This window comes from Coenobita brevimanus, chromosome 8 (genome assembly GCF_032717465.1).
Source record: "Coenobita brevimanus isolate Jiangsu-jjx chromosome 8, ASM3271746v2, whole genome shotgun sequence".
NCBI lineage: Eukaryota > Metazoa > Arthropoda > Malacostraca > Decapoda > Coenobitidae > Coenobita > Coenobita brevimanus.
This window is the reverse complement of record NC_136961.1, coordinates 44,807,615-44,879,703: the sequence shown is the minus strand read 5'-3', so window position 1 is coordinate 44,879,703 and position 72,089 is coordinate 44,807,615. Positions and strand designations below refer to the sequence as shown.

General features: G+C 42.8%; 3 protein-coding genes across 3 annotated transcripts in view; 1 reads left to right on the top strand and 2 right to left on the bottom strand.

The window, feature by feature from the left end:
• The window catches only part of LOC145405753 (uncharacterized), a 26,115-nt gene extending 17,714 nt beyond the window's left edge, over nucleotides 1–8,401 (top strand). The window contains exon 2 of the mRNA XM_080276987.1: nucleotides 4,272–8,401. Coding sequence (XP_080133113.1) covers nucleotides 4,272–7,280 — 3,009 coding nt within the window. The 3' untranslated portion in view covers nucleotides 7,281–8,401. The remainder of the gene's footprint in view (nucleotides 1–4,271) is intronic.
• Nucleotides 8,402–17,194: 8,793 nt separating this feature from the next.
• Nucleotides 17,195–18,567, bottom strand: LOC145407846 (uncharacterized). The gene is made up of 3 exons (XM_080278706.1): nucleotides 18,498–18,567; nucleotides 17,697–17,870; nucleotides 17,195–17,406 (listed from the first exon to the last, which is right to left on the bottom strand). Exons 1-3 carry the CDS (start codon nucleotides 18,565–18,567, stop codon nucleotides 17,195–17,197), a joined length of 456 nt encoding a protein of 151 aa, XP_080134832.1.
• A 10,388-nt stretch (nucleotides 18,568–28,955) lies between these two features.
• Nucleotides 28,956–41,283, bottom strand: LOC145408422 (uncharacterized). The gene is made up of 14 exons (XM_080279154.1): nucleotides 41,203–41,283; nucleotides 40,587–40,652; nucleotides 39,808–39,914; nucleotides 39,394–39,619; nucleotides 38,966–38,968; nucleotides 37,711–37,850; nucleotides 36,382–36,562; nucleotides 35,268–35,413; nucleotides 34,122–34,376; nucleotides 33,022–33,250; nucleotides 31,245–31,416; nucleotides 30,549–30,687; nucleotides 29,776–29,899; nucleotides 28,956–29,420 (listed from the first exon to the last, which is right to left on the bottom strand). Exons 1-14 carry the CDS (start codon nucleotides 41,206–41,208, stop codon nucleotides 29,343–29,345), a joined length of 1,872 nt encoding a protein of 623 aa, XP_080135280.1. The 5' UTR covers nucleotides 41,209–41,283; the 3' UTR covers nucleotides 28,956–29,342.
• Between the last annotated feature and the right edge of the window lie 30,806 nt (nucleotides 41,284–72,089).

The following is a 72,089-nucleotide window of genomic DNA, read 5'->3' as shown; positions in this document are numbered from 1 at the left end:
AGGAGGGAGGGGTCCAGGAGCGAAGGAGAGGAAGCGGGAAAGGAAGGGAAGGAAAGGGAAAGGCAGAAGAGCATAAAGGAAAGAAATCAGCATTATAATTATAGTTGCTAATTCTATGAGGGGAGAAGGGGTGGGGAGAGAAGAAGGAGCTAGGGGGAGGAGAAGGGAGGGGCAGGGGAGGGGAGGAGAGAAGAAGGGAGGGGCTGGGGAGGGAAGGAGAGAAGAGGTGCAAGGGTGGAAAGGTGGGTTGGAGGCGATCAGGAAGGACAGGAGGGAGTCGGGGGGGGGGGAGCAGGATCGGGAAGGAGAGGGCGTACGCAAGAACACACACACACACACACACACACACACACACACACACACACACACACACAACACGATAGGCAGAGAAGAAATCAACAGCATGCCTAATGAAATGGGCCGCACACTCATCCCCTCTCCATTCAAGCTCTCGGAATCCTGACGCTGTCCCACAAGCATGACCATCCACACATCTTATTTTCGTATGCACGTCACAGTACCCGGCCTACGAAGGACAGGCTTAAATAAACGCACATCACCTACCGTCACCGATAAAGGGTGGAATGTGTGTGTGTGTGTGTGTGTGAGAGAGAGAGAGAGAGAGAGAGGTGACTACTAATGTACTGCCGCCGCTACAGGCACAAACAAAAACAATCATTACATTCTGGAAAAAAAGCACGAATAATTTTGAAATCCAAGGCAGTGTCTCTTATATCAGCGTTCAGCCGTTAAATTCGGTTACTTTCAAAAATTTCCCTCTCAAATCCAATATATATTTTTTTCATTTTCATTCGTATTATCGTCAAAACTCATGGCAATTCAGAAATTTTGAGGCAAGAGTGTAAACAAGTGTAGAATATCAAGGAGACATATTTTGTGTTACGCAGGGAAAGCATTGGATGTAAATACTGTAGCATCCCTAAACTTTATCTCTTTATCTATCTATCTGTCTGTCTACCCACCAGTCTATCGATCTGTCTTTCTGTCTCTCTGTCTAGCTGTTTATCCGCATCTATCTACCTATCTATGTTTCCATCTCTCTATTTAGCGATGTATTTGTCTGTCTCTATATTTCCGTGTCTGTCTGCCTATCTGTTTATCTATCTTTCTATCTGCCTGCCTGTCTGTCTTCCATCCAGCTATCTATTTGTCTATCCATACATCCATCTATCTATCTACCTGTAATAAATTCCTCTGATTTTACCTGGATTACTTTACACCTTCTGTTAACCAGCTACCTAACAAGAGAATCAATTTAATATTCTTACGTATAATTATTACCTGCCCTTGGTATTAAATATTTTCTAGATTGCCTATTTAAACTACTATTATTATTATTATTATTTTTACCTGAGTTACGTGACACTTGGATTATCTTTTTATTTATTTATTTATTTTTTATACTTTGGTCTTTTTGGTCATTCTGTTTTGCAAGAAGTTCTGCATATGACATTGCTACCTACCCACCCCGACACACCTGCCTCCCATACCCCTACCCCCCTCCTCTCCCCCCTACTACCTCAAATACCCCCCTACTCCTCCCCCACCTCATACTCCTTCCCCCTTTTCTTCACCCTTCCCACAACCCCCTCCCTCCTTCAACCTCGTCCTTGTGTTGCTCTGACCGCCATGCAATACCCAACCCTTCTCCTTACTTATCATTCCTTCACTTCATCGTTCCCTCAGGCACTCCTTCAGCCATTTCCTCAACTCTATTCTTACTCAGCCCACCCCTCACCCCTTCTCTCACTCACCCCTCACCCCTTTCTTCCCCTCAACCTCACCCTTTCACTCACCTCTACCTTCTCCCTTCCCTCATCGTGTCTCTCATTCATTCATTCCCTCCCTCACCCCTCACTCTTTCCTTCCCTCCCTCCTTCCTTCCCTCCCTCACCCTTCACTTCTTCCTTCCCTCCCTCACCCCTCACTTCTTCCTTCCCTCCCTCATCCCTCACCCCTTCCTTCCCTCACCCTGCCCTGCCCTTGTCTTGTTCCAGCAGACCCCAAGGCGATTCGGGCCGTCTCATGCATGATTTTCTTTCCTACTGCAACACACACACACACACACACACACACACACACACACACACACACACACACACACACACACTGAGGTACATTCTCTCTCTCTCCCTCACACACACACACACACACACACACACGTACATCAATCACTCCCCGCTGCGCCATAACACTCTCCATTCCCAACACCTTCCTCTCAAATCTTAGGAGTCATCAAAGAAATTACCTACATCTTGAAGGAACACTCCCGATCTACCCCTTCAGCACGTGGACGCTTTTTCGGATCAGTATTCTTTCTCCCATCAAACTATTTTACTTCGTTTAAACATCTGAATCCTGGCGACGTCCTTTCATGGTTTATTTTTGTTATTATCAAGCAATTTAATTTTGTTTATAAAAGGTCCCTCGAACTAAAAGGGTTGGTTACGGCAAGAATGTAATAATGATACTACTACTGCTAATAATAATAATAATAACAATAATAACAACAATAATAACTACAACTATAATACTAATCTATCTATCATATATACCTAGGCTGCTTCCCCCAAGGAAAGGGAGGTAGCCGAGACAGGACGACACACTCCCCATTTACTCATCCATTCAAACACATTCATTCGCATCTTAGCCCCAAAGGGGAGAACGGACAGATCCTCACCGCACCACAACAGTAATAATAATCATCATCATCATCCGCACCTCCTTTCCCACCCTAGGGCAGGGTGAGGAGTAGCAACGTCCAGGCAGCCCAAATTTGCCTAATCTAATGGGCCACGCTTCCATTCACTCAGTAATAATAATAACGACAATAACACTAATAACAACAATAACAATAATAACAACAACAATAATAATAATAACAACAATAATAATAATAATAATAATAATAACAATAACTACAACAACAATACCAATAACAATAATAATAACAATACCAGTCCTCGTCCTCAGAAGGCCACGATACTGAAGAACTAAGCCTTCACCTTCACACGACATGCACCTCACGAGCAAGATTCAAGGACTCATTCCAGTTCCACTCCTCGCCCGCTGGAAAAAAGTGGACGGACTATGGAACAAAAATTTATGTGAACTAGGAAATTTAGACACTGTAGTAGTAGTAGTACGAGTAGTAGTTGTAGTTGTTGTTTTTCCCCCATCTGTAACGCGAACCCAGTGGACTGCAGGCTGAAGTCGCCTTTCTCCGGCAGTCCACCATGTACTTTGGGGGTTACGGAGGGAGATGAGGGACTTTTTTACAACTGGGCAGTAAATCCCCCTGTTACATTGGTACCACCACGGGAAGGCATCCCTCTCCAGCACCAGGCCACTGAGATATAGCCAGACGATTTTTATTTATCGCAGGAAGGACGTGTGTTAATGGAGGTGTTGATAAAGACTCTCTCTACCTCATCCTGTTTGAAGCCTCCTAAGATGAAGGAAATCGTCTTAAATGAACTAAAACTGACGCCCTCAGCTGAATAAAATCGTCTGGAGGAAGGAAGGCTACAGTCAAAAATGGCTTGCTCTTCCTGGACGGGTTAATGCTCTTGGTTACTCAAAATTACCAGTTATACCCATATTTATGGAAACAATTGTTCAGGTTGTTTTCACAGCAGTTTTGGGTACAGGACTATGTTTTGGCCACACCTTTATGCCTTCACCACACCACATCACACACCACAAGCCGCATCACACACCACACCACACCACACACAGAACACCACTACCGCACAACACACCACAACACAACACACATCGCACCACACAGCACAACAAACAAACAACATTCTTCGGACTTAAGCAATGGTTATTTCCGCGAGATTTAGGTATTATAAACTAATTACACTGCACTAAAACATATGTCATGTCATAAAAGGAGTTTTTGATACTTTTGTTTTTACGATGTGACACAAAATGCTTTAGACAAGAGCTACATAGGGTGGTCCTTACCTTACGCATCCCGAGCATCGTGTTAAGGGAATGGCTCAGTCAGCGTTACCAGTGTCTACCTTGCAAATATGAATACTTTTTTTTTTTTTTTTTTTTTTACGTTCATGGTAAATTGTTGACTTCATGAAGCTGACAAAATATGCGTGCTCCTCGCACCAGCAGACGGAGATGTTCCCTGTATAATATTTTTGCTTCATATACTGAGTATGATTGTATGAGTGTTGTTACAGAATGTTTTTGTCTCAAGCTGTGAGTGTGATGACGTGTTGTCGTTTCAGGTGTTGCTACTGGCGGGGGTGGCTGCCGTGGCCGCCCTGCCCCTGGATGACACTGCACCAAACGCGCAGGACCAGCTACTACAGCAGCTGCTGCAAGCCAAACCAGAGGACAACGACATCATCCCAGAACACGAACAAGATAAACTCCCATCCCCCTCTTCACCAGCCCCACTTACACCCTCCCCCCCTCCTTCTCCTATCGCCTCTCCCTCCGTGCAGGACCAGAAACTTGATCCCACCCCTGCAGGACAAGTATCCACACCCTCTGGAGAACAGGTTATCAAAAACGAAGAGAAGCAAGAACAAGAGCAAGACACCCCCAAGGAATCTGACACACAGCAGCAGCAGGAGGAACAAGAGATCAGTGTGGAACCTTCGCCTCAGACAGAAGAGAAGGAAGAAGAACCCGTAGTAGTGATTGAACCCCTCCCCGTTGAACCTGAAGTAGAGCGAGTGTCTTCTGGTCATAATGTAGATTACGTTGTCGTGGAGGCTGATTCCCAACCCATGATCCCGGGGCAAGTCGATGGGCCTGTGCCTCCTGAAGACGAAGGGGAAGAGCTGCCGTTTGTACCCGAGAGAGAAAGAACTGCCCTTGTGGATCAGCTTCACTGGCCAGAGGACGTGATGATCATGGAACTCCCTGAAGGACAGCCAGACTCTGGAGTGATCCCCGTTGATCCTGCAGTTCTGAGTCTTCCTCTAGCACCAGAGCCTGAGCTGCCATTTGAACCAGAGGAAGAGGAACTCTCACGTGAGCCAGAAATGGAACCCCTGCCACTGGACTACGAAGAGGAGGCGGGGGTAGATCCAGGGTTTACTTTTCCTGATGGGGAGGAGGATGAAGACCCTGCTCAGCCGTCTGATATAATAGAGCCAGACTACGATGTGCCTATCGATGCGCAAGACGAGGAATACCAAGAGCAACCAGTAGAGGAAGAGCCATTGCCTGAGGGCGAAGTACCCATGGGTTTTTTCAGCTGGGTGCTCCCTGGCTTTTTTGATGATAGAGTAATTACTGATTCTGAGCCTAACGGTGAGGAACTTCCAATTATTGACGTGCCTGTGGAACATGATATCGAAGATGAAGAAGGCGAAGACGAAGAGGAGGAGGAGGAATTCCTCCCTGAGGCAGCTGCCATGGAAGACGACAGAGAGCCTGGTATTGTTGTATTTGAAGAGAATGGTCCATTAGACGAAGAAAACGGACCAGATAATGAAGAGAACGGTCCATATAATGAAGAGAATGGTCCATATAATGAAGAGAATGGTCCATATAATGAAGAGAACGGTCCGTATTATGAAGAGAATGGTGCAGATGATGAAGAGGAGCTTAACGGTGATGCAGAAGACTCAAGGAGGCGTGCTGAGGAGCTGCCAGTGGATGAAGAGGCGGGGGAAGATGTATATTTCAGTCCCGAAGGCCTTGGCATGCCAGGTGAGGAGCTGCCACTATCAGAAGACGGGCTGGTGCGAGTTGCAAACTTGATGCCTGCACAGCCTGTGTATGATGACTACGGCCAAGATGAGAGTGGGCCCACTGCCGATTACTTCATTCCCGATGAGGAGGTTGTGATCGTTCGGGAAGAAATGTTCGAGAAAACGCCTGAAACGATCATGCCTCCAGAAGATGATACGATTTTGATTGAGGATGAGTCGCCCACCAGAGAGTACCATCCCATCATCTTCCCAGACTTCAGTGAGGATGAAGTGAATGGTAGGGAGGAACCTTTCATGCCAGATGAGGAATATGACGTTGATGATGCACCAATAATTGTAGATCCGCCTCACAGCATGCAAATCTTCACTAAATCAGAATCGATTTTACCCCAAGATGATCCAATTCCACTGAGGGACATTCTGTTCCCTATCATGAAGATGGTTACTGGGAAGAGAGACGAGGGAGTTACCATACTGGGGAGAAATGATGCTCCTTCTTACCCCAAAGATGACATGGTTGAGGTTATTGTGATGAGTTCTCCTCCTGACAATTCTAATGACATCAATCCTTCTCTTCTCTCCATTGCCGGTGATTCGGTGATGCCTGATGGTCGACCACTGCCTATCGCTGCTTACCCTGACTATGACGATGACAACCAGCAGCCACAATGGATTCCAAACCACAGTGACTCTCCTAACCCTCCTTTCTTCACTCTCAACAACGAGCCTAATAGCTTTTCTGTATTCTATGATGAAAGGAGTGACAATGTGCCTTATTCGTCTTTTAGTGAGCCTCAGGTCTGGCCTCAGCGACAAGCACCATTCAGGAATAACATGGAAAATGATATGATGGACAGCCATCCCCCGCACCACACCGATATGCACTTCCACCCGCCCAGGTTCATGGACTCCACCCCACCTCACTATCATCCACCAACCAGATACGAGAAAACGTTTGACAACACCCCTCCCCACGCAAACGTTCATGGATTTAGTACATTCAAATCACCATATTCAGAGGACTTCAGCTTTTCTCATTCCCATGGACCAGTCACCCCTGCAAGGCCTTTCTTTGGCCCGCTCAGTTCCCCTCATCACTACCACAGACAAGACAGCTTTTCACAGCGGCAGTCACTCTTCCCACACAGCCCCAGGGTGACTCACTCAGACTACAACGTTTTCCAGCCAACCAGTGGACCGTATTACCGACCCGAGCAGGACATTTACCCAAGTGGACCTCAGGCTCACCCGGACCCCTTTTACCAGGTCAGGGGTGATTTGAGCCGCCGTCCCATCCCTTTCACCTCATTCCGTCGGCCTCAGCCACAGGTAGACGTTGAAATCCTGCCACTGGAAATGACCATCTACCCAGACACGCAACCGCCCTTCTCAAGCCCCCGCCAGCAGTTCCCTTTTTTCTTATTCCCGAAAGAGCAACCAAGCCCCCCCAGGGACACTTTCACCCCCAACCACGATGACATGTCTTTCCAGTACCCTACAGGATCACCTCTGTACCCTAACTTCCCCCCTCCCTTCGCCCAATACGCACCGGGATATCCTGGAAAATAACACTACCCCGAACACCATTCCTACAACAACGCTGACACCACACACACACACACACACACCTCCTGAACACTGTAGGGGTTTGTTCTCACCTGATGGAACTGGACCACTCCCTCAACTAACAATACCAAGACGTGTTTGTGTCGAATCCGATGAGGCTTTATGAGATTGGAATGAGTCTCCCTGTTTACCATTCACATCGACCCTCTACTTTGACTACACGCGGCCATCGACTGAACTGAAAGGGGTTAGGGCTCTTCGTCAGGTAGGAGAGACGCACTACAGTCACCTTTGAACACATTTGAACCATGAACACATGCAATACTAAGTTCTATACATCTCTGACTACGATATCTAACTTGACAGAATTTCCACTCAAGCTTGACTCTCATGATAATCGGTAGCTTCTTGACTCACCGTCCTTCACACTGGCTATCCCTTTGAGACAACACCTCTTTTCATCACACATCCCCTCACCACACCACACCACATCTTACCGCACCACATTCCTCACCACATCACACCACACCATACCGCACCACATTCCTCACCATATCACAATCCGAACCACACCACACCACACCATACCTCACCACATTCCTCACCCATCACACTCCAAACCACGCCACACCACACCACATTCCTCACCTATCACACTCCAAACCAAGCCACATCAAATTCCTCACCACACCACACCACACTCCTCAATCTTACCCCTAGAAACTATCTATCTTCACACACCAATAAAGGGCCAATCTTTAAAGTAAGATAAATAGCATAAAAAAAAGTGTTGAGGAAGGGACAAAAAAAGACGCATTGATATAGGCATTAACCGTTATATCTTTTGAATGTTTATATATATATATTTTAAAGTTAGCAATATGGACGCTAGACACACATTACTCTGCTTGGTATATTATTTACGCAATGTGGAAATAGCTAGACTTTTATTATTATTATTATTATTATTTTTTAGTTCATCAGGTAATTATTGATGTTTAAAAAAGACGATGCACAATGTATCTATATAAATCTGATCAAAATATGGTTCTGTACCTTCAAATTGTGGCATTTTTAAACACATTTCAAATCCAACTGAAATGTGTTTTTAAAATAAACGAGAAAAAGTTGTTATTTGTGTTTCTTTCGCCTCAACGAGAGAGAGAGAGAGAGAGAATCGTGACTAAGACATGGTTTGCATCAGTAACACAGAAGGATACTGAGATTCAATGTGAGGAATAAATCGCTAAAGAGCAGGTTTTATGGAATATCAAAAGCCATGTACGATCCTTAGGTGAATATATCTTCGCAAAAATCCCTCCCTCCCTCTCTCTCTCTCTCTCTCTCTCTCTCTCTCTCACACACACACACACACACACACACACACACACACACACACACACACACACACGAATAAAGGCCGGAAGAAAATGGAAACATCAAGAAAAGTGTGGACGGAAAAGGAGGACAGTAAGGAGAAAGATTAAAGAGAAAAATGCCCCTTTTAGTCGCCTCTTACGACAAGCAGGGATACTGATGAGTGTGGTTAGGTTAGGTCAGTTGTTTTGGATGCTTTCTGTAGTACTCGCGGAAAAAATTTAGAGATTATCAAACTATTTACTGGACAAGCATGTGGCGAGAATGTGGAAGCCTTGGAAAGATTCGCTGATCCTGGTAATGTGGTGAATAACAATGGGAGGTCAGACGGAAGGAGTGTTCGTCAGGGGTTATACATTCACTCAACGTATTTACCGTCCCCGTTATTTGTGTAGAAGGACCGAAATCCGCATCGTAAGGGCATTGGTGGTCCGTGTCTTCGTGGCTGTGAGACGTGGGGCCTAAACAGTGACTTGCAGCGGCGTGTTGTCTCCTTTGGTACTATGTGTCTGTGCGAGATCATGGAATACCCCTGGTACAACGGGTAATGTAACAGCGACTACGTAAGGCTGAGTTGAGGCCTATTACTCATACATTAAGTCAGCGCCACCTCCATTTATAAGGGCATCGTGGACCGTTTCCCTGAGGCTGCACACAGAGTTAATCTGAGGTAGGAGAGACCAAGGGGAAGGCCACGGAACTCACGGCTGGAGCAGAGTGACCATTCATGTCGAGAGATGCTTAGAGGGGGAAGAGTTGCTCCTTGGAGGGATGCACGAAGGGGATGATGTGGGTGGAGTCGAAGGGTGTGTGAGGATATGAACTCCCCAGCGATGGTATTTCTAGACACTGAAAAATTACCAGTGTTCTGTTTTCTTTGGACACAGCTGTGGCGAGAGAGAAAATGTTGGCTACGACGGTTATGTCAGTGCAGGGAGAACTATGAAGGCAGCTTTAGTTCTCTCTCTCTCTCATGAAGCGTTAATCTGAGTGGTCCAAATACCGTTCAGAGGAGCCATGTTGCTGATTATGTGATTCCCAGTTAGCTTTTGTTATGTATCTTCCCAAACTGTCACACGATTAATTATTTTTTAGCTTCACACAGCTTCTTTTTTTAGCTTTCGATATTTTGTAGGCAAGTCGATTGATGGCCGTATTCTATATGGCGTAGGAGGCTTCACGCTTTTCAGACCTCTTTTAAAACTTATATACGTTGCTCATTTGTTTGGGTTTTGAGTGTGGATGCATACATGGTTATTTTCTAGGTGTTGGAAAATGGGGTTAGTTATGGTAGACTTCGAGAGTTTTTAAATACGGCTCCTAGAAATTCCACCTAGCAGCTATACTCTTTTCACCTTGACTTGGCCCAGATTTTCGTCCCTTTGCAGCTTATTTCACGTAGCTCAGTGGCGGAAAAAGACAATACTATGGCTCTACATCCTTCTCAGAGTACTTCGTGACGAGCCATCATATTCTAGCATTCATCTCTTGCTACAATTCGGCAGTCAAGTTGGAGAGATGTCAATTTTAAGCCAAGTTTGAGTGAAAGGAGTATAGTCACAGTTTGAATCTCAACACCTTCACCATCCCGCCGTGAGTGATGATTCCTTGGCCACGTAGTTCGAGAAAAATTATCTCCATCTCTGGAATACTTAGGAGGAAAAGGATCAGGTGGGAAGGGGTAGGATGAGTGGAAGGGAATGAGGAGGAAAGGGGTGGGAGCAGTGAGAGGAAAGGCATGATGAAAAGAGGAGTGAGAGGATGGGAATGAGAAAAGGAGTGAGAAGAAGGGAATGAGGAAAGGACGAGTAAGAGGAAAGGAATGAGGAAAGGAGGAGTGGGGGAGTACGGGGAAGGAGTGAAGAAAGATGAGGAAAGGAGGGTATAAAGGAGGAAAGAAGAAAGATGAGGGAAAGAAGAGGAAATGAGAAGAAGGGAGGCGTAAAAGTCAGGGAGAGGGGGGAATGAAGGGGGGAAAGAAGGAAGAAAAAGAGAAGAGAGGGAAGATCAGGGAAGGGAGGGATGGGGAAGAAGGGGAGGGTAAAGGTTGAACGGAAGGGGAAGTGGGAAGGGTGAGAAGGGAAGAGAAGAGACGGAAGAGAGAGGAAGGGAAGAGAGAAGAGTGAGAAGAGGGAAGAGGGAAGAGAGAGGGGAGAGGGGAAGGTGAGTGGAGGAAGGGGGACTTCAAGATAAGTTCCTAAAAAACAAATTAATGTTTCCCTTTAAAGATAAAACTATTACAATCTTTCATCATCAAGACTACTAAAAGCCACAGGAGAGAGAGAGAGAGAGAGAGAGAGAGAGAGAGAGAGAGAGAGAGCAATAACTTACGAAACGCAGTGATGCCAACTCTGGAACTCAACATTTTTTTTCCAAATGTTATGTACGCGTTTCATAATAATTCGACTAAAAATTGGGGGGATTTAAGTGCCCAAAATTTCACGGTACTGTCCAAACCCTGTGAAATAATAAAATAAATCCTTCTATCAATTATACTTTATTTAAAAAACCTGATATGACGTATTCACAGTTATAATTATAGGACTTTCACCTTAACTTGGCCCAGAGGTCTTCGTCCTTTTGCAGATTATTTCACGCAGCAGCAGACAATACAGCGGCTCTACTTCCTTTCTATGCACTTCTTCGTGACTAGCACTCATATTCTACTCGGCTTTCAAGACAGACACGAGTTTTAGGCCAAGTTAAAGTGAAAGGAGCAAAAAAAGTTATGTCCATCGTTTCTAAGCACTTCTTCGTGACTAGTACCTTATTCTACTCGGCTTTCAAGACAGAGGCAAAAGTTTTAGGCCAAGTTAAAGTGAAAAGGGTACAGATACAGTATGTCCAAAAAGTTTTACCTCCTGCGACACAAACTGGATAACAATGATAATAATAATAAACTTTTTCCTAACGACGGTCATGCAGTAATTTAATCCCGTACTCTCGTCTGGTAAGCACTCCCTAAAGCCTTTTCCTTAGCGATTTATTTTTGGATATGGCTGGTTAATATCCTTCTTGTACGTTAATTATGCAGAGTATTGCGATGTTTGAGGGATTTATATAACACAAAATTGGACAGTAAGGTGTAATAAGCAAAATAAATCGCTTAGAAAAAGGTGTCAGGAAGCTTCCAGAACGGGAATACGGGCATTTGTGTGTGATCATGCACCATCCAACCCTTCAACCCGATGACGCATATTATTCTTAGCATCTTCTTAGTGGTGGTATTATTCATAGCATATTCTTAGTGGTGGTTTATTCTTAGCATATTCTAATTGGTGGTTTATTCTTAGTTGCAATACCAGGCTCATCTGACCGTAAACCCAGTCGACTGCAGGATGAGGATGCCTTCTGTCCACCACTACCGTCAGGGGGAGGGGGACATAGGGAGGGAGGTGAGGGACGTTTGCATACCCGGGCAGCTCCACCGCCGTTATATCGGTGCCACCACGTGAAGGCGTCCCTCTTAACTACTGTTTTGACGATTGAAGTTTAAAAAATATATATTAATTATGGCGAGGTGAAAAATTATAATCCCATTTCTCTCCCTCAGCAAAAAAAAAAAAATAATAATAATAATAATAATAAAAATAAATAAATAAATAAATAAAAACATGAAAGTTGCAAGACTAAAATTGAAATGCGTCATCGGGCTGAAGGGGTTTGCATGATATATATATTCTAACGCATAATACTGGAATTGATTGATAGACTAGCTTCAGCACAGAGGCTTAAAATAATAATAATAATAATAATAAATAATAATAATCCATAAAATTGCCCTTGGTAGCTCAAACCCATATAATAATAATAATAATAATAATAATAATAATAATAAATAATAATAATAATAATAATAATAATAATAATAATAATCTATAAAATCGACCTTGGTAGCTCAAATTAATATAATAATAATAATAATAATAATAATAATAGTTAATAATAATAATAATAATAATAATAATAATAATGATAATAAAAATAATAAAATAACAATAACATTAATAATAATAATAATAATAATAATACACGTCATCGGAGTCAAAGGGTCGAAAAATCATTACACTGAAACGGAATCACTCTTTTAAGAACCATACATTTTGAGTTTAGACTATAATTATAAGGAACATACATCATTCACTACAGAGGCGAGTATAAACAGAGGTATAAGAACAAGGGGCGTATTCCAGATGGCGTGGGAGGCTCCGTAACACCCTTTCCTGAGCGATTTATTTTGCACATCGCACCTGGATATCTGAATGTTAGGTTTGTGTGTGTGTGTGTGTGTGTGTGTGTGTTTTAAAATGGACACTGGTTTGCATCAATAATATACAAGAGCATATTGAGGTATAGTATGCAAAATAAATCTCTAGTGAAAAGGTGTTACGACTTCTCCGAGGCCGTTTAGAATACAACTTTAAATTCAAAATAGCCATCAGTGTAACGGTATAACAGACACGCCTATTAACCGTTATTACCCCTTTGCGAATATCAGGGCCCAGTAGTAGTAGTAGTAGTAGTAGCAGAAGACGAAGACGAAGACGAAGAAGAGGAGGTGGTGGTTGTGGTGGAGGAGGAGGAGGAGGAGGAGGAGGAAGAGGAGGAGGAGAAGGAGGAGGAGGAGGAGGAAGAAGAAGAAAAAAAAAAGAAAGAAAAAGACCTCTTAGGACTTAAGGATTTGAACTTCTGCCTAACACCTTTTCCTAAGCGACTTGGTGCTTATTACACCTGCCTGTCCCCCGTGTTACGTAAATTCTTCTACTATCGCAATACTCTGCATCGTGCAAAAGGATATTAACCAACTCCAAAAATAAATTGCTAAGGAAAAAGTGCTAGTGGATGGATAAGGATATTAACCAGCTATATCTACAAATAAATCGCTAAGGAAAAAGGGCTAGGGAGTGCAAAAGGATACTGACCAGCCATATCTAAAAATAAATCTCTAAGGAAAAGTGCAAAGAAGTCCAAATGGATACTGACCAGCTATATCTAAAAAATAAATCGCTAAGGAAAAGGTGCTAGGGAGCTTCCTTAACTAATGAGAAATACGTAGGACGAAGAATTTTGAAACACTTCATTAACTATTCTTTTTTTCATTAAAATAAGTTCTCCTTGAAATTTAATGTACTAAAAATTTTCAAATATATGGACATGTGCAAAATTATCGCTCAGGGCCGAGACTGACTAATAATAATAATAATAATAATAATAATGGCAATAATAATAATAATGATAATAATAATAATAATAATAATAATAATAAATAGTTGTAGTACTAGTGGGAATAATAATAATAATAATAATAATAATAATAATAATAATGAAAAGAAACCCCTCAGCTCACTTGACGGCCATGTGTAGTCAGATTGGAGGGTTTATTTAATTAATAACCAAGGAGACTCATTACCTCATAATTTAGGCACATCAAACTTCAAATTCTAGCCCAGTTCTTTCAGGTGATAATAAGTGGGCTATAGGAGCTCTTATCTCGTTAGCCCTGATGGATGAGAATAATACACACACACACACACACACACACACACACACACATAATAAACACACATACCCCCACACACATAATAAACATACATACCTACACACAGACAATAAACACACATACCTACACACAGACAATAAACACACATACCCGCACACAAATACAAAACGACACACACACACACTTGATTGTTTACTCATGAATAAATCCTACATATATTATTGTCATCAAAATATGCATAACTGTTCGCTGTTACTATTATCTATATTATAATAATTTTTTGGATTCGTAGGTATATATATACACTTTTTTTTTTCAATACTATATACAGGGTTTTGATGTTTTTCTTAAATATAACGTAACGAAGAGACGATAAATCAAAAACAAACAAAAAATAAGCAGACTTCAACGATGCTCGGTGAACTTGCTCCTTGCTTGGCGACCGTGCTCCTTGCTTGGCGAACTTGCCTCTTGTTTGGCGAATTAACACACTGCTCGGCGAATGTAAACAGTTTTTTAGGAGAACTTAAAACAGCGCCTGACGAACTTAACCACATCGCCTCCATGTTATATACAGCACTTAAATGCCAGCTTTTGATTCAAGACAAAAGAAGAAAAAGAAGAAAGAAAGAAAGTATATGATGTTGGAAGTCTGATACGATACATTCTCTTAACTAAAATAATAAACAAGAAAAACAGTTTATCATCTTCATCATCATATCCCGAACTCTCACATCACCATCATCATCCCACCCTCTCACATCAGCACCACCACCTGTATCACAAACATCATCATCATCATCATCACCATCATCATCTTTATCATCATCAGTATCAAAATCATCATACCCTGATGTCTTACATCATCGTGAGAATCATCAGTTGGTCAAATCACCGCCCCCCCCCTAAAAAAAAAAAAAAAATCAGCAAATGGATAGTCGTGCAGTCTTCCAAATTTTTCCTTTCTGTATTTAAATCTAACTCATCCTACTACTTATTAACTTGGACAACAGAACCTCCAAGAATTAATGTCCCTACTCATCAACAACGCCTCTTCCTTCATATACTATCCCTGTCTTATTAGTCGTCACACTGAATTGAAGGAGCGTCGTAGTATCGTGGGTCAATCAGGCAATTTTCTTCTTTTTCTTTAAGCTCCTTCGTATTATCACCATCAAACGTTCATATACACTTCTATACTGTCTGCGGTGATAGGTGTTAGGGGTGATAATTTTAAGGTGTTAGAGGTGATAATCTGGTGATAGCAATATGAAGCACACCTGAGAAGAGTTTGAGGAGCAGGGATACACGCTCACGATCGAGGAGGATTGAGAAATATGGAAGGGAGGGCACAATGCTAGCAAATTATAGACAAACTTTTGCTTGTGACTGTAGCTTGCGTCTTCGTCTCTTTCTTTCCCTTCCTTCCTTCCTCCTTTCCTTCTCTTTTTCCTTCCTTCTTTCTTTCTTTTTTTCCTTCCTTCTTTCCTTCCTTTTTTCTTTCTTCAAGCAACCCATCCTTCTGTCAAAAAACTTTAATACCTTTTTTTTTTTGTTCATTACACGCTATTTTTGTCTTGCTTCTGACACACCAGCAGAGTGGTGTCCCGTGGCGCTGGTGTGGTGTGATGTGGTGTGATGTGAAGTGGTGAGGTTTGATGTGGTGGTGCGTGTGGTGCGGTGTGGTGGTGCGTGTGGTGCGGTGTGGTGGTGCGTGTGCTGTGGTGTAGTGGTGTAACCGGGTGTGGTGGTCTGGTGGTGTGGCAGGGTTTGATGAAGTGTGGTGCTGTTTTGATTAAGTGTGGTAGGAGTTGGCGGGGTGCGGAGGTGTGGTAATGAAGTGTGGTGGGAGTTTGGCGGGGTGTGGAGGTGTGGTAATGAAGTGTGGTGGTGTGGTAATGAAGTGTGGTGGCGGTGTGGTGAAGTGTGGGCCAAGTTTCCCGCCACATTTCCGCTGTCATGACCACTGCATCAGCTCACACAATCCAGAAGAAGTATGTCCAAAGAGAATCACTGTGGAAAAAAATGATAATCACGAGTAAGTGCAGTGCCTGAAAATGACCCCTGTCCAGAAATACACACAAAGGAAGAGATAATATTAGTATGTGTATAACAATGCCAAAGAGGGACGCCTTCATGTGGTGGCACTGATATAAGGGGGCGCTGGGGCTGCCTGGTTATACACACGTCCCTCCCTATCCCCCAAAAGGACGATGGTGGACGGCAGGAGGACACCCTAAGCCAGCATTTCACTGGGTTCACATTTCAAATGAACCTGGGACTACTACTACTATAATTACTACTATGACTGCTACTACTACTACAATTACTATTACTATTACTTCAATTATACTACTACTACTACTACTAAAATTACTACTACTGCTACTTGTACCACTACTACTACTACATATGAATAATGTGTTCTTGTAGCCCAGGAAACCGTATATTACGCTAGGTGGTAACCATACAACCAAAAGTACGCCTGGCGGACTAGTGGGTTACGACGCCTGAACTGGATATGGGTTTAAATTCAAGGGTGGTTGGCGTTAATAGTTCATATAATGCCGCTCATGGAAAAGCAACTGGTCACCCTTGCTTTAAATATCGGGGGGTAGGGGGGTGAATAGCCTAGCCTCGGAACCCTACGCTTTATAAGGGGCAATTAAGGACTGGATGACACAGATACAGAGAGACAGATAGACAAAGAATGAGAGTCATATTCAGTGAGAGAGAGAGAGAGAGAGAGAGAGAGACTGGAATGTGCACGAAGAAACATGTATTCTTTCCTATTTCTTTATCAACTCAACTCACCAAAATCTCAGCTAAATTCACCAAATTCTCAGCTAAACTCACCAAATTCTCAGCTAAACTCACCAAATTCTCGGCTAAACTCATCAAATTCTCAGCTAAACTCACCAAATTCTCAGCTAAACTCACCAAATTCTCAGCTAAACTCATCAAATTCTCAGCTAAACTCACCAAAAAATTCTCAGCTAAACTCACCAAAAAATTCTCAGCTAAACTCACCAAAAAATTCTCAGCGATACAGGAGTGGTGCGGCGATGAGGAGGGGGAGCACGACAGAGAGAAATACGGCTCTCGGCGGCGGGGGGGCGGGGTTGCATCCGTCATAGCTGCACGTGAGGATGCAACCTTTCAACTGCTCCTCTCCGAATTTGAACACGCCACACTGGGAGTCCATATTCTCAAGGACGCAGGTTCGAATCATCAGCGACTCGGAGGTAACGGCTGGAAGGAAGGAAGGTTGTGGGGTCATTCGTTCATCATCATCATCAGCACTATTATCAAGAGCGGTAATATTGTAAGAGTAGTAATATTGTCGTTATTGTTAAGAGTCATCACTGTCAAAATCAGCAGCCATATCATCATAATTCATTACCTTCATTATCATCATCATCATCATCATCAACAAGAGGGACATCAGTTTCATCACCATCATTATTTTTATCATTATTTTCATTCACCATCATCATCACCATTACTACTACTACTACCATCACCACCACCACCTCACTTACCCGACGTTCCGGTGATTTTAACGCAAAAGTTGGCCGGGAACTTGCCAATGTGCTGCTGTTTGGGTACCTGGCAGTCCTGAGCGAAGGTGGAGTACGCGGGGTGGAAAGGGTCCTCGCAACTCGTGTCACTGCCATTTTTTGAGGAGCATACGTAGCAGCTAATGCCAGATGCGCCTGAAATAGTGAGTCAGAGATAGAGTTAGAGAGAGTGAGTTAGAGAGAGTGAGTTAGAGATAGAGTTAGAGAGTTAGGGTGAGAGAAGGAAACGATCTTCATAACTGGCGTCGCTGTCATTTTCGGTGGAGCGTATGTAGCGGATAATGCCTGGAGAGGAAGAAATAGAGTTTAAAGAGAGAGAGAGAGAGAGAGAGAGAGTTTGTGTGTGCTTGTGTTATAGTGCTCTGTGTGTATGTGTGTGTGTGTGTAAGAGAGTTTGTATTTGTGCGCTTGTGTTGCAGTGCTGTGTGTGTGTGTGTGTGTGTGTGTGTGTGTGTGTGTGTGTGTGTGTGTGTGTGTGTGTGTGTGTTTCCAACCCTTAGCCTAGACAACCCTCTCCCTGCGACTCACACGACTATACTCCATCCACTCTAACTTGATCTAAAATTACCATCTCTCCAATTTAAAAGCTGAGTTGTAAAAATAAACACTAGAATACGATGCTAGTCACGAAGAAGTGCCATGAAAAAGGGGGTATGGAGCTGTTGTATTTTTTTTTCCGCCACGGAGCGACAGGAAATAAGCTTAAGGGACGAAAATTTGAGCCAGGTTAAGGTGAAAGGAGTACAGTTAAGTTTTTCTCACCTCTAATGAAGACGATGAGGTAGAGGGCGGCCAAGAAGACCTGGCATTGCATCACCCGCACACCGCCCATCCTCTGCCGGTAAGAACGGTAGATACAGTCCGTCCAGGTGAAGAAACAGCTGTTATTACGGAGAGAGAGAGAGAGAGAGAGAGAGAGAGAGAGTTTTACCTATTATCATGTATTTTATCCCTTCAGCACGAGGATGTAATTTGTGGTTAATGGTATTCAATGTGCCTTTATAGATGTCGTAACCCATCATCCTTAGCGATTTAGGCTACACATTATCCCCCAACACTCTACCGTAAGCTAGTGAAGCAAACTATGTCGATATTGTCACGACATAAAGTTCCGGATCTTGGCACAGAAAATAATGGTAAAGTGTAATATGCAAAGGAAATCGCTATGGAAGAGACGTTACGAAACCTCCTATGGCAGCTAGAATATTACCACATGAAATGGTTAATCAAGGCTTTGTGTAACCCCTCCTATTTGAAAAATGTCTCATTAAGTTAAATAAATCGTTTGTAGACACCAAATAAATAAATATATAAACGAAAAGTACACACACACACACACACACACACACACACACACACACACACACACACACACATACTTAAAGGAATTACCAGATATTGTTAATGTATGTGTGAGGAGTGACGCGGAGTAGGTATCACATAACCACACTCAGTCAGGCACAGGGAGTGACTGAGGAGTGTGTGGCCTTCGTGAATGTGAAGGGAGGAGTGGCGAGCTGCGTGAAGGAAGGAGAGAAGGAGGGAATGGGGGAGGGAAGGAAAGAAGAAAGATACGGGAGGAGGAAAGAAGTGGAGAAGGAGGGAAAGAGGAGGAAGGGAAGAAAGGAAGGAATGATGAAAAAATAAAAGCTACAGGAGGGAAGGACGAAAGGAAGAGAGAGGAAAGAAGGAGGGGAGGGGAGGAGGGAAGGAAGCGGAGAGATAACATGAGCTACAGAAGAAAAGAAGGACGTATAGGGGAGGGAAGGAAGGAAGCACAAAAAGCATACAAGAAAATATCAATGTACGAATCAAAATAAATCGCCAAGGAACAGTTGTAACGAAATTTCCAAAGGCTGTGACTGAATCGGTGGACTTGTGGACTACGCCCCTAGACTTCCTCCCAACTTTTATGAGCACAATAGAGACAAATAAGAATAATGACGAAACTGGCTAGGGTGGCCTTGAGAGAGAGAGAGAGAGAGAGAGAGAGAAGGTAATTTTACAGTAGACCAAGTTAGAGGAAAAGGAATATATTTGTCTTTCTCCCCTCTCATTTGGGATCCTCTCTCTCTCTCTCTCTCTCTCTCTCTCTCTCTCTCTCACACACACACACACACACAAACACCACCCGGGCCAGTACCATATCATTCCATAAAGTGATATCCCTAGCATATTAATTAAGCCGAAGGACGGGGTTAAAACAGCTGCCGGCTACAAGTTCGTACCCAAGTGGTGACGTGGGAAGACACACACACACACACAGTACATATTCTCTCTCTCTCTCTCTCTCGTCGGGTAAGGAGGCTCCGTAGCACCTCTTCCTTTGCGATTTATTTTTCGTTATGGCTAGCTAATATCCTCCTGCGCGCTATTTATGCACAGTATGGGGAATGACCGAAGGATTTATACAACAGAATAGGACAGTGAGGACAGCAAAATAAATCGCTTAAGAAAAGGTGTTAGGGAGCTTCCTGAATTGAAGAGAAATACAGGCCATATACACCTAATCCCTTCACTGCGATGATGTATACAGCCTAACATTGCGTATTTAGTATATTTTTGCTAATTACAGGTGTTAAAAAAGGTTAAATCTAACTATTGGAAAAATTTCTGGGTTGAAAATAGATGGATGGATGGAAAGATAGATATAAATTAATAAATGAAAGATAATAATAATAATAACAACAATAATAATTATACTGTAAAATAATAATAATAATAATAATAATACAATACATACATACATATACACGTATCAATACATTCACGTACACGCATACAGAAACGCACCATGAATATTTTACCGACAGCGTGCACATGCGTCAATATTCGCACACGCACACACACACACATACTGGCATGATGGCTGATGTTTACTGTACACACACACACACACACAAACACTACTGCTTTTATTTATTTATTTACCTATTAAGAAAAAGGCGCGATAAAGGTCTGTTTCATCGTCTAACCTCTTCACCCTGTTGACATCATTTGCATTCCATTATTATTATTATTATTATTATTATTACTACTACTACTACTACTACCACCAGTCGGTTATATTCAGCTAAGGACAGATTTTTAAAAACCCCTTCACTCTCCCAGAACAAGAAAAATGCGAAAAAATGAGAAAAATAAAGGAAAAAAAAATATCGATAGAAGGTAACAAGACGAGAAAAAAATACGTATCACCGTAAGGAAGAGGTCAATCTAAAGTTTTCTCCAAGATGGGCATGAGCAATAAGAAAGTAAGCACGCGACGCTCTCACACACCTGGCATCTCAAGGCACAGGTAAAAACAGCAAGAAAATGAATGCTCAGCGCTTACTTTATTGTGCGATATAAAAGGAAATATTATGAAAGCTAATACCAGATTTTAACCTAGTAATTATGCATGGGATATTAACCACACCGGTCCTCCCCCTCTCTCCATCTATCTGTCTGTCTCTATGTATGTTCTTATTTATCTGTCTCAAAATAGCTCTATCCATCCATCCTTCCTTCTTTCCTTCCATGTCTACCGCGTTATTTTATCTCCGTTCAATCACTATACTCTCTCTCTCTCTCTCTCTCTCTCTCAAAATCCTGCACTTCTCGTTTTCAAGTTATCTCTCATTCTAGTAACCTTCTTTATCTCTAATTGTAACTAGTCAATTTGTTTTCATCTGACGGAACTGGACTCACTGCTAAGTCGTAGCTGCATGAAATTTGCCCAAGTTATGAGGTAGGAATGAATCTCCTTGGTTACTATTCAAATCGCCCCTCCAATCTGAGTACACTTGGCCATCAACCGAGTTGCAAGGGATGAGAGAAATACAAGCTAGAGCAAACACTTTTTTTTTTTTTTTTTTTTTGCGGCAAGGGAAAATTAGGCAGTATTTTTTCCATCTCACCTACGATAATTTTCCTACCGTAATTTTTTTTTTTTTTTGTAGGATAAACAGAGGACAATAGGTGACTGCATGATCCTCTCTTTGTCCTTCCTGCAGCTGAAAATTACGAGAGGGAATATGTTTGAGAATTACTTGTTTCTGTAGGAAGGATATCATAAGGAAAGTGCAGAGTCTACCCATCTGTCTACTTCATCATGAAAAAAGAAAGAAAAAAAACGTTAATTACTACAGTGAATTGGTCGAAAATGTCTGAAAATCCCACATCCTTGGTTTCCAGAGAGACCCACCTCGCTGCCGTGACAAGCTCGCCTGATGTGAGGGAGGGAGGGGATGATGTCACGGTAACGCCACGGTCATCTAGCCAAGGCTCTGTGTCGTCAGGAGTCACCAAGCTCACCCAAGGCTCAACACAACACAACACTTTGGCAGGGGACAGCCGCCACCTTCACAGTCTGTCTTCCCTCTTACTGGTCTTTCATACACTATTCACGACGGGTCCTTTGGTGGTGGGGGAGCGGAGGAGTGGTTGATTATCCCATGTTAGCGAGATGCCTCACACTGCCACCCAGACACTCAGACCTTCCTCAAATCTTCAATATCTGAGCGGCTGCGCACAGATGAGCCTCTCCCCTCCTCCCGCCTCCCTCTCTCCATCTCTCCCCGTCTCTCTACCGCTTCCGTCTCACCCGTTTCCCCCTTTTTTATGGTTTAGTTAGTAGGAAGAGATGAGGTTTAGTCGAGAAGGTAATGTAGGCAAACAGAAATAGGTGTTTGACTGTAGTTATGTGGTGTAGGTTTGTTGACAGTATTGAGGTTGTGTCCACTCTTTCTCGCCTGTCTCTCTCGCGTCTCTCTCCTCTCCTCTATACCCCCTCTCTCGCGTCTGGATTATAATATGCGACTTTAAAATGTATAGAATTTCCTAGTATTACCTTATTACGACACTCTAGCTTGTAATTATTCAAGACTCTATACCGTCACACGAAAAAGCGTCCCGATGACATGTTTGGAGAAAGCATCGTGTGTCTGGCAGTAATCATAACAACTTCGATTCCATGTTCACATTTCGCGTTTTTTCCTCCTTTATAATGAACCGTAGTTGCCATACTGTAATAAACCAATACACTCTCCCACTTCAGAACGTTATTTTCAAAATGTTCAATAGTTCGCGCTCAGCATAACACTGGACGCTGTTCAAATTCAAACTTATGTCCTTGGTATATCAGCTTTAATACCGGAAAAGTAGCGTTTGTACTGGTGATGCAGACGCGGAGGCAGTGACGTAGGACCGTAACTATAGGAGACGTCGTAACACCTGTTCTTTAGCGATTTATTGTGGATATTACATCTTAATATTCCTTTACATGTTATATGGTCCATAGCAACATTGGACTTTCGTAACACCTACTGCTTAGCCACTTATTTTATATATTACACATTAGCATGTTATTTGGCCCGTAGCAACATGGGAGACTCGTAACATACCTTCCTTAGTGATGTATTCTGTATTGCGCCTTAACATTCTCTTGCATGTTATTCGCACACATATCGATATAGTTTTGCATTAATAATAAAACAGGATATTGAGGTACAGACTGCAGTAAAAATCGCCACAAGGAAGCGCTACGAAATTTCCCATGATTCAGTTCACACACATTGATCATTGCACACTAACACAACAACAATGCCTGGAATTATTTTATTATTATTATTATTATTTTTTAATAAGGGAGGGGGGAGTAGTTGGGGGGAGGGCAGCGAAGCGGCAGGGGATAGGGAGACATGGAGGCGAATTGTTTGTGGCCACCCAAAACGGGATTAAGACGTGGCTATAGACAGCTAGACAGATTTTTACTAAGTCTATTAGTAGTATTAGTAGACATAGGATTTTTATACCTATCAGCAAAACACAGGCCACTGTCAAACCATCAATGTTAAGTCTCAGTCATCCCCTAGAACACCATCCACATTACTCGGTGTACAGCCTGGTCCCTAAATTGTACTTATGTAGAGAATCAAGCTTTGTCTAGGGCCGTTACTCTCTTCAGTTATGTAAGCTCCGTAATACCTCTTCCTTTGCGATTTATTTTTGGATGCGGCTGGCTAGTTTCGCTTTGTACGTTATTTATGCAGAGTATGGCATTATTAGAATAAATTAAGGCAGAAGAGGATGGGAAGGTGTAAATGCCGAATTAATCGCTTACGAAAAGGTATTAGGGAGCTTCCTCAATCGACGAGAATACGGGCCTCAAGTCCGACCGGCATGAAAATCGAACTCGGGTCCTCCCATTTGCGAGATGGGCTTGCTAACCACTACACCATCGGCTCCCCCTAAACATGATAAGTCGGTTTGTTATCATCTGACGGAACTGGGACATAAACTGAATACTAAGTTATGGCAGAGTGAAATTCGATGAACCATGGTTGTGGTAAGAATGAATCTCCTTGGTTACTAGTCAAAATTTCTCCAATCTAACAACACTAAGATAAAAGGGGTAAGGTTATTTTTATTAGAGTAATTCATAAACCCTGGTCCGTAATTTCATAGGCTGTGGAAGTTCCCTAACCCTTTTTCCTAAACGAGTTACCGGTATTTTGTTTATTACACCTTACTGTCTTATTCACTGTTACATAAATACTTCTAAATATCGTCACACTTTGCATAAATAACGTGTAGAAGGATATTCACCAGTTATATCCAAAAATATATCGCTAAGGAAGTGGTGTTAGAGAGCTTCCTTCACCGACCAGAATGTACGGTATGTGACAGATGGATAGGGATGAGGAGGAGGGGATAGAGGATGAACTGGAGCATGGTTGGATGAAGTGGAGGTACATTAATGAGACTGGTGTGAGGTGGAGGGATGGCAGCCTGATGACAGAGGACAAGGCGAGATGGAGGCAGTTTATATTGTAGCCAACCCCTCGGGATGAAGGTGTCTGGCTATAGATAGATTGATAAAATGATGCAGATAAATATAGATGGATGGATAGGCAGACAGAGACATATATACAGACAGATAGAAAAAGACAGGCAGACACATAAACACAGATATAGATAGATAGACAGGCAGACGGATTCGCAGACAGACATCGCACCAACCAAGGCCAACAAGTCACTAGCGCCAACCCTGGACACAGTCGTCAATATAATCACAGTGATATATTTGCGTGCCACCCTCCCATTAGTCCGCACCTCGCCTGGCACGTCAACAATAAATGGCCACTTCGCACAGCTACACTCTCTCCACTCAGCTACACTCACGATCAATATACACTGATTTGAAGACTATGTACGGTATGAAATGTAGATGTGTAAGTCTTACATAAGGCTGGCTGTTATTTCACCATCTTCGTGCCCGCAAGCATGCCCGTCCGCGTGAACACACACACACACACACACACACACACACACACACACACACACACACACACATACACACACACACACACCGCTCGCTGGTGCAGTGGTAACGTTCTCGCTTGCCAACTGGTGGACGGGATTCGCGCCTCGCTCAGGTTACAAAAAGTTTCACTGACGAAGTGGGTGGTTACTGTCCCCCTTGAGCAAGGGGACGGGTGTGTGCGTGTGTGAAGGTCACAGCCTTGCCCCTAGATCGGACTTATGAGCTCTCAGCTCCCTTCCGGGAGGGTAAAAGCTGACGATCACGACCATCAAGTGATCCTGACCGACCCGGTGAATTACACACACACACACTTCACTTCACCGACTCACTGTTGGAAGCCATAATGTGCCAATAACAAAACACCTACTGTTTCATCATTTATTGCTCTCTCAGGAGCGTGAACACCCGGGAATGGCTCCTCAGAGCAGACAATATACATGAGTGGTCAGTTGCTTGTCCCTCAATGGCATCACGTGAGCAATAAACCCCCACATAGGCCTATCCCTCATTCTTAAACCTTTTGAGATAACATCTGATTGGTTTCACAAGGTGTTATGGAGAATCATGAACTCGGAAAGTCTGAAAGATGTGTGAATGGTTGTGGCGTTGTGTGACCTATTATTTCGCTGGATAACCTGTTTGAGTCAAGTTTGTGATTCTCTCTCTCTCTCTCTCCATCCTACCCATGTCACAGTCCTCTTGAAGATGGGGACATGGCACTTACTCACATTCACTAGTTTGTTCACCTTAACTTGGCAGAGAGTTTCATTCTTTTTTATCGGCTTATTTCATGTTGCTAAGTGTCTGAATTAGTCTCAACATCTTTTCCGCAGCACTTCTCCATGACCAGCATCATATTCTACATTTCACCTCTTGCTACAATTGAGGATTCAAGATGAGGAGGTGGAACTCTTAAGTCAAGTTAAAATAAAAAGAATATACAATTGATACCAAAGTTTCTGCAGGAAGTCACCACAGATGAAGAAGCCTGGGGAAGCACCAGTGGGTCCCTACCATTAACGTGTCTTTTACATGAGGGAACTTGACCACTCATAGAACGTAAATAAAAAGTTGAGGTTGAATGAAATTAAATGAGCTTTAACTATGAGGCAGGAATGAGTCTCCTTGGTTACTATAATAAATTTTTCATCTGACAAAACTAGGACAAACTCACAACTTTTATACTAGGTTGTGATTGCCTCAATGACCCTTACAAGTATTTATGGAGTTTGGAATGATTCTCCTTGATTACTAAAGCCATTCTGTTATTGCCTGACAGAACTGGGTCATTTTCACAACTTGAATAAGATGTGGTTACAAAAAATTCAATTATCCTTAGTTATGGGGAATGAATGAGTCCCCCTCGTTACTAGGGTCAGCTTGTCTTCATCTGATGGAAATGGACCACTTCAACAAAGCCTCTCCTTAACCCTCAGTTCATGATTCAACATACTCTCTTTATTCTACCTCTTCACCTCTGATTCCTTTCCCCACCCTATGACCTCTCCCTCTTTAACTCCCTCTCCTCTGACCCCAACCCCCCCTCTAACCTCCTGCCTTCACTCTCTCAATCTTTCAACTTGCATCCTCTGATCTCTCCTTCTGCAACACCCACCCTCTGACCCCCTCAATCCCCAACCTGTGACCCTTTCAACCCCTTACCCTCTACCTCTTTCAATCTCTCCCCTTCAACCCTCATCCTCCAACCCTTTAGACTCCAGCGTCTCTGATCCCTCTCAGCTTAACAGCATCACTAAATCACAAACAAGCACTTCCAAGACCTATACCATCATCATCACCAACACCCAGCACATCCATTCTTACAAAGAACAAGCAGACATACTCACAGACCACTACTCAGTCGTAAGTCACCATACACCAACACACACTGAATCAGAAAAACAAGTATCTCTGCATACGCAATCCTTTCCACTCAACCACAATGTAACCCCCTTCACTCCAAAACGGACACATGACAGTATCAAGAAAAAAAATCAAAAGTACAGAGCCAGATGGCATTAGCAATCTACACCTGCCACATTAGGAACACACAGCATCCAGGCCCTCCCAAACATCAGTAACTAATCATATGCATACTGTAGCACTCCAGCATCTGGAAACATGAAACAATCATAACTATATTTAAACCAAACAAGGACCCAACACATCCTTCTTCATCTATCTATCTATATCCCGACACCCTAATCCCACAAAGGGTGGCCGCAGACAAAATGCCTCCAAGTCGCTCTGTCACCCACCAATTGACTGCCCTCCCCCAAACTCACTCCCTCCTCCCTCATATACCCCTTCATACAGACCCATAATACTGCACATGTGAAATACCTACTGTGCCTTTTATTTCAACTGTCAGACAATTTTATGAAGCTCATGAGAAACTTAGTAAAACTATCATAATGTTTTACCTTGGAATAAATGACCATTTTATTCTGCATTACATGGGATGATTTTATTCAACTCCAAGGAAGTCATTACAGTCACTGATGTGTTTTTCACTGTTTCTGTTTCTTGTTACCAACATATGATTTCACTCAGTTTAAGAGCCCCCTAGTAGTAAACAGAATTAAAGTAAGGCTGTCTGTAATCCCTCCAGTCCAAAAACAGAAAGCCCCTGTTAAATTACATAAACCCATTTTGGAAATAGCAGGTACAAACCAAATATATCATCAGACTGAAAGGGCTAGGGGCAGTTAACAAAAAAAGTGTATATTAAATAAACCTGTATTCCAATGGCAAGATCTCTGAACCATAGTCTGCATTACATAAAACAGTACAGCCATAAAACTCAGCATCCCTGAAAATGCAATTTTTATTAAGCTAAAATATCAAATTCCTCACCCTGCCCTTGGGTGGGAAAGGAGGTCCAGATGATGATGATCATAAAATATCAAATGAAATATCATATTATCATTTTTACTACTTTTACTGCTTGAAAGGGTACAGCAGGGAAGAAAGGTTGCTGGTTCCTTAAAAGCAGTGATAAGAAACAGGGAAGTGAGCATGGAAGTAAAAAAGTTACTACATGACAGTATTGTGATACCAACTCTAACGTACGGAAGTGAAGCTTGGACATTGTTGGAAGGACACAAGTCAAGAGTGAGAGCAGTGGAAATGAGTTATTTAAGAGGAGCCTGTGGAGTCACGTGGAGAGACAGGCTGACGAATGAGGATATAAAGGAGCGTTGTGGTGTGGATGTGGATGTGATAGGAAGCGTTGTGAGGAACACACTGAGGTGGTTTGGCCATGTGGAGAGGATGGAGGGTGAAAGATTGACGAAGAGAGTGTATGTGAGTGAGGTGGAGGGTGGAAGAGGGAGGGGGAGACCGAGGATGAGATGGAGGGATGGGGTGGAGAGGTATATGAGAGAGGGGGGTGTGAGTTGGGAGCAGGGCAGTGAAATGGCGGGGGACAGGGCGACTTGGAGGCGATTTGTTTGTGGCCACCCCAAACGGGATTGAGGCGTCTGGCAATAGATAGATAGATAGAATATTAATATGGTTGTAATTTCTGGCTTCAACACACGGAGCAATATATTTACTGGTTTACAGTACTAATAATATTCTAATCCATTGCAACTTCAAGATCTGTAATGCATGATCTGAATGTAAATAACAGACCTGCCTACTAATGCTGGGCAAATATTGTAATACAGTAAACCTCTCGATATACAGAACCCTCTTTTAATGAACTCTGGTTTTAACAAACACCTTGAACGTTATTTTCATTTAACAAATTTTTGTTTGGTAAAAGAATGGACACACGGGAACACCGCCCAGCGTGGCATCCCTTCACACTCGCATGCACACACACACACACACACACGCCAGGGCATGCACTGAAGAATGCTGCATCAGTCTCTGGGTGACCAGCATCATGAGAGGAGCCAAAAATTGAGCATTTATTGAAAAAAAGGGCCATTTAGACCTAGCTGTATGTTACTGTGTAGGAATGTAAGTCCGAACGATGATTGGCTTTAATGAACTATCAGCTTTAACATCAAGGGTCTGGTACCAAATACTTCATTATATCGAGGGCATACTGTATATACATACAAGCAATATCATCGCCATCCAACTTCTTTTTCCCACCCAAAAAATGAGGTGAGGTAAAAAAAAGGAGGGGGGGAATATGACAGAGGGAGAACTAATTAACTGCACGTCCAATAAAATGGCCCACGCGCTCATTCACTCACCATTCACGACACTGAAATGGACTGTTATACTCTTGTAGAAATTGTGCTGCCTTGCAGAACCCAGCAGTGTGAGGATGCTGTGTGTTGTGGCTAAAGAGGTGATGGCTGGCGGGGTATAATGTCCACCACCACACACCCCTCTAACTGATACTGGTGCCGCATCTCCTCCTATGAAACAAAAACAAAAACATATGGTAAGGTATTTGCTGTAAGTTACCTCCTATATCCTATTAAGAATTTATTATAAGATTTCTTTCTGTTAAATTCAGTAAATTGACTAATAAGTGCCACTGCAAGGTTCAGCACTTATTTTCCAGTTTCTCCCAAATTACAGTAATAATTGTATGTAAAAAGCTGTGGATTTGGTATTAATGCCACATCTCTCAACTAAAAAAAAAATAATAATAATAAAAAATAAAAATAAAAAAAAATGAAATGAAATGAAATGAATATTATATCCTCTGACTGGTGTGGTTTAACTATATTATTCCTCAATTTCCCATAAGCTACCACCCATCCTCACCATTTTTGCTGGGTCGTTGAGAAGCCCCAGTACAGCACCACCACTACCGGGGAATTTGACTGCAGCTCCAAAGTTCCTACCAATATTGATCATCCAGATGTTCTCTGGACCCAGCGCAGCATCACTGTAAAGTTGGCATTCTTTTAAGTAAGTCCAATTTGCAGAAAACTCAATTTTACATAACCTCTAAAAAGTACATATAATACTGGAAATGCCTTTTTGTATTTTTTTTTTTTCTACAGACTTTCTTTCATTTTTGAAGGCTCCAACATGCTTGCATGCATCGGCCTTGGTCACCTAATGGCGGCTTTCCATGCTGCATGATCTATTGCAGCCTCCCTGGTCAGTCTCTTAACCCTGAGGTCACAATGACTCAGAACTGTGTTTTTGGCTTTATTTCAATGTTATCACCTTGAGAGACACCTGACATAGGAAACTCCCAACTGTCATTACTATCTGGTGGTTACTGCTTCAAGCAGGGTTGATCAATGCATGGCTGGGAGGTTATAATGTACACTAAGAAATTCAAGCAAAATGATCCATCAGTAATGCAAAATTGCACACACGCATTTTTCTTGTCCATGTAAAGGTATTTCCCAACATTTTGCACATGTGTCTGTGTTAAGTAAACAAGGGAGGAGTGATACTACAGCATCTCTATGTATTTTAGCATAATTTTTACAGATTTTGTTAAGTTCCGTTTTATGTGAAAATCAGTTAATACATTGTATTATGTTTTGATAGGTCTAGTCTTTAACTGAGTCAGTTACTACCTGTACAATTCCCTTCGCAGGTTGAAATTAGCAGTCATCAGTTCTGCCAGTGCCTCCCAGTCAGATCTCTCTATAGCATCCCGAGCAGTATCTGTCAGCTCTGCAAATCTCTGCATACCCTGAACCACTGCTTCATCTCCTGGTTAAAAATATATCATTACATTAGTATTAATTGCAATTTCATTTACAACTAATTATATACCATCAAATGATCACTAATGCAAAGAATGCAGAACAGGCAACTTTCTATATCACACAATAATCATTTCCTGCTCTCTTTGGAGGTATTATGTCTCTTAGTTTTTTACTTAAGCACTATGGATGAGCAGGTGCCACATGATAAGACTGCTCAAATGATCAATTTTCACTGCTGTTAGCTAGCATAGGGTATCTGACCAAAGCAAAATGCATGTAATAAATGGTACTGTCTAAAGGTATGCGGAAAACCAGAACTATATAGAATGAGGGCTGTATTCTATGCAGCACAGAAGGTTTCAGAGTACTTCCTTCTTAGTGATGTATCTTGCACCTTAAACCTTAACATTCTCTTGTATCCTATTTATGTAATTTTAATACTGACATAGTTTGCATCAATAACACAAAAGAGGATATCAAGGTGTAAAAATCTGAATAAACTGCTAAAGATGAGGTGTAATTAAATCTTCTAAAGCCACTAAGAATGATAAACTGTCATACCTTGCTGCCAGCGGGCAGCCACATCCGAGTGTATTCTGCCAGAATCTGAAGGGTTAGAGAGGTAGGCAAGGAAGAGTGGAGGTAGGGTTGCAGGAAGGTGTTGGTAATGTCCATGACCCTCAGATTCCATTACTGACTTTGTGAAGTCCATGTACACTAAACCCTCATATATCTGAAAAACAAGGAAGGGATATGAAAAAGCAAAATACAAGAGAAAAATAAAAAGTTTCCATTTCTGTCTCTGTGAAAGTCACATACATTTAACCCTAACATATCTGTAAAAAGAGGTATGGGATAAAGAAAGATGATGCTTTTACAAAAAAAAAATTATAAACATAGCTACAGGTTCAGGAAGTATATGCACCAGTTTTCTGTACAGTATTTATGTTTAAATTTCTACACAACTGTTATGACCCATACATTTTATAACATCACTATCCTAAACTGATGACTTAGCCATGGCTTCCTAATATTTTAAAATGCAACAAACCACCTCCAATATGAAATGTAATCATGACAACAATGGCACACATGGAGTCTGAGGTAAGCCTTAAGCAGAGCTGAGTGAGTTCACCTAGCTAGGTTTAGATCAGACATCACTCAGCCCTACTAAAGTATCAGCTTAGATTTGGGTTGGATGGAATAACATATAACATGTGCCCTACCTATGGAACAGGCCAACACAACACAGCACACATAACAGAGGACTGCACAGCATGTTGCAATATAGTAGAGAACCTATGGGACAACTCACTGAGGCAGTTGCCTATGTGGCAGTTGTGTATCTGAAGTCGACAGGTCTGCTTGGTCAGATGAGCCAGGGCTAAGTAACAACAACAACAACAACAACAACTTTCTTCATGCGAGGCAGATATGAATGGAATGGAATGATGCAGTTGTGATAATGTAGGCCTATGTGTATTCATGAATGGAGTATAAAGGGACTTACTTTCTTGACTCTTGAGTGACTTTTCAGTTTTGAAAAATTGACATGTTGCTATCAGGCTAGGGTTTGTTTACATTATACAATAGAAAATGAAGAATGTAAGTCAATGGAAGTGGTGAATGTCAAGTGAGTTATGATGCTATGGCACTATGCAAGCAAATGGAAATGAAGTCGATGAATGAGATGGTGTGAAATGTGTGAGGTTAGGTATCAGCTAAATTAAGCAAAGCAAAGAGGGAATTGTTCTCCTAATGAATGATGACTGGCAAAGAAGAATGAAAGATTATAAATGTATCCACTCATGATCCAAGTACTGTGCATCAAAATTAAGATTATGAACATGGCACAGATCAATGTGCATGCACCCTGCAATAATACCAGTGTGGAGGGGAAATCAGGTTCTGGGATCATTTAGACAGTGTGATAGGACACATGGCCAGTAACTACAGTGCTTGTGATGCAGTGGGTCATTCTGAAGTGTCAAGCATTCATCAGCTAGTTATATGGTTACCACCCAACATGGTAAACAGCTTCTTGTTTGCATGAATCATTTGACATGTCACTCCATGTAGACTCAAAAGGGGACACTACTACAAGTGAGTGAGTGGTGGATGCCTCACCTACCCACAACATAATTACAATACAAATACTGCACATAAATTTTCTATACAGTTCTATGTTTGTCTTGTAAACTACAATACAGTATGAGTAAACTGTGAGTTCTGTAATACTGTGCAAGCATGGTGCCACATGCAAAGATCGTCTAACTCAGAAAATGCATAACATTATGTACTTTGATGCCTCTGCAGAAAAGAGAAAGTCCATAAGTACTTGAACCACTCTGTCTTGAAGTCCTGCATTGATCCTAAGCTCCTCCTTCTCAACCTCAAGAATAAACTGTGGTTGGAGAGGTTTGGGCATGTCTTTGTTAGTGAGGTTGTAGAAGGCCATCAGACACTTCAATGTCGCTGTTACAATTGCAGAACTCCCAGCCAGGCCAACTTGACGAGGGATATTGGTGTCATAGCTCAGAGTGAAGTTGCGGCGAGTTAAAGCAATTCTGCAAAACAGACAAATTATTTTTCCATTACAGGTGGCCTTTTTTTTTTTTTAACCTTTGACTTTGCTATTTCCAGTATAGAAATAGCAAAGTCAAAGATTAAAATGGAAAAGGCCACTTATAATAAAGATTCTTCTTCTTCCTTCACCTTTATCAATCTTTTTCTGTGCCTGCCCTCCTCTTGTTCTATCCCTCCCATCTTTCCTTGCATTTTTTATCACACTTCCTTCCTTTACAGGTGGCTTTACATTGTGTGACAAGCATAATGGTTCCCTGTAAGCCACGAAACCATTTACAATGCCGAGTGGTAACCATATAACTAAGCCATACATGCTCCCTACATGTCAACAAGTGGGATGGCGGAGGGTTAGTGCCCCTCCCCATAAAACAAGTAAATCAAAGTCAAATGGCCACCCCTTGCAGGACTGTGGCACTTGGCTATTGATAAAGATAGACAGACTTTGCTCTTAAATCCAAACTAGCTATACAGTATTAGAGAAAAAATGCCTCTAAACTTCCAATGTTACCTGTAAAGATGATCTGAGTTTTCCCTTGTTTATTGTATCAAATATATGAGGGGAGGGGGATTAAAAAAAAAGGAGGGGGGGGGGAGAACATGTTCCTGATATATAATGAAGACAGCCTCCATACTGGTGACTAGTAATACCTGTACCAAAGCAGTACAGGTCCATTTTATGGTGTACATACAAACACAACAATACATAAAACTAATGCTATCCTTCATCTTTAGGACTCCCCCTACTGAGGCTGGACAAAATACACCTGACTCCAACTCAAAAGCATAACTATTTGCACATATTTTATTGATATTTTTCATTACTGATGCAATAAATGTTGAATCTGCATTTACCCTCTGGTGGCACAGTAATGATAAAACTTCTTGCAAGTAGCCTGAAGTAGCCGTAACCCTCCCAAGTACCCCTCCTTGTCACTGATTGCATGCAGGTCAGCGATGGATCCGAATTCTGTGGGGTCACTGAGGGGATGTGGGATAAGACGCAGGGTCTGACTCTCTCTAATAGTCACCTCAGCCCAAAAGTTGCTTATTGAGAGCGAGATGGTCTTGCCATGAAAACCATCAGATGGATTACCCATTAAGCCAACCCTGTAATGAGAGAAAGTTCGCATCAACTAGCACAGTTAATATTAACCACTTCACTCCAACGATATACTATTTTATTTCATTCAAGCTATCTCAATACTATCTTATTCAGTTTAGGATAGACATCTCATACTGACTGGGCAAATGATAGTTGAACTTCTTCTGGCAGGAAAGTCTTTCTTAAGCTGAATAAAACTGTCCACAGGTGGCACAAATAAGATTAGTCAGCTGACACTGAACTGGAGGAGCTAACCAGAAAATCATCTGTTTAATATCCAGTCACCTCCTCCCTCTTTTTTTTGCCACCTCAGTATTTGGGGGCTCTGATTATTTTTGAGTTAGTAAATTATCTCCATATACACTAGCTTAAAGTGTATATCTGGGATTATTTAACAATTTATAATGTTAAATTACATAAAATCACACTATTAATAAGCAGATTCTAATGCCTGATGATTTGGTCGGGCAATACAATGGCTTTTTTGATTATCATATAGCTGACTGCGGGGGTCATACTTTTGTGGGCAAAAATTAATCACACATTTCTCCATCTGTGGGGGTTATGTTTATCGAGGGCTGACTGTATTGGAAACTTTAACCTCATCAATCCACTAACATATTCGACATTTCATTCCCTTAAACTTCACACAATTTCATTTAACTCGGGGGAAAACTCTCTCAGTGAAGGGGTCAGGGGTAAGAAACAATCTCCATTAGCTAAACACAACCGTAAAGTGACAGTAAAAATAAAACAATGATTATGTTCTTAATATTACTGTTATTCCCAAAACCATGGGTTCATCTTGATGTGAGGAGAATAATCACATCTTAACAACAATTTTCTAAAAGTCTCCATGACAATTATACTCATCTAAATTTGCATCTCATACTTACCGGGCATATGCTCTCCTTATAATTGGCTCTGTGGACTCCTTTTCTGCTTGCGATGCAAAGTAGGACACCCAGGACTCATAATCTTTCAATCCTACTTGACCTATCAACTGGAATCCTGTTGGCAGCTTCATTCCGTACACTGTAACCTACATAAACAAAGGGGAGGCCTGAGAAAGCATCATCAGGATAGACATGAACACAACTCATATTCCCACTGCTGGCATATCTTAAAATGTGGACTGGAGAATTTATTCAAGCATTTCAGTTTCCTAGAAATCAACAGATGTAGCCTGGTTTGCTCAGGCAACATTAGCTGTACCATTCACTATCTGGGGAGAGTAGTTAAATGACTGGTAGATACAAAGGTTATTTAATGTGCTCTATGTTTCATATTGTAATTAAGAAAAAAAAAAGACATAACAACACAGAAAATGGACTGTAGTATAAATGTCTTATAATAAATATCTAGTGAATATTACATCTGTACCATGGAAAAAGTGATCACATAAGCTTCCACTAATAACCAACACCATAGGCATAATAAGCAATTCATCCCAACCCCTACAAAAATCTTGCTCACTAATTGCAAGCAACATGGCACAATCTGCAACCATATCTGAGATACTCTATCCTTCACCATGATTAACCATTCCCACCCCTATCCATGACTCGTTTTTACCTCTCACAATCTCATCCTTATATATATACTTAACCTCGACCACTAGAATATAGATGACACTGACTGTACTTTGTTCCTGTTGCTAACAATCAACTTTATTCAGGTTTACTGAGGCCATATCAAACCCCTCCTGTTTGAACAGTTTATCCTAAAACCAGTCTAATCGTTTGAGATGGGAAGAGTAAAATGAAAATGAAATTTGTGGGCCGGCTCAATGGGGGGGGGTGGAAGAATGCCCAGAGACAGACAAACGAAGACCTGGGATATGTTCCTGTGCAGAAATCTTTGAGATAGGGGTATGAGTAAGGAAATGGCTCAAGATCATGACATATCCACTGCTGCCATAAGGTGTAAAGACCTACATATAAAGTACAAGCACAGTCCCTGTCTTTATATGGAATGTAACATAACTGGTGCACACACAACATGACCCACCTTTTTGTCATTAATTAGCCAACTCATGTAGGAACCAAATGTCCGCTGTGAAACAAGGGGAAACTCTTGAAGGTAGGCCGAAACTCTAGCAACAGTCTCACAACGGAATGTGTAGAAAACCACACTGGCATTCCTTGATGTGGTTTCTTCAGGGGATGGCTTCTCTAAAAATTTCAATATCCTGTGAATATAAAAATGGCAACTAACAATCTCATATTGTTCCCTGCAGAGCATAACAACAAAAGACTAAGCTACCACTCTCCAGAATATTTAATGGCAGGAGACTAACCCTCATACATGTCAGAAAGATAACCAATTACTTCTAGGACTCAAACCTTAGTATATAAGCCACAGTATGTTCTGAGCTGAGAGCTCTAACATCAAACCAAGAACATTAATAAGCCTGGTGGTCATAGGGATTAAGGCACTCCAACTTGATGTGGTTTACTGCTCTGATAATGACAATAATGGGTTAATGACTGGTCACGTTTCCATCACTGTACAAGTCTCCAATGAGTAGCCTAACCCCATGCCCCAATGCTCATGACAGGGTATTAAAGGATGTAGCAATGAAAACAACAGATTCATTGTGTTATTAAAACGTGATTAAACTAAGCTACTTCCACAATTTGAATAAAAAGTCACAGTTGCATGAAATGCCATGAACCTTAGTTAGGAGGTAGGACTGAGTGTCATTGGTTATGTCAAATCGACCCACCAATCTGACTACACCTAGCCATTAACTGGACCAAAAGGGGTTTGGGATCTTTCTCTGGTTAGAATAAACATGCTATAGTCACTCGCTTCTGGACAACTCAGTGCTGCCAAAAAGTTGTTTTACTGTGTTTATTCTGCACAGCAATAATAAAGGCAAGTCAACTGATATATTCTGTATAGATGATAAGAAATTATATAAAATTCCAAAACTAAAACTCTCAGGTTCCTATAATTACTGTACTCACAGCTGATTAAAATCGTCTGGAGCTTAACTTAGGCAGACCACTTTTGTTAACTTGGCCATGAAAGGTTATTAACACTTAGACCTACGACTCATTTCTGCTGAATAAACTTGTCTGGCATTTGTTAGAATACAATACTGTGCCAGAGTTGTCCTGATCATCAGAGAGTTATTAATGGCTGGTAATTAACAGAAGCAAAGAGATAAGGTAATCACTTATTAGAGTCTGGGCAGAGTTCAACAATAAAGAAATCTGACAAGTATTGAACAGCAGAAAATAACTAGGCATTCAGTTATCAGTATTAGCGCAGACTTCAACAATGTTTAAACAGGGCAGGTACTGAACAGAAGACAACAGATTATGTATTCACTTATTAGTTTCAGGGCAGACTTCAACAATACCCCTTGATGTGGTGGGTTCAGAGGGTTCCATTTCATAGTAGATAGCCAAGTCACCATCTGGGTTTCTGAAGTAGTAGTCAACCACTTGGGCAATGTCAAACTTGCTGTCCTGCATCATGAATGGGAAAGACATTGATCACCTTCAGCCCAGGAATGTCTTCTTTATTCTAATTCCTTCACTCTGATGTATTTTTAGATTTACTCTTCAATCTTCAGGTGGTTTGATTTAGATTTGGTGAGACATTTCCAACTGGTGGGGATAGCTATGGACTTGATCAACCCCTTCACTAGTACAGATACCGTACTGTACTTCTCAAGTTAAATAATATTATCTACTGATCAGATATTTAAAATAGCAGTTTAAGAAAATGGAGAGGTTAGCTACAAACTTAATCAACCCCTCCACTAGTAACGATACTTCTCACATTAAATATGTTCAGAATATAAAAGAAAATATGTTACATATATCCCGTATTGGATTGCAGGGGTCAATCAGGCCATCACACAATTTCATTCAGCTTAACTACTTCAGCCCAATGACATTTAGTATTTAATCTTGCTACCTCCATATATATATATATATATATATATATATATATATATATATATATAAAAATATATAAACATTATTTATACTGGTATATATTCTTGCCACCTCTAGATGATTTTGTTCAGCTGTGGAAACAGATTAAATATAATGTGATCTTTATCCACTCCATCACATAATGTGGACCGTTGTAAGCTGAATATAAGCATCAGTGAACAAAAATAAGTGAAACTTTAAAAAAAAATACATCATCTACCTGAAGATAGCAACAAGCTGTGCCTATCTCATCCACAAATGGATTAGTCTGTTTTAACCCTTTTAACTTCTTCATGGAGAGTAAACCTTTTCTATCTATTTAGTTCTGGATTTTTTTTTTGAACTAGAGAAGCTCAATATACTCTGCATTAACTCCTCAGGATCAGAGATCTTGCTTACGTTGAATAAAATTATCTGAGGGTGAACTACAAGGGAATAATACCGTGCATCACTGGAGTGAAACACTTAACATCTACAGTAGCCACCTCTTCTGTAACACAAATATTCAGAATCTACATGTTTAATATTAAACTGTTACATCTTGACAGGCCGTTCATTTTATATACATATATAAAAAAAAAATGTTTGAGTAGTACTGATTATGAACACTTAGACTGGGTGATATCCTTGTCAGTTTATACTTGCTGCTGTTACACACTTTTATACAGCTTAAGTGAGGCCTTTTGTACTGTACTGAAGAGGTTTATCAATCCCATATCCAACCTGTCCAGATCACAAAAGTCTGATCTAAACTGAATAAAATAACCAGGAAATGGCAAGAATAAAATTAAAATGACAACCCTAAGCTTAAAGGGTTAAATATATACCGCATGAACATACCTATAAACTCTCCTACGTTGAAGCTGTGTATGACACAGCCTGCACTGTAAATACATTTGTCTTTACTCATTCAGCCACCAAACACCGTGCAGACAAATCAGAAAGAAGAATTAAGTGAAAAATTATGAAAACAAAACATCCATAATAAGAGTTAACTGTTTTGGAGACTAGCAATCGTAAAAGTTGGTCGAGGACTTTCAAAAACACAAACATAGTCCTTTCAACTGACCTGGAAAAGCATATCCCCAGCAATGACAAGGATGTGATGGTTGTGAAGATTCTTAGTACGCACAACAAGCTCAAAGTCTGCCAGGGCCCCTATGGCGTTCTCGGGCATGGTAGACCCATCGTTGATGAGGTTAACCAGGGGGAAGTCCGAGGCTGTGGCCCAGCGCTCAAAGTGTTTGTATTTATCCCCATTGGTTACCAGGAACACCTCACTGAACAGCTGTCGCCTGGGAAGAAAACCATTATCATCATCACATATTTTTGCACCTAAGGATAAGGTGAAATATAATTTAAAAAACAAGGAAACAGAAAGAACAAAAAAGGAAGAATAATCAACACCATGCCCTGCAAAATGGACCACTTATTCATATGTCATTCAAGTACAGTACTTGTTATCACAAGTAAAAGTATTTACGTGTTGAGGGCATCCCACCAGTGATCCAAGATCCGTTTGCCTCGTGGAGATGGCAGTAAGGCTTTAGGTATCCCTTTCAGGTGACTGTACTTGTTGGATGTGTCAGCCTGGGAATAAGTTTTGTATAATTAACCTCCATGTATCATTGCTATTACTTTATTCTTGATACATATTGTATACTGACTCTTAAAACTGAAGAGGTTAGACATGTCTCAGTAAACCCCTTCACTATGAGACCTTTCCTTTGCTAAATAAAATTGTCTCTAGCAGCAGGAAAAAATGAAAATGAAGTCTTCCAGATAATGAGTTAACTATACAAATCTGCACTAGCCCTGAATGTTTACCACTGTATACCCTAAAAAACTGACAAAAATATGATGGTTATAAAATTACTTCCCTAAAAAGGCAACGGCAAAGCTGTAATACAGCTTTCAACATTAACAACAGTCTCTTTCAGTGAGGGCCTATTGTACAGTGTCATAATATATGACACCATAACTGAAAGCCAGAAATTATGGCATTGTAAATTATGCCATCTTGATTATCTATTAAGAAACTAGGTTGTGGCAAATATAGTACCAGTTAACTAAATTGTGATTTTACTTAAAGCAGATGTGCAAATACTGTATGGTAATATATTTAGTGACCGTTTTTTTTTTTTTTTTTTTTTGTCAGTCAATTCAGCAGTAATATCCTGGATTCAAGAAACCTTAAGAGTTTTTTCAAACTACATGCAGTTCATAATACAGTTAACTACTTAAGTTAAACCAGTGAAATACCTCAATCTCCTTGCTGAGCTTCTGAGCATGGCCAGCAGTGAGGATGACACACACCAGTCCATGGCCCTGCAGGACACAATAATACATTATAGGATATATACTTACTCCAAACAGATATCAGTAGTTCATTTAAGTTACATGGGAGAAAAGGCTTACCAAGTGGGACTGGAATCTGTCAAAGTCTTGAGCGCACAAACATATTTATAATTCCGCCATTTAAATATGTATGGTATTACTATGGCCCAAACCTAGAATTACTGTCATCCACCACATCATTAATACATCCTGTCCTTTGATTTTGTTTTCATTTTAATTGACTAATCCCCTTGTCAATTTTCATATTGTTGCATGCACTATGAAATATCTTCATACTAAGCTTAGCTCTGTACTATGGCCTACACTTTTATTCAGACAAGTGCAGATACAAGTTTGTATCTAAAACTGCGATTACATTATCTTAATTGTGCAGACTCCATTGGGTAGGCGGCCCAGCCACCTCATAGTGACTTTACATTTCCACTTAATCCGAGTTGTCAGCCATCATACCTGTACTCAGGACATAAAATTTGACAGCATCATGCTCTGAGTGTAAATCAGAGAAACAGTAAATACTTACCACCATCGTAAATAGCTACTACAATCTGAGTACCTTCCACCTCCCAGCCACGTACTATGCGAGCGTCTTCTTACTCGTTTGTTTACCTTTGCCGAAATTTCCAAATATCCTTCATGCGACTTCGACTTCAAAAATCTTCCTCGGTAAGATGGTTTTCAGTATCGAATAATATTGTAGTAACCACAAACAATATGAAATTCTTCAGCTGTCCTTACAAACACAGGTTTACACATATTAGCTGTATTTCAGGGGAAACAATTGGTGATCGACATGGTCCAAGAATCGGACACAGTTTTTATCAAGCCGTGACTTCTTGATAAATTTCCTTTCATATATCTTGCAAAAATAAGCATAACTATTTGATTTCACATCAGGTCACCGGCCTAAATTTGCTTCTCTTCAGTCTCAGATACTGTTGGCATAAAATGTTTGGTAAATAAACAGGAAAAGATCAAAAGCTGGAGGGCTCGAGTGAATCTCTTATCTCTAACATATGTTCAACATCTGTGCGGTCTGCAGTGTGCGGTAGTTGTTGAGATGATCGACCCTTCAAAATTAAAAATATTCTGACTGATCCAAATAAAACTGGAGTCATCGAAGTGATAGGGTAAATGACAACTTTTCTGCTCATGCTACTTTTGTTCAGCCAAACTATCCCAGCAACGAAGTTATTCAAATAAATACGATATGCTTTATGTCTAAAACACTTAGGCTTTGAGAATGCTTAGGGACTGAGTGGAGGTGGTGGTATAGGCAACATAAAACAACCACGGACTTAAATTACTCCTGCTCACTCATTCTTGCCGGTGCACTCTCCCGAAGTCCCGGAAAAAAGAAAAAAATAGCAAGACGTTGTACAGTAAGTTTAGCAGCCTACACTGAGGAAAAAAAAGTGGAGACAAGATTTTAAGTCATTTTGTAAACCATTATAAACACATAGAACACGGGAAAAGTATGTACTCACCTTCGTTAAATGTGGTGCTTGTTATTTTCTTCCAATTCTTACCATTTTCATTTCTCCTCCTCCACGTCTTATTCGTTATTCTCATCTTTCACGATCTCCCTTCCTCCTAAACATGCTCCTCTTCCTCCTGCCTTAGCATCCTCTCAATCTCTTCCTCTTCCTATACATGCTTTTCCTCTTGTTCTCCTTCCTAACCATTCTCTGTCTATCTCTTAAACAGTCGCCTCTTCCTCCCTTTTTCCCCCCTCTTAAAGTCTTCCTCTATTTCTTTCCTTCTGTCCATCATAAAGGCTTCTTTTCCTCTGTTTTCCCTCCTAATCAGTCTTACTCTCTCCCTTTCCAACCAATCTCATCTACCCTTCTTGCTCTCTCCCTCCCTGTCAATCTTATCTTCCTGTCTTTCTCTTCTTTCTCCCAATCAGTCATATCTTCCTCTCTCCCTCCTCATCAGCCATAACTTCCTCTCTCTCTTCACCAATCTTACCTTCCTTTTCCCCTCTTACCCATCTTCCTCTTAGCTAACTCCTAACCAATACTATCTTCCACTCCCTCCCTGCTAACCAATCTCTCTCTCTCTCTCTCTCTCTCTCTCTCTCTCTCTCTCTCTCTCTCTCTCTCTCTCTCTCTCTCTCTCTCAGTGAATCATCTTTCCGTGCAATTCCTCTTTAGTATAATCGTCACTGCCAACCATTATGAATGTCGAATTAAGATCACTCGGCATTAACCCCAACAAAATAAATAACTAAATAAATAAATAAAAGCTAGACTGGTTACCCATATTAATTCCAAAAGCAAAATTTTTAACCACAAACTCCTGGCGAGGTTTCATCCCGGGCTGCACCATCTGAAAGAAGAGGAGTGTTAGGCAGTGCTCCTGGAAGGTGTTTAGCAGTCCCAGCTATCTCTAACGTGCCTAGCCAGACGTGAGATGCCAACACTCACCACCCACGTCCCACGATGGGGTGCTCCAGCGCTGACACGAAGCGAGGTGCTCCTCTTCATGTTTTATTAACCTACCTGAAAGTACAGAAGAAAACAATACTGATAGTTATAAGAATAATGATTTAATAACAATAATGCTAATAATGCTAATAATAATAATAATAATAATAATAATAAAAATAATAATAACCATCATCATCATCATCATCCGGACCTCCTTTCCCACTCTAGGGAAGGGTGAGCAGTAGTTATGTCCAGATAACCCAAATTTTCCCAATCCAATGGGCCACGCTTCCATTCACTCACCATTCAAGCCCCCAAAATCCTGGCTCTATCTGATATGCCAAAAACATTCACCACATTCTGTAGCTTCACATAAACGTATCTGATAGAGTCAATCCGGATGCTATCTATCTATCTATCTATTGCCAGACGCCTCAATCCCGTTTGGGGTGGCCACAAACAAATCGCCTCCAAGTCGCCCTGTCCCCCGCCATTTCACTGCCCTGCTCCCAACTCACACCCCCCTCTCTCATATACCTCTCCACCCCATCCCTCCATCTCATCCTCGGTCTCCCCCTCCCTCTTCCACCCTCCACCTCACTCACATACACTCTCTTCGTCAATCTTTCACCCTCCATCCGGATGCTGTCACGTTAAAAAGGGGTGCCAAATCCCTGATCAAGCGTTTCTCCTCACAATATTCATCCAGCCAGCTCGATCTCTTGTCTGTCCCTCCTAATCAGTCTTACTCTCCCCTTCCAACCAATCTCATCTTCCCCTCTTGCTCTCTCCCTCCCAGTCAGTCTCATCTTCCCCTCTTGCTCTCTCCCTCCCAGTCAATCTTATTTTCTTGTCTTCCTCTTCTTTCTCCCTCCTCACCAGCCCTATCTTCTTCTCTCTCTCCTTATCAATCTTACCTTCCTTTTCCCCTAGTAATAATAATAATAATAATAATAATAATAATAATAATAATAATGGCTTTGGTGATAATAATGATGACGATGATGATGATGATGATGATGATGATGATAATAATAACAATAATAGTAATAATAACAATAACCATATCAAACATCATTCAGCACTCGCATGACCCTCTTATGATCAATTCAGCAAACCGTATCTGCATAATTATTACCCACAACATGTTAATTGGCACATTAAAATAAAAAGTGATATCTAATATTAACCGCATAATCAGATATAATTAACATTTTCTCAGACCTTCAAGATAAAACAGCATAATTTTAAAAGCATCTCACCTTATCTGAAGTGACGTGGAGGTAGGTGTCCCAGACGTTGGCAGTTCCGGAGACCCTAGATTGGAGCTACGTCCAGGCCAGGGCACTCCAAGCCACTGAAAATAAAATAAAATACACTGGTTAATTACATATACCTAGCCAATCAGCTGTAATATATAGATAAATGATATAAGTAAATAAATAAATAATAAGTGGGATAATGTTGTTATGTGGGGTGGATTGGGGTAATGTTGGTGTTGGGTGGGGTTGACTGGGGTAATGTTGGTGCTGGGTGGGGTGGATTGGGGTTATGTTGGTGCTGGGTGGGGTGGATTGGGGTTATGTTGGTGTTGGGTGGGGTGGATTGGGGTGATGTTGGTGCTGGGTGGGGTGGATTGGGGTTATGTTGGTGCTGGGTGGGGTGGATTGGGGTAATGTTGGTGCTGGGTGGGGTGGATTAGGGTAATGATGGTGCTAAGTGGGGTGGATTGGGGTAATGTTGGTGTTGGGTGGGGTGGATTGGGGAAATGGTGGTGCTGGGTGGGGTGGATTGGGGTAATATTGGTGTATATTCCACGGCAGATTATCTTTCACCACAGTCGATGGATACTTCAAATTGCTCGTTGGTCCTACTCCACAATGATACCCCTGTTTTAACATACCACTTGCTAGTGACATTTTCCATCTTATGCAAGGTAAATATAATTGTTAATAAATGCACATTCACATGAAAAAGATGATAAACCTTTTTTGGACATCATGAGTTCATTTGAAATATAATGCTCTTGCGTGATACTGTTTCTATCATGTGTACGAAGGCAGAGTGATACCAAAAATGCTGTATGGATCCCTGGCGTGGGACCGAAAGTGGGTGGGGTTGCTGGGGATGAAGTGCCTAGATCTGTATATGGCAACGTGATGGTTTGACAGAGTGAGATGACAGTAAGAGAGGTGTGGAAATAGACGCAGTATTGTGCAAAAGGCAAACTAAGGGGTGTCGGCAAAGTATGGCCATATAGAGGTAATGGGATATGGTACTCATTAATATAGACATAGTTTTGCATCCGTAACATACAAGAGGATGTTAAGGCGTCCTAAGCAAAATAAATCACAGAGGATGAAGTGTTACGAAATATCCCAGATGCACGGGAATACGACCAAACTGCAGGTAGAGGGAATTAGATTTTCACCTGACGGAACGGGACCACTCCTGCAGCTTGAATCCCAACTCTTGGTTCCATGAAATTCGATGTCCTATAGTTGTGATGTGGAAAAGAATCTGCATTATATACCAGCCATATCATCCTAGTCTGACTACACCTGACCAACAACTGAACTAATGGTGTTCAAAGCTCATTCGTTGACAAAACAATGGTCTTTTTGGGTTGTACTGAATATCCTAAGTGATTTTGTAGATGTAACATTTCTTCCGTAACGACTTATTTCGCATATTCTCCCTCAGCATTTTCTTGTATGTTTTTAAAGCAAATTATATCGACATTCACACGACATAAGTAGGACAGAAGTGAATGCTGAGATATGCAAAATATTCCCTAGGGAGGAGATGCTACAAGGCTTTCCACGCCACATTAGAATACGATTGTCGAGGTAGGTGGAGTCCTCTGGTGGCGTCTAGGGGAAGCTTGGAGTGGTGTCTGGTGCCGGCAACAGATGGCGAGGGTGTGTGGCGCGTCATCCTCGCCCGGGAACGTTTAGCTTCCACTAATGACCCGCCACCACATCGACTCGTATCAACTTATCCCCTCCCTCTAATGGAGGATTTTATCAACGAGTGGAGGAAAATCCCGGAAAATCGATGTCTGTAGAGAGGGATCCGACAGGGGCTAAAATGTTCCCCCCGCCCTCTGATGGGGTAAATGGTGGTGTGTTGAGGCGGGAGGGAGTAAAGGCGGGAAGGAGGGCGAGCGTTATAAGCGAGGCAGCAATCTTGCGCCGGGTAATCTTATCCACACTATTAGCGGGGCCGCTCAGCCACTCTGACAAATTGCTGCCCGCCAGAACTGCACTGCACCTCTTGATATGGCTGCGGGCGGGGAGGGGAGGGCGGAGGGAGGGGAGGAGGTAAGGGGGAGTGCGTGGCGGATGGGGTGAGGTTGAGAGGAGATGAAATGATGAGAGCAGCGACTGACAGGGAGATGAAGGCCGGGAAAGGAAGAGAGGGGAGATTGGACGCAGTGAGGAGCGGCGGCGGAGGGTTAGGAGAGCGGAAAGGAGGGAAACATTACTGGGAATAAGGCGGGAACTTCATCGTACTTCCTTGGCCTTAGTGCCGTATTCTTGGAGATTTCGTAACACCTCTTCCTTCGCGATTCATTCTGCAAATTACACCTCAATACACTTTTGTTCGTTATTGATGCAAGCGTTGTCGATATTTGAACAACATTAATAACAGACAAGAGGATGTGAAGGCGCTACATGCAAAATAAATCGCTACGGAATAGGTGCACCGAAGCCTCGTATGCTGCTTTAAAATACGGCCCTCTTCGTAACACCTCTTTCATAGTGATCTATTTTGCACTATCATACTTTTGCATTCTCGTACGTTATTCATATCGTTTTAATCTCGACAAGCTTTGCGTCAATGCCATACAAGAAGTTCATGCAGTACGGAATAAACAGCCTAGAAACAGGTGTTACGAAATTCAAAAGCCACTCAGAGTACGACCCTTACGTAAGCTTCTCTGCCACTGACTCCCACCAGACGCTTTAGTCCAGGGGTCAGTTAACTGTACTCTTTCTACCCCCACTTGGCCTAAAAACTGCCATATCTCCATCTTGAATGTTGTTTCAGCATTAGATTAACACGAGAATACGATGCAAGCTACGAAGAAGTGCTATGAAGAGGGCATGGGACTGTGATATTCTTTTTATGCCACTGAACTACGTGAAACAAGTTGAGAAAAGATGAAAATTTGGGTCAAGTTAGTGTCAAAGGAGTATAGCCATCAGTGTGTAAAAAGATCACTGTTAACTCATTCAGTGCTGTGTACCCGCTTTGCCACTGTACTCAGGATACCAGCAGATGATTTTTGTTTACCAGAGAGAAATCCTAGTTGTTATGGCCCCAGGCTCATCTGAACGTGAACCAGGTGGACTGCAGGCTGAGGCTATACTCCTTTCCTGCAGCCTACCGTCCTCCTTTCGGGGGATAGGAAGAGAAATGAACGTTTGCATAACCAGGCATCTCTGCTTCCGGTTATATCCTGGGCCTCTCTTCTCTAGGATTTGGTTACATCAGTGCCACTGTGTGAAAGCGTTCCTCTCCCCCACTACCCTAGCAGTAAAAGAGGTTAACAACATGGCGGTAACCACAATACCTCCCCTTCCCCTCCCCTCCCCTCAGCACAATCACTGCCCCGCCAACCTGCCCGACCCCTCGTATCAATACCGCGCTAGTGAATGCAACAACTAATTCAATTTAACGCCACCGACCCTCTCATCCTCTTCTCCCCTCTCACCTCCCGTATTTACATTGACACAGGAGACTTCGGAGTAACTCTTCCTCGGCGAATTAATGTGCGTGTTACATCTCTATCTTCCCTTGCACGGTGCTTGTCATTCTAATATCGATATAGTTTGCACTAATAACAAACGAGAGGGTAATAAGGTGTAATGAGTAAAATACATTGCAAAATAAAGATGTGTACCGAAAGAGGTGTTAGGCGAAAGCTCCGGAACGCGACACACCAGCCCCATCTTCTCTTGCACGGTGGTTATAAGAGTGTAAAACGGACACAGTAGCTTTCATCAAATACAACAATATAAATAATGTGCAACGGGTAAAATAGGTGTTACGGAATAGGTGTTATGAAGGTGTAAGAGGTAAAATAAAGAGGTGTTACGATAAAGGCGTTAAAGAATATTCAGATGTAGCAGGTAGAAGGTGCTAGTTGCGAAAAAAAAAAAAAAAGTGTTAGCTACGAAAAGAAAGAGGTGTTAGTTACGAAAAATAAGAGGTTTTAGTTACGGAAATTAAAGGGGTTAGTTACGAAAAATGATTTAGTCATGAAAAAAGTCTCAGTTACGAGGAAGTATAAGTTACGAAAAGTATTACGAAAAATGTTACGAAAGTTGAGTTCCGATATCTATAAAAGGCAACAGGGAGAGCACACTTCAATCCCCCGCCACAAATGTCAGGGCGGGTCTATTGCAGGTGGCGGGGGGGAGGTCGGTTGTCGCTCCCATAAAAAGGCATAATTACATGTCCATTCAGCAGCGATTTGTATTATGACGGCCGCGGCGGGCAAAACAATGGGACCCCGTGTTTTATTGTTGGAAGCGAGCCGTTGGGGAGTGATTCTGGGGATGGGGTGAGAGAGGGGGGGGAGGAGGGAGAGGTGGAGGGAAGGGAGCAGAGGGATGGGGAGAGGAAAAGATGTAAAGAGGGAGGGAGGGGGAAAAGGTGGAGGAAAGCGAGTAGAGGGAGGTGAGGAAGGGAAAGGTAGAAGGAAAGGGGAATGGAGGGGACGAGACTGGAGGGAGGGAAGAGGAAGAGGATGGGGAACAGGGACAATGAGGGGGTGGGGTAGAGAGGGGGGAAACGAGGAAAGGAGATGGATAGAGTGAGGGATGAGAGGGAGTGAAACGGGGAAGGGGATAGGGAGGAGGATGAAATATGGTGGGGGATGGAAAGGGAGAGGGAAAGGACGGGAGAAGAATGAAAAAGGGAGACGGGGGGAAAAGGGGGAGGGACAGAAAAGGGAGCTAAGGAGGGAGTGGAAGGGAAAGAGAAAGGGGAACAGGAGGAAAGGAGGATAAAGAGGGAGGGGAAAGGGGAAAAAAAAAAAGGAGGGGAACATGAAGTGAAAAGGGGAGAGGGGAGGGAGCATCAATAACAAGGAAGGGGAAAGAGATGAAAGGGAAGAGGGGTAAGTGGTGGTAATAATAGATAGGGGGGAAATGGCGCGTGATGGGATGGCCAATGAATTAGAAACAAAGATACTTGGCTGAGATACGCGGCTGTATTCTCTAAACTCTTGATTTAATTTGCTTATTACAATTTAACATTCTTCTGCATGTAATGGCGTTTTAGTAGAGTTTGCATCTGTAACATATAAGGGGATATCAAAGTGTTCATGTGTAGAATAAGTCGCTACCGAATGGGTGCTAAGAAATACCCACACTTAGAATAAGCCCCTTTATCGTTCATCACTGAAATCAAACATAGTAAGTCTGTTACGAACGTCTATACAATGAAACGAGCGTCAGTAACAAGAAACGCGGATATAATCAAAAGCAAGAGAACGGACGAAAAAAGCAAGAGAGAGGACGAAAAAGGATATTAAAAAACAGGGAGACAAAAAATAAAATTGAATGTGTCCGCGCTGACGTTTGCATCAGTGACAAATCCCCGCCGACGTGGCTACTTGTTTATGCATTTTCGTGTGAGTACCGCGTCGGTTCGGCCAGCCCAACGTCGACACCTGTGATTCATGAAATATTCCCGCCCGTGGGATACGACTCAACGGTTGACAAGGGAACCCGTGTGAAAGTTTAAACGAAGGTGTCTCTCCATGATTCATTTGAGGGGCCGAATTTACAAAAGGACCCGAACCAACCTGTGACAATAAACAAATCTTCATAACAGCTACCACACAGATCATATTGTTTTTCATATTTTTTCGCCATAATATTCACTCTGGATTCTGAAGTGTCTGGAAGTTGTACGAGAGAAGACACGTATATTCAAGCAATTTTAAACTCAAGCTTAAGAGAGTTTATAAGCATGAATCTGTTTTCGGAGTGCGCTGTAAACTGTATATCTTCCTTGCACGAACGGTAAAAGGTCCCTATTCTTGCGGTATATGAGTGAAAGGTGTTATGTGAAGAGAGGACAGTCTGTTGGCGGAGGACTGAATGACATGGACAAGGCCAATAAGACCAGTCTTATTGGCCTTGGACATGGAGGCAATTCGTTGGCGACCACCCCTTCGGGATCAAAGCGTCTGGCTAGAGACAGATGGACAGCTTGAAAAAACAGATTCTCGTGGGTTCAATAAAATCGCCTGATGTCAGCTGGAATGGAAGGCTAGAGCTGTCCCGGAGCATGAGAGGGTTAACTTCTAAGCTGGGGGCCCTCCTAAGCTGAAGGAAATTACCATCTAAAAGCTCAAATAAACCACAAGACACTGTACGGAAGGAGCAAAAAAATAAATAAATAAGAAAAATAACTACGAAAATACGTCATGGTAGTGAAGGTATGAGTGAAGGCAAAGGAGCGCCATCTTTGCACCCGAGAGGAAGCCAGCGCGCGATCCCCGACATTCTTTGAGGGTGTCAATATCAGACCACGCTCGAGGGGAAAGTGATTTGCTGAGGCGACGATGCTCCAACTCCGCCGCAGACCCGACTTAAAAGAGACTGAACCCTGGCCATTACTCTAAGGAAAAAAAAGAAAAGAAAAAAAAATATTGTTACCCGCCGCTATCCCTCCCTCACACAATTATGTTCGCTTGATTGGACTTCCCTTGTAACTCGAGCTTCCCCCTCCCCCTGTCAATTTCCGCTACTTCTGTCCATAACCAGGACATCATAGCCCCTTTAACTTGTATTTTATGCGGTGAAGTGGCGAGGAGTCAGCGAACATTAGTCATTATCCTGATTCGAGGCATACCAGATGAGCAGGTGTGGTTTACGAGCGAAGTTGTGGCATCTGGCGCGAGTTGGCAACATTCGCGCCTGATGAACCGTCTAATAGTGACGAGTCAGTGTTGCCAGCGCTCTCCTCTTGCCCCTAATAGCTACACCGACATTTACTTTCCTCTCACACTTGGGAGATTGCCTTTAATGATGAGTTTCGTCCTCGTCAAGACTATTAAAGAAGACAGTTCGCTGGTCAAGATGTCTTATACTTCAATAAATGGGGTGATATGAAGCGGGTGTGTTTGCGCGTTCTGCGGATTAGAGCGGGAGTCTTGTGAGGTGAGAAACCCTGGCAACGCTCGCAGCAAATGGCTAAATTGGACGCTGGCTGCCAGGAGGAAACACATCACGCTCCGATGGACGATTGAGTGAGGGGAGAGACTACCTGACGCCGCTGCTGTAATAGATTGAGGTCGGGGATCAAGGGAGCAGCGGGGACAGGAACTTTACATGCCGTTACTTTCTTTGACATGGGAGACTTCGTGATACCTCTTCCTTTGCGATTTATTCTGCATATTACACCTCAGCATCCTCTCTTATGTTACTGGTGCACACTTTGTCGATATCAAAACTACACAAACAACAAGCAAGAGAAGGTTAAAGTATAATATGCAAAATATATAAATCGCTTAGGGAGAGGTGATACGAAGCCTTCAGTGCCATTTACGATATTTCACGTCCCACCTGCCCGCTGGGCTCTGTAAACAGCGCTGAGGGACCATGTACGGGATTCACAAACTTACGATGAATTCTAGGGTCGTAAGCTCCCTAACACCTTTTTCTAAGCGATTTATTTTGTTTATTATACCATACTGTCTTCTCTGTCACGTGAATCCTTCCAATATCGCCATACTCAGCATAAATAACGTACAAAAGGTTAATAACCAGCCATATCCAAAAAATGAAACGCTACGGAAAGGGTGTTAGGGTGCTTCCGCCGGGATAAGACATGGATAGATTCTTCGCTCTCCTCTTTTTATCTCTCTACACTATCTATCACTCGGGTGCTGGAGAGGGGCGCCTTCATGCGGTGACACTGATAAAAACGAGGAATTCCGTTGCCCAGTCAAATAAATGTCCCTCATCCTCCCTCTCTGTCCCCCAAAAGTCCCTCATACCCCCTCCCTATCCCCCAAACGTCCCTCATACCCCCTCCCTATCCCCCAAACGTCCCTCATACCCCCTCCCTATCCCCCAGACGTCCCTCATACCCCCTCCCTATCCCCCAAACGTCCCTCATACCCCCTCCCTATCCCCCAAACGTCCCTCATACCCCCTCCCTATCCCCCAAACGTCCCTCATACCCCTCCCTATCCCCCAAACGTCCCTCATACCCCCTCCCTATCCCCCAAACGTCCCTCATACCCCCTCCCAATCCCCCACACGTCCCTCATACCCCGTCCCTATCCCCCATAAGTCCCTCATACCCCCTCCCTATCCCCCAGAAGTCCCTCATACCCCCTCCCTATCCCCCAAACGTCCCTCATACCCCCTCCCTATCCCCCACACGTCCCTCATACCCCCTCCCTATCCCCCAGACGTCCCTCATACCCCTTCCCTATCCCCCAGACGTCCCTCATACCCCTTCCCTATCCCCCAGACGTCCCTCATACCCCCTCCCTATCCCCCACACGTCCCTCATACCCCCTCCCTATCCCCCAGACGTCCCTCATACCCCCTCCCTATCCCCCAAACGTCCCTCATACCCCCTCCCTATCCCCCAGACGTCCCTCATACCCCCTCCCTATCCCCCAGACGTCCCTCATCCTCCTTCTCCATCCCTCAAAGGAGAAAGGTGGACTGAAGGAAAGGGTAGGTTCAGTCTGTAGTCCACTAGGTTTACGTTTCATATGAACCTGGGGCTACAACTACTACTCATCTCTCTCTCTCTCTCTCTCTCTCGCAAAAACAAATCATACTTACGATTGGAACTGATCTTAAGTTTGTTTATGAATCCGACCCAGGGGGAGAGAGAGAGAGAGAGAGAGAGAGAGAGAGAGAAAGTCTTCAATTGTAACTAGCTTTCATGGACGCACTTTTATCTTATTTATTTATTTATTTTTATTTTTTGTCTCCATTTCTTATCCTTTTTATTTTTTCCTCCTTACCTCCTCCCATTCCAACCTCACCCTCCACTCCCTCCTCTCTCCATCCCCCTCCATCCTCTCTCTCTCTCTCTCGCTCGCTCTCTCTCTCTCTCTCCATATCAATCTCACCCCACCCCTCCTTCACCCCTCTCCCCATCATCCTCGTCCTCCCTCACCCCTACCACCTCCCTCCTCTCTCCTCACCCCACCATCTCCTCTCTCTTTCCCCCCCACATTACCCTCCCACACCCATCTTCCCTCTAACTCTTTCCTTTCGTTCACCTCTCTCTCTCTCTCTCTCTCTCTCTCTCCAAGTAGTACGAATATTTATAACCTTTTTCACTATAACTCCTTTATTTTTACTCTCTCTCTCTCTCTCTCTCTCTCTCTCTCTCTCCAAATAAGTACGAATATTCATAACCCTCTCGGTATATCGCATTTTTACTCTCTCTCTCTCTCTCTCTCTCTCTCTCTCTCTCTCTCTCTCTCTCTCTCTCCATCAGGACAGACGCTGACCCATGAGTTTCTTTGTCTCAGCGGGCCTTCAGACAGGACGACTCGGCCCCTTCCACCCTCGGCCCCGGAATTATATAAGTCACTGGGGAGGACGAAAAACGGAGGGAAAAAAAATCAAGAAAAAAGCAAGAAAAAAAGAAAAGCAAAAGAGAAATGAAACAAGAAAAAAGAAAAGCATAAACGAGAAAATAAAAAGAAAAGCAAGAAAATAAAAGAAAAAAAAGGCAAGAAAAAATGAAAAGCAAGGAAAAAAACAAGAAAAAAGAAAAGCAAGGAAAAAAACAAGAAAAAAGAAAAGCAAGGAAAAAAACAAGAAAAAAAGAAAAACAAGAAAAAGAAAAGCAAGGGAAAAAACAAGAAAAAAGAAAAACCAGAAAAAGAAAAACAAGGAAAAGAAAAGCAAGGGAAAAAAACAAGAAAAAAAGAAAAGCAAGAAAAAAAGAAAGGAAGCAAGAAAAAGCAAGAAAAAAAAGCAAAGCAAGAAGAGATAAGAAAAGTGTCGTTATTGAAGTGATACGAAAAACGGACGGAAAAAAAAAGAGACAAATTTAGTATTGTCATTGAAAAAGAAAAACGAAAAAACACAAAGAAAAAATCAGTCTCGTCAAAGAAAATGGAGGAAAAAAGAAAAAACGAAGAAAAACACCAAGAAAAATCAGTCTCGTCAAAGAAAATGGACGAAAAGAGAAAACGAAAAAATACAAAGAAAATAAATCAGTCTCGTCGAAGAAAAAGGAAAAAAAAAAATACAAAGAAAATATATCAGTCTCGATAAAGAAATAAAGAAAAAAACAAAAAATCAGTCTCGTCAAAGGAAGTGGACGAAAAAGAAAAACGGAATACTAAAACACAAAGAAAATATTAGTTTCGTCGAAGAAAATGAACAAAAAAGACATCAGTTTCGTCATGAGACAAAAAAAAAAGAAAAAAAAAAATCAGTTTCGTCATAAAGGTATCCCAGACCAATTTGTAAACAGGCTTTTATGCTGAGTGGCTTTGGAGATTCCGTAACACAGCTTTCTTGGCGATTTATTCTGTACATGACACCGCAGTGTGCCCTTGTACACCTCAGTATCCCTTTGTACACCTCAGTATCCCTTTGTAAATGATGCAAACTACACAAAACAATAATATCAGTACACAAATAAATGCTAAGGTGTAAATCGCAAAATAAATCGCTAAGGAAGAGGTGTTACGGGGCCTCCTATTGGTCCAAAATCACATGGTGGGTCGAAAAACAGATTATAAATATTTCAGTTCAATTTACAAATCGAATTTCGACTATAGTACGTTTAATTTAACCTGGCAAACATCCCTCACCCCTTTCAGCTCAGTTGATGGCGAAGTGTAGTCAGATTGGGGGGTGGATTTGACTAGTAACCAAGGAAACTCATTCTTATAATTCAGGCTCATTGAATTTTTGAAAGGCCCAGCTCCGTCGGGTGAAAGCAAGCGCATGGAGAGAGAGAGAGAGAGAGAGAGAGAGAGAGAGAACATGAAAGAGGCGGGAGTAGTGGTCAGGAGAAATCAAAGTGTTTTTCAGTGCTCTAAGATCCACTGGAGGAGGAGGAGGAGGAAGAGGAGAAGGAGGAGGAAGAGGAAGAGGAGGAGGAGGAGGAAGAGGGGGAGGAGGAGGAGAAGCAGGCACCGTAAAGGAAAAGGAAGGAAAGGAGAAAGGAGAGCAGAGGAAAGGGGTGAAGCGAGGAAAGAAAGAGAAAGAGGAGGAGAGGTGAGAAGGTGGGGAAGAGGAAAAAGAGGAGCAAGAGGAAGAAAAAGGAAGGAAGAACTAAGAGGAAGGAAAGGAGAAGAGGAGGAAGAGGGAGAAACAAAGAGGGAAGAAAGAAAAATGAATGAGTAAATGGATAAATCAATAAATGAAAGAAGGAATGACGGCAGGAAGGAGGGAAAGATGGATGGAAGAAAGGAAGGAAGAAGTGCGAGGAATGGAAGTGGGGAAGAGAAGGAGGAGAAACGAAGGAAGGAATAGAAAGGAAGAAATGAAACAAAAGTTCAGGGGAGAATAATGATGGAAAGAGGAATGAAAGAAAGAAAAAAGCAGAATGATGGAAGAGGAATGAATGAAGAAAGAGGATAGGACAACGAAGGAAGAAAGGAAGAGTAGAAGGAAGGAAAGGAGGAAGAGGAAGAATATGCGATGAGGGAAGGAGGAAAAAAAAGGAAGACATTAAAAAAGAGGAAAATAGAGAGAGAGAGAGAGAGAGAGAGAGAGAGAGAGAGAAGGAGGAGGAATCTGTTGAGTGATGGAAATGAAGGAACACAGTGAATCGCCTACAGCTCGCTCTCTCTCTCTCTCTCTCTCTCCCTCTCTCTCTGGCCAGGAGCACAGATTACTACTACTACTCCTACTACAACTACAACCACTACTACTACAATTACTACAACAACCACTACTACTAACCCCGAGAGAAAAGCTGTAAAACTGTGCTGATATCAGACACACTCGGCCAGCAATATGAAGCAAGCCAGTCACTCGTTCAAATCTGCTTATATTTTCATCTCAGATATTGCTTTACGCCTCTCGTGTTTTGTATTTTACTGATGCTAATTTTTAAAGGGAAAACTTCAAAGGGAAATTTGTAAAGGGATTTTTTTTTTCAAGGGAAATGTTTAAAGTGAATATTTCAAGGGATTTTTTTTTTTAGGGAAATTTGAAAAAGGAAAGTTTTTAATGGAAAATTTAAAGCGAAACTTTAACAGGAAAAATATAAAGGGGTTATTAAAGAGATTTTTAAAGGGAATATTTTAAAGGAAATTTCAGTCGCTAATGCTTTGTGCTATGTTAAACTCACGGTGGCGTTACGTAGGGTAGGTCACAAGAACTTTATATCGAATGGTTAACTTAGAATCTGGTGGTACAGAGGGACGCCTTCACGTGGTGGCACCGATAATACCAGGTGGATCCGCTGCCTGGTTATATAAACGTCCCTCAGCTCCCTCCCCATCCCCCCAAAAGAGGATGGTGGATTGTGGAGAAGAGTAAATTCAGCCTGCAGTCCACTGGGTTCACGTTTAGATGAGCCTGGGGTTATAACTACTATTACTGTTTCAACTACTACTACCATTATTATTATCATCAACACACACACACACACACACACACACACACACACACACACACACACACACACACACACACAGCCTCACCTCGTGCCTACCAATGCCTCATCCGGCTTCCTGACAGGGTATCCGGCGTCCTCATTAGGCCCATATCCGTGTGTGTGTGTGGGTGTGGCCGTGTGCAGGTGGGCAGGTAATTAGCCAACACAGGTATGCTAATGGGGCAGCTCTGTATGCTAATGGGGCAGTTGTGTATGATAATTGGGGACAGGTGTGCATGCTAATGGGGACTAATGGGGCAGATATTTGATAACTAGGGGCAGGTGTAATGGAGGACAGGTGTGTATGCTAATGGGGCAGGTGTATGCTAATTGGGGCAGGTGTGTATGCTAGTGGGACTAATGGGATAGGTGTGTGCTAATGGGGCAGGTGTGTATGGTAATAGGGCAGGTGCATATGCTACTGGGGTTATGGGGGCAGGTGTGTTGTGGTTGGAAGGAGGTGTTTATCATACCCCAATCCCCTTCTCAATAATAATAATAATAATAATAATAATAATAATAATAATAACAACACTTACTCCCACCACACAAGTTCAAGACAATGCATCTATCCCACATACACACCTTTTCCTCACCCAGTACTTGAAAATCGATTTGTTCTTTCCATCCACTCTTAACATCGTAGTATTGTCTGATTCGGCCACTGAATTAAAGGAAATAAACTGGAAAAGGACGAAATATCTCCACCGTCGACCTTTTTCCTCCGATGATTTATTTTCTTATATAATTCTTGTTACCTTCAGTCGATCTTGTTCAATTCAGGATAGAGTTTTTGGACTGGTGATATTAAATGTAACCTGCTTTAACCCCTCCACTATCGCAGCCTATCTTATACTGAGCAGACTCCTTTCTGGGTAGAACGAAAAATAAAATGTAATCGGAAGAGATTTAGGTGGACAGACAACAGTGATTCAAGATCCTGACAAAATTATTACCTGTGGAGTGCATACCTCATCGGGAAATTGAATGGGGAAATAGGATTAATAAATATCAATTGCAAGGTCATTAAGGCAAACTATATATATTATTTTTCGTCACAATTATCGTCAAAATTTATATCCAGGTTCTCAGTGGTACTCTCGTGTGAAAAGAGAAAAAAGGCAAAGAGTCTGACTGGCCTTGGAATCGATCTCGGGATTTTCTAGTTGCGTATTGGAAGCGCTAACCACTACACCACTGTCTCCCAAGCAAACTACCTGGCCGAAGAAGGAAGGTATGAAGAGATGATACGTGCCTAATACTGGGCCTCTCTCTCTCTCTCTCTCTCTCTCTCTCTCTCTCACACACACACACACACACACACACACACACACACACACACACACACACACACGAAAGAGGTGCAATGGCGTGGAAAATATACAGTGAGGTGAAAGGAAGATCTAATATCTCACTCACAGCTGACCTCACCACCTGGCCGGGGTCAAAGGTAACCAACAGTGAGGTCACCCACACGGATGATTTGATGAGGGGGAGGGAGGGAGGGAGGGGGAGGAAAGGGAGGGTAGTTATAGTTTAAGATACGGAGGGAAAGAAACCAAGAAAGGGAGGAGGAAGAGGGAGGAGGTGGGGGAGGAGGAAGAAGGAGGCAGTAGGGGGAGGGGGAGGAGAAAGAAGGAGGTAGTAGGGGGTATGGGAGGAGGAAGAGGGAGGAGATGGGGGAGGAGGAAGAAGGAGGCAGTAGGGGGAGGGGGAGGAGAAAGAAGGAGGTAGTAGGGGGTATGGGAGGAGGAAGAGGGAGGCAGTAAGGAGAGAGGGGAGGGGAGGAAGAGGGAGGCAGTAGTGGGAGGGGGGAGGAAATTGGCTGGAAGGGGAGGGACAGGTGATAGGGGAAGGGAAGGGGAAGAAGCGTCGACAATTAAGGGGATGGAGGAGATAAAGAGAGCACACACGCACGCACACACACACACACACACACACACACACACACACACACACACACACACACACACACACACACATCACCCTCCGTCAACTACAATGTCAAACGCATTTTAAATAAGAAGAGCAGTAACACAAGAGAAACACAAGCATGATGAAACAAAATAAACCAACAATGAAATTAATGTTGCTGTCACCATCATCATCATCACCATGATCACCACCGCCATCAAGTATCACCACCAGCATTATCAACATTAATCATCATCATCAATCATCACCACCACCACCACCACTATCATCATCATCATCATCTCCTCTCTCTCACTCCTATTCTTCATGTTTTTCTTAATTTCACTTAACACTTCCTACGTCACACACACACACACACACACACACACACACACACACACACACACACACACACACACACACACACACACACAAGCATCCTTCACTCAACAAACACGTAATCAGTCCAGGTTATTTCAAAGTTCATGCTGCTCTCTCTCTCTCTCTCTCTCTCTCTCTCTCTCTCTCTCTCTCTCTCTCTCTCTCTCTCTCTCTCTCTCTCAGACTACTTGTGTGTTTTCCTGCGATTAGAATAAATTTTACTTATATACGAAGAAGAGAAGGGGGAGGAGGAGGAGGAGGAGGAGGAGGAGGAGACCAACAACAACAAAAACAACAAGAAGACCACCAAGTAACGCTCATTACAACAAGCAATTACCGCGTATCAATATTTACTAATAAAAATCCATACCTCTATCACACCGCAGCAATGATAACACAAACACCAAACACCCTGAAATAAACCACAGCATGTCTTGACCTTTTCCTCTGCATCTTAATAATTTCTTGGCATTTTAACTTAAGAGATGCTTCAAGGAGTCAACACTTTATTTTCATTCCCTCTGACTCTGTATTATCAGAAGCAAAAGTTGGCTTAATATTCCACCTCTTTTACTTCTCATTTTACTCTGCTGGCTAATATTCCTAAGCTGAGAGAGGACTGGTATATTTCTCTGTGTATGGGTGCATCTCTTGGCCTATTTCACATCTTCTCACTTTCCTCTGCTGGCTAATATTCGTAAGTTAAGTTAGGCATGGTATGTTTCTCAGCCCTAATATTTCACCTCTTCTACTTCCCACATTGCTAGCTAATATTCCTAAGCTGAGAGAGGCTTGGTATATTTCTCAGCCCTAACATTTCACCTCTTCTACCTCTCTTTTTTCTCTGTAGCCTAATATTCCTAAGCTGAGAGAGGCTAGGTATGTTTCGCCGCCCATGGATTATTTTCTTTGCCACAATGCGTCAGGGAGGAAAGTGACGGACATGCCCTAAGTGAGAAGCAGACGCAGTGGAATAAGTAGGTAAACTTTTGACTCGTACTGTAGCTATATTGGATCATTCGTGTGTGCGTAGTGTTGATCTCTCAGTGTTTACTCTTATTTATGATTATTTTTTACTATCTATTTTATTATTATTATCATCATTATTATTATTATTATTATTATTATTATTATTATTACTATTATTATTATTATTACTATTATCATTATTATTATTATTATTATTAACAGTTACTCATCTGTGTCTGTAATTAAGCATTTGATTCTTAGGCTTGGAGATGTCGTAACACCGATTCCTTAGCGATTTATAAGGCTTATTACACAAATTATAGTGTGTTATTGATGCTAAGCGGATGTTAAAATGATATAAATAACACCCAAGACAATGTTAAGGTGTAAAATGCAAAATAAATCGCTAAGGAGGAGGTGCTTAGATGCCTCCCATGTCAAAAATAATATGGAATTGAAATTTAAGGTTGAAGGTGGATTTTGAAAAAGATATTTTGATTTTGTTGCATGCAGGGCTGTGTGTGTGTGTGTGTGTGTGTGTGTGTGTGTGTGTGTGTGTGTGTGTGTGTGTGTGTGTGTGTGTGTGTGTGTGTGTGCGTGCGTGCGTGCGTGCGTGTGTGTGTGTGTGTGTGTGTGTGTGTGTGTGTGTGTGTGTGTGTGTGTGTGTGTGTGTGTGTGTGTGCGTGAGTGCGTGCGTGCGTGCGTGTGTGTGTGTGTGTGTGTGTGTGTGTGTGTGTGTGTGTGTGTGTGTGTGTGTGTGTGTGTGTGTGTGTGCGTATCAACTCCCCAATAACATACACACACTACTGGACCTAGCCAACGCTCTTCAGCTTTAAAAAATGCATGTATATAAAAACGCTTATTGACATGCATGTACACGTGAAGCTGTATGTGTATATGCTTGCTTTCATGTATGTGTCTATGTAGGTGTGAATGTATGTGTATGTAGGTTTATGTATGCACGTATGTATGTACGAGCGGGCAGGCAGGCAGGTATTTGTTCGCTCCCATGCACGTGTATGAATGTATGTATGTATGTACGTATATGTATGAATGAATATAAGTATGTATGTATGTATGTATGTACGTGTATGTATGTATGTACGTGTGCGTGTATGTACGTGTGTGGGAGTCACTGATGGTGTTAACTACTCTAAGGTTGTTGGTCTGAGGCGGGCCACGAGCCGGCAAATAATGGTAATCTATATGCTAATGGCGGGGGCAGGGGTGATGGAGATGAGAGAGAGAGAGAGAGAGAGAGTACAGATAGATAGACAGACAGTATAGGTAGATAGATACATACTTGTAGGTAGGTAGGTAGGCAAAACGACAGATGATGAGGTAGACAGATAGACAGACAGACATAGATAGACAGATAGATAGATAGATAAACAGATAGATGAATGGACAGAGAGATTGGTATATAGACAGACAGACAAAGATATAGAGAGAAAAAATGTCGACAGTATAAAGGGATAATAAATACTATAATACATTTCTCTTAACCTGACAAAGATCCCTAACCCCGTTCAGCTCAGGTGATGGCCAGGTGTAGCCAGGTAGATGGATTGACTTGACTAGTAACCAAGGAGATTTGTTCCTGCCTTGTAGCTAATGGTCCTCGAATTTCACGCAACCTCAAAATATGCCAATGCAGAGGTGGCCCAGTTCCGTCAGGTGAAAATAAATCTACGGACTCGCCACACCCTGTTTGAGTTACTAATCGGCTTCGTTACATGAATGCCATCTCTCTCTCTCTCTCTCTCTCTCTCTCTCTCTCTCTCTCTCTCTCTCTCTCTCTCTCTCTCTCTCTCTCTCTCTCTCTCTCTCTCGACCTGCCGTATGTCAATCGATTACTTCCTTGTCTCACACCAAACGATCTCTTTTTTCTCTCCCTTAAACACACACACACACACACACACACACACATACACACAGTCTTTCCCTCCTAAGTCCCTCTCTCTCCCACTCCTTAATTCCTCCTCCTCCCTTTTCCTTCCTCCTACCATCATCTCTCCCTTCCCTCTCCAATGCCCCGGTTTCACTCCATAACTCTCCCCTCTCTCCCTCCTTCCTCCAAACACTCCCTCACCCCCTTCCCCTCCCTCTCTCCCTCCCTTCATCCATCCCTTCCTTCTCATCCCCCTCTCCCGTTTCCCTCCCCTTTCCCTTCTCTCTCTCTCTCCTTCCAACCCTTTCCATTCCTTTTTTCCTTTTCCCATCCCACCCTCCCTCATTCCCTTCTCTCCCTCCCTCCCTCCCTTTCCCATCTCACCCTCTCCCTCCCTCACTCCCTCCCTCCCTCCCTTTCCCACCTCACCCTCCCCCTCCCTCACTCCCTCCCTCTCATGATACACCCCTAAAACACTGATTAAAAACATCCTCCATTTTTTATATTCAGTAATAATTTTTCATCCGTGAGCGTGGCCTTTAAACCGGGTCCTGACTGTGGCCGATGAAATGTTCCTGTGAACTTCAAAGCGCCGTTTTATAATCTGTGAAATAATTGGCTAGAAGAGGCGGCTGGGGTGAGGGAGGGGTGAGGGGGGAAGGAGGGGTGAAAGGGTGACGGGGGAAGGAGGGGTGAAAGGGTGACGGGGGAAGGAGGGGTGAAAGGGTGAGTGGGGAAGGAGGGGTGAAAGGTTGATGTAGGATGAGGGACACTGATGTAGGTGGGAGGGGTGAAAGAGTGAGGGTTGGGTTGGATGGGGTACAGGGGGAGAAGAGGAAGAGTGAGACATGGGGTGAGGGAGGGGTGAGAGGGGAAGGAGGGGTGAAAGGGTGAGGTGGGATGAGGGACACTGATGGAGGTGGGAGGGGTGAAAGAGTGAGGGTTGGGCTGGGTGGGGAGAAGTGGAAGAGTGAAAGGAGGGGTGAGGAGGGAAGGAGGGGTGAGGGAGAGAAGGAGGGGTGAAAGGGTGAGGTGGGATGAGGGACACTGATATAGGTGGGAGGGGTGAAAGAGTGAGACTTGGCCTGGATGGGGTAGAGGGGGAGGAGAGAAGTGAAAAAGAGAGAGAGAGATGGGGTGAGAGAGGGATGGGCAGGGGTGAAAGAGTGATAAGTAGGGTGAAGGAGGGTAGGGGAAGGGTGGGAGAATAAGAGTTGGGGTGAGAGGGGTAGGAAGGGGGAGGCAAAAGAGAGTTAGGCGTGGGAGAGAAGTGGAGGGGGAGAGGAGAGGTAAGAGTGAGAGGTGGGATGAGGGAGGGAGATGAAGACTGGGGGAGAGAGTCATGCAGGAGGGTTAGGGGGATGGGGGAGGTGAAGAAGTGTAAGGTGGGGTGAGGGAGGAGGTGGGAGACGTGCGGGGGGAGGGGGAATGGGGTAAGGGGGTGAGGCAGGAAGGGGAAGAGCTGGAGGGAGAAGGGAGGAAGAGGTGACAGAGGTGGGGAAAGGGAGTAAAGGAATGTGTGTGTGTGTGTGTGTGTGTGTGTGTGTGTGTGTGTGTGTGTGTGTGTGAGAGAGAGAGAGAGAGAGAGAGGTACGAGGGAGCGGAAAGCCAAACTAAAAAACAACACGAACAGATAAAACAAAAACAAAATAAGACCCAGACAAAGAAAAAATGCATATATAAAAAACAAATAAACACATTGACATAAAAAAAAATAAGTGAAACGAGATGAGATGAAAAGCATTTAGTAGAGAAAAAAATCATGACATATCCAATATACCTCTTCGTTATATCCATTATACTCTTCGTTATATCCAGACGAAGATCACTGGGTCCTTTCAGCTGAGTGGATGGCCAGGTGTAGTCTGACTGGAGGGGGTGATCTGACTCATAACCAGGGAGACTCATTTTTCCTGCTCATAACTAAGGCTCCTGACGAAGACCCACACGCCCTCTCAGCTCGGTGGATGGCCAGGTGTAGTCTGATTGGAGGTTGATTTGACTAATAACCAAGGAGATTCGTTGTCACCTCATAACCAAGGCCCACTGAATTTCACGTAACTGGTACTCAGGAACGGGATACACGAACGCACTTACGATAAATCACAAACGCACTTACGATCAATTACAAACGCACTTACGATCAATTACAAACGCACTTACGATAAATCACAAACGCACTTACGATCAATTACAAACGCACTTACGATAAATCACAAACGCACTTACGATCAATTACAAACGCACTTACGATCAATTACAAACGCACTTACGATAAATCACAAACGCACTTACGATAAATCACAAACGCACTTACGATAAATCACAAACGCACTTACGATCAATTACAAACGCACTTACAATAACAAACGCACTTACGATAAATCACAAACGCACTTACGATCAATTACAAACGCACTTACAATAACAAACGCACTTACAATCAATTACAAACACACTTACGATCAATTACAAACACACTTACGATCAATTACAAAAGCATTTACGATCAATTACAAAAGCATTTATGATCACTTACACACTTACAATCAATTACAAACACACTTACGACCAATTACAAACGCACTTACAATTACAAACGCACTTACGATTAATTACAAACGCACTTACAATTACAAACACACTTACGATCAAAATCCTATCGTAACTCTGATATTTTATTTGCAGGATGGATAAGGTGGCTGTGGACTCATTCACTGCCTCCATCACAAATCCATCTAAGTTACGAGACGAAAATTAATGCCGTTTATGTATCTTGTTTTCTCCAGGACGATCAAGGGAGAAGGAGTGCTAAATCCTCCCTTGTCTAGTTCATCCTGTACAGAGAAACCCGCCCAAGGGTAAGGAGGTGGCCCAGTTCCATCGGGTGAACACGTAGGAATTTATTTTCTCTTAAATTATATGGCTTTTTTTATATTCTGTTCTTGCTATGAGAGAGAGAGAGAGAGAGAGAGAGAGAGAGAGAGAGGGAGGGAGGGAGGGTGAGAGAATCCCTGTGCAGCAATTATAACACACACACACACACACACACACACACACACACACACACACACACACACACACACACAAATACAAAAATAAAAACCCTGTGAAGCAGTAAACACACACACACACACACACACACACACACACACACACACACACACACACACACGAGAAATACAAAAAAGTAAAAACCCCGTGAAGCAGTAAAACACACACACACACACACACACACACACACACACACACACACACACACCAAGAAGCTGTACTGGAGGGCTCTGTAATTTCATCTCAGAGTAATTATATGTTAATGAATCGATGTTTTGTGATCTGAGGAGGCAATTTAGCAGTCAATCAGCGTGACATTACACCTGATTAGCATTGATCGGTGTGTGTGTGTGTGTGTGTGTGTGTGTGTGTGTGTGTGTGTGTGTGTGTGTGTGTGTGTGTGTGTGTGTGTGTGTGTGAATATTCAACTCTATAATAGCCTACACACACACACACATACACACACTGATAACTGCATGGCCCTCTCTCGCTACACTATTGGCCTGGCATAACAGCGAGGTGTGGTATTACATGACGTGTATTGGAGCTCAGGATAAAGTGTTTCACCCAAATTACTACACACAGTTGATCCCAAAACACTTTACAACCATCACCACTACCACAATCCCTCCCTCCCCTCCCTCCATACACCATCGATTTGCAGCTGCCCTTACCACTCGGCTACACCCTCCCTCCTATCTAGTTATGTTTGGGCGTTGGGAAGGGTCTGTGTGGTGTGGGAGCGCTGGTTTGTGTGTGTGTGGTGTGGGAGTGTTGATTTGTGTGTGTGTGTGTGTGTGTGTGGTGTGGGAGTGTTGGTTTGTGTGTGTGTGTGTGTGTGTGTGTGTGTGTGTGTGTGTGTGTGTGTGTGTGTGTGTGTGTGTGTGTGTGTGTGTGTTGATCTGAGAGAGAGAGAGAGAGAGAGAGAGAGAGAGAGTTCAGTCATGCACTTACTTCATATAACACCAGTCAAAGCAACAACACCACACCTCACCACACAGCACCACACCACACCACACCAACCCTCAAAATACCTCAGCATTTAGTATCAATTTTCTATCTTCATCTCTTTCCTCCTCCCCTGTCTTCTCTTCCTCCATCTTTCCTCCTCTCCTTTCCTCTCTCCTCTCCTCTCTTTTCGTGTTCCTCCCTTCCTGCTCTACTTACTCTTCACACCTCCTCATTTCCTGGCCTCTCTTTCTTTGTCATCTTCTCTCTCCTATTCTCTTCTCCCCTTCCCTTCCTCACATATCTTCTCTTCTCTCCTCACTCCTCATTCTTCTCCTCCTCTCCTTCCTCTCTCTCCTCTCATATCCTCTTCTCTCCTTCACTGTCCCCTCTTCTTTCTCTCTGTCATCCTTTCCGCTTCCTGCTCCCGTCCTGTCTTCTCTCCCCGTCATCCCTTCTCTCCTCTTGTTTCTCCTCTTTCCTCTCCTTCCCTATCCCCTCTCTACTTTCTTTGTCATCCTCTCTTTTTGCTGTTCCTGTTCTCTCCTCTCCTCTCCTTCCCTATCACATCTCTTTCTCACCCTCCCCTCGCCTCCCCTGTCCTCCTCTCCTTCCCTATCCCCTCTCTCCTCTCTATCAACCTCTCTTCTCCTTTCTCTCCCCTTTTCCTTCCCTAGGCTATCCCATCTCTCTTCCTTCTCCACTTCCATACCTCCTCTTCCGTCCCTCTCTCCTTCCTTCCCCTCCCCTCCCTTCCCTCTCCTCATCCTTCCTTCTTTTTTCCTCCCCTCTCCTCCCCTCCCTCTCCTCATCCTTCCTTCTCTTTTCCTCCCCTCCCCTCCCCTCCTGAGTATAGGGTGTAATTGTTGCATGATTATCGACATGACTTCAGATCTGCATAATAAGGGGTGCCAGGTGACGAGGGGAGCGGGTAAGAGGGGAAGCGGAAGAGGGGAGGGGGAGGGGAGGAAGTGGGGAAGGAAGGACACACACACACACAGATGGAGAGAGAGAGAGAGAGAGAGAGAGAGAGAGAGAGAGAGAGAGGGAGGGAGGGGGAAGAGAGATCAGCAGAAATATGGTAAAAGAAGGAAAGTAAGGTATTGGGAAGAGATAACAAAGGAGGAAGAGGAAGAAGGAGGGGGAGAGAAAAGAGAGAGGATGTAAATGCATATATAATAAAGATATGACAGTGAGGGAGGGGAGAGGAGAGGGGAAGGGAGGAAGGGCATGCAGAAAAGAAGGGAGAAGGGAGGAACAGAGATGGAGGGGAAGGAAGGAGGTGGGAGGGAAGGCAGGCAGAAAGGAAGGAAGAATAAAGAAAAGGATGGAGATGGAGGTATAGAGAGGGGACGAGAGGAGGGAAAGGAAGGAGGTAGGCCTATGAGGAAGGGCAGGCAATGAAGGAGAAAGAAGGAAAGGAGGCCTAGACAGAGGTAAGAAGGGACAGGAAATAAAATGAAAATGAAGTGCCAGAGAAATGAAAAAATACAAAGATGCACAGGAAAATCAGGGGAAGAAGGAAAGACAAGAAGGGAATGAGATGAGGGTAATGAAAAAGAAATGTAAAAGTGTAAAAAAAAAAAAAAAAAAATCTTTAAAAAATGAATACAAATAATGAAAATGGCCAAACGTCAGAGATGATATGGAAAATGGAAAAAAAAAAATGAACTGGAGAAGGGTAGGAAAGAAAAAAAATATGTTGCCAATGGTAGGTAATGGGAGAGAGAGAGAGAGAGAGAGAGAGCGAGAGAGAAAATGAAAAAGGAAAACGGGAAGGAGGAGGAAAAGGGAGGGGACGTGAGACAGATGAGAGGATGGGAAGAGAAAGAGAAGGGAAGGTGAGAAAGAAGAGAAGAAAAAGGAAGATGAAATAGAGAAAAACATGTACGAAGGGCGATAAATGAGAAAGGAAGAAAGAAGGGAACGAGGAAGAAAGAAACAGATGCCAGAAAGGTGATAAGGGAAGAGTTAAAGGGGTAGGAAGGAAGTAGGGAAGGAGGAAGATGGAAGAATGCAAGAGAGAAGGTAGGATATAAAAAGAGCAAGAAGGAGGAAGTAAGAGAGGAAGACATGCAAGAAAAGTGATAAAGGAAGAGGGAAAAATGGGAAAGGAGGGGGGAAGAAGCGGAGGAGGAAGAAGGATGACAAGAAAGGAGGAAGAAACAAGCGAGAAGGGAAGGAGGAAGGAAGAGTGGACAGAAGAAAGGATAAGAACGTAAGACAGGAAGAAGTGACAGCGGAGGAGATATAAGAAAAACTGATATGGGAAGAGAGGAAGTAAAGGGAGATAAGGACAAAGTGAGGGGAAAGGGGAAAGGCAGGGAGGAAGCAAGGCATGAAATAGTTTAGGGAGGTGTAGAGGAGGGAAGCAAAGAATATATTAAATGTACGGAGACAGGAAATATGTAGATGAGAAGGGAAGGTGGGGAGGCGAGAGAGAGAGAGAGAGAGAGAGAGAGAGAGAGAGAGAGAATTTCATTATATATCATCAGTCAACATCATATCATTAACATAACCATCAACACCAACAACATCATCATCATCACCATCATCATCATCACCACCACCCACCACCACTACCACCATCATCATCACCATCATCCAGTCCCTACCACCACCATCATTAACGCGGAGGACAGGCTCAAAGTAGCAGTATTTCTAGTTTTAAATGTTGGGTAATAGTCTGTGTAGCGCTGCCGGCATGAAAAAGTAAGCTGATCAGTGTAGTTAATAAGATGGACCTTAATGTTTCAACAGGTTTTACTGAACGAGCAAGCCTCTTAATGGAGATGATTGCTAATGACTGTGCTATACTTGGTTTCTGGCGCATACATATATACAGACATTATACCGGACATACATACATACATGTATACTGTACACACATACATACATACTTATATACCTACATACATACACATATTAACATAGATATGTATATACATACATACGCATACATATACACATATACATACATATAACATCCATCCACCCACTCATCCATCCATCCATACATACAACATAATTATATGCATACATATACATACATATATACATACTTTGCTTCGTTAGTCTATGCCCATGCTAGAAATAAACTAAAACTTTAAGACTATCAAGGTGTATGCATAGTAAACTACTGTGAAGTTGCTAAGAAGTCTCCTTTGCCATCATAAATATATACCGGGTACATACTTTACTTCGGTAGTCTATGCCCATACTAGAAATATACTAGAACATTAAGAACATCAAGGTGTATGCATAATTAATTGCTGTGAAGTTGCTAAGAAGTCTCCTTTGCCATCTAGATTAAGACTCAATGACGTCACGCTAGCTGAGTGGCCAACTGTCGAACTTGGCAGCCCGAACACCATAATATCTGCTGCAGCCTTCAATAATTCAACCATTCTCCTATCAGTCAACATAAAACTACGCACGATAACGCTGTGGAGGCTGAAATTCACGAAAACGAGTAATACAGTAATACAGGATTTACGGATACAAAGAGATGTAAGGGAAGTACAACTATACGTCGGGTCACTGGGTACTTACCTAACTTCCCAATGACGATAGTTTGGTCAATTCGTCCTTCCCACTCGTTCCAGATACACACAGGGATATTATTCATCACTCCCAGAAGCACTATTTATCCAGTTTCCCGCGCAAAGCAACGACAGAACGCCAAAATTCGCCGATAAGCACTACAAATTCAGACAAAGTACGGACGCATCCATCCCCGTCTGGATCTCATTGCCTGAACTCAAAAACGGGAGGGTTGACAATGAGGGAGGGGCTTGCGGTGACGTCACGTGAGGGCAGTCACCGAAGACAATATTAAACTAATTTTGCTGTTTATATCAGTCTGTTTATTTATATCTACAATATTCGGATAAAGATAATAATTCAAAAAGATACTTTGTCAGTGTTTCTGGCTTCGGGAATCTCTGGATTTCCAACTGCATATTAAAATAGAAATTGCAAATAAAAAAGAAAATCGACGTTTGACATCTTGTTTTCCCTCTTACCTATCCCCCGCCCCCAACTCCTCCACTTCTACTGGTCACATGTTCTCATCAGCCTATGAGCCCATCTTAGTTTCTAGTACCTTTTCCTAGACTGTGTATTATGTCTTCTAAACCATACTATTTTCTCGTGTGCTTTTTGTCTCTTTTCAATACCAACATAGACTGGATAAGCAACATATACGGGATTGTTAAGGCTCTAAATGCAGAAATAAATAGGTAAAGGTTAGGTGCTACGAGGTCTCCTTAATCACTGGCAATACGACTTACATATCCCCATATTCTTTGATGTTTTATGGTGCTCGTAAATTAATGGTGCATGCTCGAGAGGATGTTTGGTCCGTAATATGGCGGAAGTGAGAGAACCAAATCGTAAATGTGATAAGGACACACACACACACACACACACACACACACACCTCCTCCGCCCTCCACTCCCCATCTCCCTCCACCTCACCTTTCCCTCACTGTTCCTTCACCATCCTCTTCCTCCTCCTCCTCCTTCCTCTCCCTCCGTTGCTCTCTCGACGTGTCCCCTGTTTTTCCTTCACATTTTTCAGTTTCCTTTCTCCCACTGTCCTTTCCTTTCGTTCTCTCTCTCCCTCCACCTTCCTCTCAATAATCCATCTCTCTCTCTCTCTCTCTCTCTCTCTCTCTCTCTCTCTCTCTCTCTCTCTCTCTCTCTCTCTCTCGCCACCCCGTCTTTCCTCAAAAATTCCTCCACGATTCTCTCTCCAAGCCTCCGTTTTCCTCCCTTTCTTCTCTCCCTCTCCCCATCTTCCTCTTTCTTCTCTCCCTTCACCTTCCTCTCTCCGTCTCCTTCCTCCTCCTCCTCCTCTCCTTCCACCCTGCCTTTCCCTCCGTGTTCTTTAACGGTATTCCTCCATCGTTTCTCTCTCTTCTTCCACTTTCGTCTCCCTCTCGCTCCTTTCTTCCTCCACCTTCTTCTGTCTCCCTCCTTCTCTCCCTCCACTTTCCTCTCTTCACCTCCCTCCTTCTCTTCCTCTACCCTTGTTTTCCCTCTTCCCTGGCCTTGGTTTCCTCCCTGGCCTCTCGCTCTCTCCTCCTTCCTGTCAATCTCCCTTCTCTCTCTCCACCTTCCTCCCGTTTCTCTCCTCTCCCGCCACCTTCTTCTCCGTTCCTTTTTTTCTCTCCCTCCACCCTCTTCTCCCCCTTCCTCCTCTCCTTCCACTCTTTTTCCTCCATTCTCTACCCTTGCCTCAGTTTCCTTAGCGTGTGTGGGTGCGCGGGCTGAGGTGGTGGGCGGGGCTTGCGCAGTGACGTCACGAGGGTCAACAATGCCCGTATCCTAGCTGCTTTAGGAGACTTCATAGCACATCTTCCTTAGCGATTTATTTTGCCTATTTCATCTTAGTATTCTCTTACGTGCCTTTTGTACATCTTTAATATCAGTTGGCATTTATACTATACATTATGGCATCACTACTACTACTACCCTACCACCACCACCACCACTACTACTACTACTACTACAACCGGTGTGATAGCTCCTCACCAGGATCGAACCAGGTTCCTTCCCCACGACGACAGGTGCAGGGTGATTTGGAGAAGTTTCGTTGCCGGGTGGACGCCGCAGTTGCTCCACTCAGAGTACACAGCCCATTCACGCGCAGGCTCCCCTTCAGCGTGATGCAGTGTAGTGTAAGATAGTGCAGTATGGTGTGGTGTGGTGTGGTGTGGTGTGGTGTAGTAAACTGTAGTGTGATGTAGTGAGGTATTGCGTGATGTAGTGCAGTATTGTGTCGTGCAGTGTAGTGTATCAGTGTAGTGTAATGGCCAGGAGGTGTAATGGTGTAATAAGTACTGCGGGCCGGGTGTAGCGGTAATAGACTGTGCTCCAAATGAGTTTATTTTCCCGTGTACATTTATATTCATCAACGCGTCACAAAGTTCCCCAATAAATTTGACGAGTACGCAACAAACGAGGCCATAAAACTGTGTGACGCTGCCCTCCCTGTCGTCTTGTGGTTCCTGTCCCGCCCTGTCCTGTCCTGCCCTGCCCTGCCCTGCCCTGTCCTACCCTGCCCTTTGCTCCTATGACACACTCTTAGTTGACAAAAATCACGTGATATTAGGAAGAATATCGTACATAATAACACACTACCTTACACGAGTTAATACACCAATACCAGACGAACAGACTGAATTAGAA

Bases quoted from the DNA above. Each gene is read 5' to 3' on its own strand.
- LOC145407846 (XM_080278706.1), bottom strand. From the start codon at position 18,567: ATGGGCGGTGTGCGGGTGATGCAATGCCAGGTCTTCTTGGCCGCCCTC. The intron at 17,871-18,497 runs GTGAGAAAAACT...TCACTATTTCAG, and splicing joins CCTCATCGTCTTCATTAGAG to GCGCATCTGGCATTAGCTGC. The intron at 17,407-17,696 runs GTAAGTGAGGTG...CCTTCCTTCCAG, and splicing joins TAAAATCACCGGAACGTCGG to CCGTTACCTCCGAGTCGCTG.
- LOC145408422 (XM_080279154.1), bottom strand. The intron at 36,563-37,710 runs GTGAATACATAA...TTATATTCACAG, and splicing joins GTCTGCCCTGAAACTAATAA to GATATTGAAATTTTTAGAGA. The intron at 35,414-36,381 runs GTGGGTCATGTT...TTGTTTATGTAG, and splicing joins GGCTAATTAATGACAAAAAG to GTTACAGTGTACGGAATGAA.